At 38.7% G+C, this 72,089-nt stretch overlaps 1 protein-coding gene across 1 annotated transcript; it reads right to left on the bottom strand.

The window, feature by feature from the left end:
- Nucleotides 1–14,012: 14,012 nt before the first annotated feature.
- On the bottom strand, nt 14,013–68,917 carry LOC150087165 (nose resistant to fluoxetine protein 6-like). The gene is made up of 15 exons (XM_090372998.1): nt 68,582–68,917; nt 60,925–61,178; nt 53,619–53,733; nt 49,407–49,494; nt 46,971–47,059; nt 46,346–46,513; nt 40,621–40,714; nt 36,045–36,137; nt 34,086–34,251; nt 32,958–33,037; nt 31,153–31,275; nt 29,075–29,195; nt 18,970–19,156; nt 17,045–17,187; nt 14,013–14,361 (listed from the first exon to the last, which is right to left on the bottom strand). Exons 1-15 carry the CDS (start codon nt 68,889–68,891, stop codon nt 14,110–14,112), a joined length of 2,283 nt encoding a protein of 760 aa, XP_090229124.1. The 5' UTR covers nt 68,892–68,917; the 3' UTR covers nt 14,013–14,109.
- Between the last annotated feature and the right edge of the window lie 3,172 nt (nt 68,918–72,089).

The raw sequence follows: 72,089 nt of genomic DNA, 5'->3' as shown, positions 1-72,089 counted from the left end.
TTTTTTCTATTACGTACCAGTTGATAATGTTTAAATTTTAGTAAGTGTCAAATAAACTGTTGGAAGCGATTAAGAGGTCGTTTCTCTAATGTTCTATAATAAATTTATACGTATTGCATTGTTTGTAATCTCTCAATAAATATCCTCACAGTTAGATAAGCATCTGCGTTGCAACTTCTCCACCAGTTTCAAATAAGCACCAAATATGTGTGCATATTCTCGGAGGATACCACCACCCAGGGGTTGACTGGAGGGTTTGTGCAAGACTCATGGGCTATATTTTTTCTCAGAGTTGTCTGTGCTTGTTAACAGGAGAGACTGGTCTACAGGAATGAGATTCATTAAATAGAAAGGGTGCAAGAATATTTGATGATGATATCGGGGCAATGTTAGGTGGGATGGACAACTGCTAGCTTGGGGGGAAGACTCACAGACTAATAGATTTAACAGTAGCCGCAGGAAAAGGTGAAAGCGATTCTTTCACTGCTTCTATTGGAATTAGCAGCAGCTGAGAAAGCGAAGTGCTGGGGATTTTAAAGACTGAATTGGTGGGGTGTTCGAGAGCCGCCGTAGTTAAAGTGTACCAGGACTGGCGTAAAAATCAACAACGACCCGACAGCAAAACTGCAAAGGTCAGCGAAGGGTTGATATTAGAGGTGAGCGCCGGGTCCGACGACTCGTACAGGCGCAGCACTGTTGAAGCGTTGACTGTTCAAAACAACATGGGCCAGCCCGGAATAATATCTGGCATGACCATGCGTCGCACCCTCGCACGTATGGTCTATACCATGGGACGACCCCTACGGCATCCTTTCCTAACAAAGAAAGGTTCATCATCGTAAAAGACTCGCCTGGTGCAAAGAGCATGCAAGTGGGATGTTAGAAGACTGGAAGAAGGTGTGCTGGTCGGATGAATCACGAGAAGGTGTGCTGGTCGGATTTGGCGTCAACAACACGAGGCTCTTCATCCATCATGCATGGGAGCAAAAGTGCAGGCCTATGGAGGCGGTTGTATGGTGTGGGGCATGTTTCACTGGTAGGAACGTGGACCCCTGGTGCATGTGGAACAACGTATCAGTGGTCTCCGCTATCGTCAACTACTTACTAACTGTGTACACCCCACTATGTTACACTTTTTCCCGAATGGCGATGGTGTCTTCCAAGATGACAATGCGCCGAGCCATCGGGCACTTGTTGTGCAGGAACGGTTTGAGGGCCACAGTTCTGACTTCCAGCATATCGATTGGCCTCCGAACTCCCCCGATATCAATTCCATAGAGCACTTGTGGGACACTATGGAAAGGCATATCGGGCGTCTGGATACACCAATCACCTCTTCAGGAGGTAGGGTCAACAGCTTGGTTGGCCATACCTCCTGAACACTTCCGACATCGTGTTGAATCAATGCCAAGTCGGATTGCTACTGTACTGAGGGCAAAAGGAGGACCTATGGAATATTAGGTAGGTGGTCATAATTCAGTGATCACTCATTGTGTGTGTGTGTATATATATATATATATATATATATATATAACCTAACAGAAAACGATAAATAAATAAAATATTATAAAATATAAGAAAAAAGTATAAAATTATAATGCAAGTAGAGCGAGATGCATATTATTATTATGCATGAAGTAGATGCGTCTCTCCCACCCCCACTGCCAGCTAACATATCTTACCCCTGGGACAGGATAGGCAGTTTTACCATCCTACTCGAATCGACACAACGCTACGTACAAATATGAGAGGTCTACGTTCTTAAAAATGAAGAGATAGGCATACTTCGAGGTTATGAGACAGAAACTAAAAAAAGGAAAGAGAATAGTAAGCAAGAAAAGCAACAAGAGAGACACGACGGACCAGCTTGTTTGGATAGAAGCCACATTCGGTGTGTCTCTAAATAAAACCAGGAACATAATAGTAAGGGAAACAACCGCGGGATGCAGCAAATGGTTAATGAGACACTACATCGGATACAGAGAGCATTAACCAATAATCAACAGTTGGATAACTTTCCTGGATGTTTTATTTTTCTTAATTATTTATTTCTCTTTCTTTAATAATAATTATTATTTTAACATTTTATATAATTAAATTTATTATTATTTTTAAAATTTTCTTTTTGAAACCTAATTATTTAGTCCATTTAAATATTTTTATTATAAAATTGTTAATTATGCTGGTCCCTTTGGGAAGTTTTTTTTTTTCGTATTCTAGCACCTTTAGGGGCAGGATTTGCTGGTCTCCAGGTTATTAGAAACGGAATTTCACCTGCTTGTACCCAGATTTGGGGTTACTGGGTACGCGAACTGCTGGCATCCGGGATTACACTTTCTCCAGTGGATGCGGGATTTTTGTGGCCTTCATCACCGTACGTGATTATAGAAGACTGCTGCACCCATAGATCTTGAGCTTTTTCCTATGGGTGCTGGTAATAATACATTTAGTTTAGTACGTATATAGTTGGGCCCGCATCCTCGTGGCGTGGACGGGCCTTGGGAACCAGCCTTCCTGGTAGCTAAGAGGCCAGAAACAACTAAACAACACAAACATAGCACTACCTCACTCATTTAGGAGCCGCCTTACATAAGACACATGTCCTGGAAGTAGAAGCAGACTTCGACAACATCTCCATCCCAGCTTTGGCGATAATTCTGAAGGAGTATTTTCTTATTACAGGAAGCATCTTAGGCGATCCTTCAAATAAGGAGAGTACCAAAAGTGGGTGTTTTGTCCGTAACTTTCTTCGCAATGGCACTAGCACCAATTTTAGCGCAAAATTGCAAACAATTCATTGCATATGCAGATGATTTGAAATTTTTTGTGACCTCTAAAGAGCAAGAAACTGCACTTCACTTATGCGAGGAAGCAAACAAGACGATTAGGAAACTGGAAGAATACTTAAACTACATTGGTTCGAAACTAAATAAAAAGAAAACTGTCCAAATCACCTTCACCAACAAAAAAGAACGAAAACGAAATTACAATCTTTGTCAATAATACCAGAGTTCAAAAAGCCCCCTGACATGTCAACCTTGGCCTTAAGTGGGATGAAGGATGAGCCTTCATACCATCCTTCGAATATATACTAGAAAGAAGACGTATGCAGCGCTCTGGAACACTACACAAGAACTCGCTGGCATCCGAAGCCCTCATCTAATGATCCAATACATTCTTAAATGTGTTACACCAAATCCGTTGTACGCATCAACTATCTGGTCAGCAGCCCCTGAGAAAAACGTCCAAGGCTTTCCTATTTAGCCATCTTAGGACCTTTCGTTTCATCTTTTCAAAAGGCCACATTCACTGGGGAGAGAATTTCTTTAGCTGTAATATAGCGAGGGAATCCAAACCAGTGTTGTATCCAGATTACTTTACCTCTTTTTTTCTACAAATTAATTATCTCTTAATTTCTAACTTAACAGTATGTTTCAGGGCTATCAAGCATCAGAAAACGGATGTTTTATATTTTTGAACTCTTAAAATGGCTTTCAGTTTGCTCTCGAAGGTAATTTGAATTCGATGACACCGAATAACTGAAACGCTGGATTAAGCCTTACTCGTAGGTATGACTCATTTATTTAACACAAACTTAACTTGAAACTCTCTGCGGAGGAGGTCAAGATCGCTGTTGACCTCACATGATGTTCGATAATAAATTTTATTCCTCCTTTGTAATCTCTGATTAAATATCCTCAATTAGATAAGCACTGTGTTGGTACTTCACCAGTTACAAATATGCAGACTTTCAGTGCATTATTACAATGAAATTCTGAACAAACTGCTTATAGAAGTCGAGCAAAAAAAAAAAAAAAAAAACCGGGGCACGTTTTAAAAATTCATACCTTGAAAGTGTGATTTCTGCTATTTCTAAAATGCAAAAATTATTTGAATAACACTGTTCATAGGAAATTAGCACTTTTCTTACATTTTAAGAGGGTATAATGTATTTCTTAAAGTAGTAAGAAGTTCAAAAATAATATATATATATATGACTTACCAAAAGAATAAGTACCAGTGTTTCTTCTGCTATCAATTAATTTTTCCTCGTGAGCAGTGTTTTTTAAACAATACTCGAAACTTAAAAAAAAAAAAGAATTAAATCACTGCTGAAAACCGAAATCACAATAGTGCACAGAACTATCCTACGAAAGGATCAAAATTGGCGAAATTCAAGTCCTTAGGCTGTCACAAATATGCTATAAGCACTCTTTTTGATGGTCGTTAAGAAAACTTCACGCCCTGCTAGATGAACGTAGTTTGCTGAAGTGGCTAACAGCACTGATTGTTCCAAGATTCAACAACACCAACCATTGTACGTTCAGAGAGAGATTCATCTCTACAATGGTAATAATCGTTTTTCTCAACAATCCCATTTGATTTTCAAAATGGCGACTCCTCTGTTACATTTTGACGAATGTTTCATTCAAGCAATTTATTTTATTCTGCAAAAAATTATGTTCACACTTCGGTGAAGGGTTTAAAAATTTCTTATACCTGTAATGAAAATAAAAACATGCTTGCGTTTCATAAACAACGTACGAATCTCAATACCGTCACCGTGGCCAGAAGAGTTCAACACTCCGTTGTGAGGAGTTTAGCTGATATATACGGCGTGAACAGTTAATTTTGCAAAGGTCTTGCATTGTCAGCCTCAGTATACAGGATTGATCTCGCAATCTGCACACCAGACTATACGTATTAAGGTGGTAGTAGTAGTACTATCAATATGATGTCAGGAACAAGCTTATACGGTATCTGTAAAGAACGAGAACACACGACTCCTTCATTTGCACATCCCTTAAAATAATCTTTGTAATCCTCCTCAAAATTCATTCAGACCACCAATTCATGTTACAGCAGATGGAAGTTGGGTTCAATAAGAAAAAACTTTGCGGCTAAAACATACCCGTCCACGCCACGAGGAGGCGGGCCAACTATACACGTACTGCACCCATAGCGCAAGTCGTATGGGTGCAGCAGTCTCCTATAATCACGTACGGTGGTGAAGACCACAAAGAATCCTGCATCCACTAGAGAAAGTCTAATACCAATGGATACCAGCAGTTCCCAATTGTATTGCACTACTTTCAAATAAACTACACTTCTAATAGGTTAAACATTTGTATCATCAATTAATTCCATACTGGATGTAATTTATTAATATCTTTTTATACATTAAAATAATTTTCCTCCTGGTGATATTTATTCGGCCAACGGGAGAAGAGAGATGCGGTTACGTGGTAATACGTAACAAATACTAAAATACGTAGCAGAAGCTTGTTTTGCTGTGGTAAAACAAGCTTCTGTTTAAGCGTGGTCACACGCTATGTTTATCTAACATGACCACGCGGTACCATTCTTGATTTCCATATGTAATTTATTTATTTAAATAAACTAAATACAAGACATAATATAAGATTCTATACCTGTATAATATCGGTGTAGATACACCATAGACAACTCTTAAAGAAAAACTACGATCATAATGTGAAAGGCACCCACCGATGAAAAGCCAACTAGCTTCGAAACGGTGCCGTCTGTGTGGTGCTCACCGAGAATAAGTGACAATAGTCTTCTTTTTAGTGAATAGTTACTTATTAGAGGTAGTGCAATACTTCGTAACTCGTTGTGAAGGATGTGCACAATATGAGATACAGATGAAATGATGCTTTTCACACTACGATCGTAGTTTTTCTTTGTAAGAGTTGTCTATGATGTATCTACACCGATATTATATAGATATAGTAACTTATTTATGTATTCATAACTGGCGAAGAGACGCACACAGTGTCGAAAGCTTCTGTAAGTATTTATTTTATTTTATCAAAAGAAGAGAGCGCAGCGAGCGAAGTCCCTTAGTTATTATTTTAATTTGGATCACTGTGAAACGTGAAATTTTGGAAAATTACGCGTGGTACTATCCACATAGCAAGAGACATCTGAGTGAATATTGTTTTTTCGTCTTTCTTATATGAAAAGAATAAGAAATCTTTCTCAAAGAACTTGAAGATTTTCAGATATTTATAGAACTAGTTGAAGAAATTCAAGAACCTGAAATGTTAACGAACATTACATCGTGAAACGCGAAACTTTGCAGCGTCAGCACTACTATGACACTCTGAGAAAATCGTAAAAATCACTTCAGAAATCATGGCACGTAAAAATTGAAGTTATTTAGGAAAGGGAAGGTAGAAAAGCCTTCAGGAGTTATAAATCATTGATTAACCGTTAACTTGTCCTATGCCGCTTACAAATATTTGTTCCCAATGATAACTAGTAGAAGGGGTGGCACGTTGAATGACAGATACCTGTTTATGGTCCCCGACTTCAGAATAACAGCCAACCGAGAATATAAAAAGATTCTGAATAGTACATCGACTTTAAACCATCATATATTAAGATTCGTACAGAACCCTGAAAAGAAATATCCCAAACAAGACCACAACTAGTCAAGTATTATAAAAGACGGCCTGGGAACTAAAAAATCAAGAAAATGTCTTCTTACTGCTGTACTTGCATTCAAGGGTTGACTTGAGACAACCTTTTGAAATCTTAAGTTCAAAATAAATGTTGCATACGTCACACCTAGCCTGAGCACTTCATTAGAAACTTAACACAAACCAGATATTTGCATAGAGAAGAAATTATAGCCAATATTCACCCGCGACTAACTTTTAACTTTCTTAAAACAATTCCATGAAAAACTTTACTCCTCTCCACTGTTCTCACAATATCTTAATGGCTTAATAACATACTGCACAAAGAATATGCGTTCTTCGCGTCTTTATACTGTTATTACATGACCAGGATAGCGAAGTGCTGTCTACCCCCCTGAAATGTTTGCCTCGGGGACTTACACATCCACGTGACACTACAACAACTACGCGAAAGGAGAAGGTTAAAAAAACAGAATGAAAAACTCCAACCGCACAACGGGTACCTCAGAAAGACAAAAATATAAATAGGAGGATTGTTTCGATAGATAGCAGCAAATTCTATTAAATAAAATGAAATAAGACGAATATATAAACATCAACGAAAGAGAATACAAACAGATTGTTTTTTTTTTTTTTTTTTCACTTTAGACTAGTTCAACCGAGTAAAGAAGGGGTGTAAAGCGGCAAAGTTATTGCTTTTTCTTCACTAGAGAAAAGCCAGAAAAGTCCAGCATTCACAAAAGAAGAGACACACGATAACCCCCTTATAATGACTGAAAGAAAATCACAATGACCGTACTATTGAAACAAGATACAAAAAAAAAAAAAAAAAAAGCATCAACACCACGAAATAAAATATATATATATATATTTATAATGTTTATTTTATTAGAACACAAGAAAGGAGCAATCCCGGTTATAAGTGTGAAAGACTACAGTATTCATAAATTTATAAAATTATTATCGCGTGATCAGTAAAAAAACCTAAAATTATTAATTAAACGTTAATTGTAATAACCGCTATTTTAAATATAAGATTATTATTAAAAGGAGTGCGTTTGTTTTTATCCACGAGACTCAGTAGTAAAAAGAATAAGCTACTTTTTCCATTATCTGCATCACATCAGGAATCAATGGGATCATCTCTAAAAAGAGGCATCTGAGATAGGATGATCTAAAAATCATTCTCAAACACGAAGAGATTATAGGGATATTGGCAGACCAGCTGTCACCTCTGCAGGATTCTAGTAAAGATAAAGTACACTCATCGACAAAATTAACAGAATAAAATGTTTCTCACGAATATTTTATTGTGAACAGTGTTACCAAAGACGAATATTTGATATAATAGGCATCCTGGCATGCAAATTACGAGTATCCAATAGAAATCGATCTACGACCTTACAGATTCGCACATTATGCAAATTATCCATGCTATATAAAAAAAGGGTTGCGACCACATCTTTTTTTTTTTTTGCTTGCTCAGTGGGACAGCCACATCTGCCTACTGGCAACTCATCTTCGTTTAGACGATTCTTTGAGATGGCGAATCGTTGGATGTCTTGAAGCCGGAGATGGAAATGGAACGTTGCCTTAATGTGTCCTGCATGGTTGTTTCGACAACGGTAGCAATTAAAGAAGAGATGGTCAAGGTGGCTGTGCTGTCTGGCTCTCACAGCAGCACGGAATCCTACGATGTCCTTCATTTCCAACAGGACTGCGTTAACTACTCCAACTACTCAGACCTTCGCTCTCCAATTATCTACCCCAATGTAGAGTAAGAAAAAGTACTAGTTCTTTTTTTAAAGGACCGTGTCTTAAATTACGTGGTAAATCTGTAGGAGAAAAGCTTCAGTCTTAGTTTTTTTTTTTTTAATGTAAAATAATCCTGAAATCAAAAAGAGAACGTCAGTGTAAGGCAGTTAAAATCACACATTTCTCGTGGAAGATATGGTAAGGTACAGTTTTGCATTTCAGAGAACTTTTTCTAGCCAAAATTGTTCAAGAACATACCATCGACTTTGATTTTGATAAAAATATTAACTAAACACGTATATAAACTATCACTCGAGTACCAGCTCATCTGCTCATAGATACATTAATTTCTCTGTTCTGTTTGCCTCTTCTGTTGGACGACAAACCTGATTTTCTGTGGATAAAAACCTTATTGTAAACGTCTGTCCCCGACTAACTGAGTCAAGTAGTCAAAAAAGCCCATAAAAGTTCCTCCAGTCATTGACGAGATTCGAAACCTGGCTTTTTGCACCTGGTGTGGGTAGTTAATATATAGGAATGTTCCAATCAATATGCACTAGAAGATAGAAGTAGGGGACAGATGCCTATACAGGATCACCAGAGGCCAGTGAACACTATATTCCGCACTTGAACAGCGCCAGCATAACTCAACCCCTATGGGTGGTAGTCTAAATCCCGCACTCAGGAGTTTTACAGAGTGCCAGCTGATCCTATCATATAAGGGATTTGCAGCAGTATCCCACACTCTATGAATGCCACAAATCCCTCACCAGAAAGGTGCCAGCGGTGTTCCTACCCTTAAATAGTTAACAAGTTGTCAGGGCAAAATCGTCCTGCAAAGAAGGAGCTAACCCGCAGTTGTGATGGCCCTCTTCTCTGTCTTGGGGTCATTGCAAGTGGATCCTCGAATAAATAACACTTCACCAGTGGAGAAGACTACTGTTATTTATTCTCAGCGGATACCACTACCCAGACGGCACCGTTTCAAAGCTTGTTGGCTCCTCTTCGGTGGGTGGGCAGGTACAAGGTGACAACCCAGTTGTGAAGTATAACTTCACAATATGAGAGATACCCGTTGGTGGGCAGTGACAAAGACTATAAAATATTTAAGAGCAAAGGCCTCATGCTACGAGGTAGAATGACTAACATGTGGGTCAGTGCAAAAGCATCATTTTAATGTAGCCATCTACCAAAGTAGTTAAATTAATTAAATTGGCATCCCTTAAATATTTTATAGTCTATATCACTGCACACCATCAGGCATCTCTCATATTGTGAAGTTATACTTCATAACTGGGTTGTCACTATTGCAACACCAGGGTACCTGCCCACCCACCATAGAGGAGCCAACAAGCTATGAAACGGTGCCGTTTGGGGGACCTGATAGCCACTGAGTTTCCGAGAATAGGTAATAACATTCTTCTCTACTGGGGAAGCGTTGCCTATTCGAGGAATTTATGAGCTTTTGAGTAGTGTGAGTTGAAGGAGTAACTGTCCCTTTCTTCCTTCTACGGCATTTCCTTCCTCTACCTCTCCTACTATCACTTTCCTACATCTTTTTTGCTTTCCTAAGTCTAATAGGGATAGTATGAGGATAACCAAAACGATGCCAATTTAATTAATTTAACTACTTTGGCAGATGGCTATGTTAAAATGATACTTTTGCACTAACCTACATGTTAGTCATTCTACCTCGTAGCATGAGGCCTTTGCCCTTAAATATTTTATAATAAATGAATATGTAAAGAATTGTTTCTCTTTTGTTCCAGGAGGGGATGACACGCCAGCAGAGTCATCATCATCACTGTACTAGAGGACGCTAGAGAGCAGACCTGTATTTTAATTTCATCGAGGTAAAGGATTAGAAAACGGCTTCATTCAAAGTTTTCAGAACTACTTGAACTGGTCCTATGAAAAAAAGGAATGTTCACAGATAATTCCACTCCACCTCTACGGAAAATGGCGAGTCCATTAGGTTTAGCAGTATAGTTCAAATGGAGTTCATGGTGTCAATAGATCTATTTTGGTTCAGACAGGTTTCCTTAAATAAATAAAATCGTAGAACTAAATAGAATTCCAGATCAAAATAATCTTGAATGCTACGAGCAATTTTCATAAAATTATTAGTAATGGCAAAACACGCAAGAAAACAAGCTTATAAAGCATCAGCCAATAAAAAAAAATTCCCACATAATCTATCCATCCCTTCCAATAATTTGTCCTGTTTTTCCTTGAATTTATACAAACTATCCACTTCCAAAACAACAGATGGAAGTTTGTTCCAATATTCAACCACCCGCTAGCTGAAGGCAAACTTCCACACAATCTATCCTGCAACCATAAATTCAATTTGAATTTATGCCCCCTCATGCGTGTGGTCTGAGAAAGAGGAAGAATGCTATCAGCACTCAGCATGCACAATCCATTCAAATGCCTTAAACACCTCAATCAGATAACTGGGCAGGTTCAGACGCTGCAATTTGCAAAACTGGTTTTTTTGATTCGTAAAACCACACTTTTGGTTCCTTCACCAATCTCGTTGTCCTTCCCTGCCTCGTTACAACAGCTCCACATCCTTCCTAAAACGTCCACATCCTCCAGATCAATATGCAATATTCACGATGCGGCACCTCCTTATTCTTACTAGTAAAGTTCCTGTATATCATTGACAAAACTCCATAAGCTGTCATGGCAGCTTGTCTGCACTGCTCAGAGAACTTCATATCTCACTTCTCAATTACCCCAGGTCATTTTACACTAACCTGAGTACACTGAGTGGAGAGAAATCATGGGATACCTACCAAGTAACGGGTAGGTCCACCTTTATGGTAGTCACATGGCGAGGTATTGAGTGCACTAGTTCACGAAAGCGTTCCACAGATATTTCCATCCATGTTTGCTGCAACGCTGTCCATAATTCTGTCGCATTCCTGGGTGGAGCATCCAAAGCTCGAACAGACCTTTCCACAGCATCCCAAAGATGTTCCACAGGGTTCATGCCCAGTGAACGGGGCGGCCATTCCATGGTGGAAAAATCTGCGGAGTGCTCTTCGAACCATGTTCTAGTCACCACGACTCTGTGGGGAGGCGCATTGTCCTGCTTGAAGAGTCCATTGCCCTGTGGGTGCACGATGATCATGAAGGGATGCAGATGGCCTGCAAGGATGGACACGTAACCTAGACAATTCAGATATGCGTCTTGAGGTACCAGCGGTCCCAACGTGTGCCAGTTGAACACGCCCCTGGCGATTACCGACCGTCCACCCGCCTGCACAGTTCCTTGTTGACATGACAGATGCATAGCTTCGTGCGGTTTCCACCAATGCGCACCCTCCCGTCCCCTCGAAATAACTGGAAACGGGACTCATGGGACCAGGAGACCCGTCTCCAATCATCCAAGGTCCAGTGCCGATGTTCTTTCGCCCAGTTGAGGCATAGAGTCCTGTGTCGTGGTGTTAGCAATGGTACTCTGGTGGGTCGGTGGCTTCCGTACCCTATTGCGGCTAATGATCGCCTGATGGCCTTGGTGGAGACTGTCTGATTGGGATGTGGCATAATCTGTGATATAGAAAATTAAAAGTGACTGATAATGTCTGCAGCATTTGGTTTGCATTTCGGATATGTTATGAATAGAATGCGCGCTACAATTGCACATTTTGAAGTTGTGTCTCGTTGGAATTGATTTTTGTGTATATTTTCTACTTTTATGTAATTTTAATGTAAATATTGTGCAATTTTATAGTTTAATTATAATTTACGTTCCACTGTTTTAGAAAATTGTTGACCTATTTTAGATTACACCGACTTTCCATTATCGTAATTGTTAACATAACCTATTAATTTCCTTAATATTATTTCTTTAATTGTATTATTATTATTATTATTATTATTAGCCATATGATGCAAGGAAGCCTGAGGCTTATGCTGCACCAGCCAAAAAACGAGTTACCCTGAGAGAGAGAGAGAGAGAGAGAGAGAGAGAGAGAGAGAGAGAGAGAGAGAGAGAGAGAGAGTGTCAGAAGTAGAAAGGAATCACCAAGAAAGAATGTTGCGTTATACTTATGATCTCCCAAACCCCTAGCCTATGATGGGTATTCATGGCCCTGTTATAAAGGATTCAGTAAAAGATTATTTATTAAAATCATTTAGGAAACGTTTTGGAGTTGCCTTTTATGTTGGGCCAAGTTGAAACCACTTCAGCAAGGTTCTGATTATACTCTACAAGAATTCGTTCCAAATAGAATGCAGTAATATGTGGATTTTTGTTACACTGGATAACAAAAAAAATTATGAGTGCGTAGGCGTCAGTGTGTCGTCCTTTTTTCTTTCTTTCTTTTTTTATTCGTTGTTTTGTGGACCAAAAACCTGAGATCCGGAAAAAAAAAAAACAATACAATTCTCACCTTAAATAGACTAACTCGGCGAAGTTATAAAAAACCCTATCCAGATCAACGATGACCTCACTTGAGCACTTTTGGTTTAATTGAAGGTACTTCGAATCGATCTTTAATGACGAACGACTCTTCACGGGCCCTTGTGGGTAGCGCAGTTGGTAGAATAGCCGTCCTCCCCACACCGGTTGGAAAAGATTGTGATTGTTGGATATTCTTCAGATTGGTGTAACGTGGAGTCCCAAGGATCATTTCTTGGATCACTTGTTTTTCTTAAACGACATCGACGAGGGGATAAAGGACGTGATGACAAAATTTTCAAATGGTATCAAGCTTGCAGAGTAGCTAATGATCAATGCTAAGCAGCACTTCCACAGGATTACTTAAATAAATTTCAGGGATGGTCAGAAAATGCACCTAAGTTTTAAGGCATCAAAATACAATGTCTTACAGTTGGAGAATAGCAACCCCAAAAGACCTTCACTTGATGAGGTTAAATTAAAAATGGGAAAGGAAGAAAGAAATTCGGAAGTTATGATATGGGACTGTAATTGTAAGACTGCACTTGGAATACTAACCTCATCTGAAAAACAGACATTGCGCTTCTTGAAACGGTCCAAAGACAGGCAATCTGGTGAGATTGGCAAAAGGGCGACTACACGACGAAAGACTTCGAATATATGGACTACAGAGCTTGGTAACCAGGCACCTTAGAAGGATCTGATTGAGGTGTATAAAGTTCTGAGAGGGGTTAATAAAATGAATGAAGGCGATGCTCACTGTTATAAAGGATTCCGCAACTTGGAGACAAATTAAAATTACAGTGGAGGAGGTTTGGAGTGGATTGCAGGAAGTTTCTTTTAGCCAGCGAGTTGTTGATTACTTCAACAAGCTACCTCAGCGTGTAGTTCAGGCTGAAGAAATTCAACTGGATGACCTAACCAGTTCATAAAAAAAAAGCCAACTGGATAGTTACTTATGTGAGGAGAATAGCACATAATTAGTCCATTTTATTTTCTACTTTTTATATGTCTATTTTATACCTTCTTTTATATTTTTATTATTTTTGAGTTATTTTATTTTTTTATTATTTTTGAGTTATTTTATTTTTATTATTATTTTAATTTTTTTTGTTTCTTGTCTTATTTTAAGAATATTAATATATTTGTAAAGTATATTATTACATGTTACAGAGTGGTGGAAAATAAACTCATTTTGTTAATATAATCCCAGTTATGATACGAACACAACATTCAACAATTACAGTAACAACCGAAAGATAAAATAACACTTCAATAGTCTATTCGGATGATTTGATTTCTAGTTAAAAGAAATATTAAGTGATTAACAGATAAATACCATAAACACCTCCAAGCATATGCACAGGCAATAATTTTAAAATATTTAATGGACAGGATCGACTTATTTACAATAGCTGAAAGGTGAACTCGAAATGATGATGGTGGTGGTGGTAGATGTCTAATTGCTCTCTTCCTTAGATAAGACGGATTCTATTAACGCTATATTTTTCTGCTGTCGGGATTGTCAATGGCCGTAGTAACAGTCTTCACAGAGATAATCTCAATCCCATTTTCTTTGATGTTCGAAGGGTCTTTTGGTGAGAAGCCACTGGTTTCTCCCTGAATCCTTTTCACAGTGGATGAAGACGTGATTATGACTTTCTGTAAAGCGAGAAATGGAGACTCAACTAATATGCATAATCCATAAGCAACTGCACAACTAATAACGAAATGTCCAAGGAACAGCCAGACCTACAAAAAATAAATAAATATGATAATCGCATCATAAAAAGATAACTTAAATATTATTTTATGGAAATTATAATATTTCCACCCATGGCATAAAGGCACCCATGGCATAAAGGCACTGCTTAGTCAAAAAGTCATCGAAACCACTATGAACTTGAGGATGAGTTCGTAAAATATTTCAAGCTAGCAGGAAAATCGATAACATCACATTTAAGAAAAACTGCAACTGCTGCACTGGAAATTATTATTAGTAGTGGCAAGAAAGCAAGTTTGTACGCATCAGTAAAAAAAAAAAAAAAAAAAAAAAAAAAATCACATCCTTTGTCTTTTCCCGTCCAATTGCTTGTCTAGTTTTTCATTGAATTCATCTCCATTTGATGCTGTGAATATCCACACCATCAAATGGACGTTTGTTCCAACAATCAACTACTCAATGGTTGAAGGCATGCTTCCTCAGATATCTATCATGCAACCATCCTCCATTCGAATTTATGCCCCTCCCTGGTGTGTGTAGTTTAAGCAAGAGGAAGAATCCCATTAGCATTGAGCTTGCTCAGTCCAAACAAGGCCTTAAACACCTCAATCAGATCACCTCACAGATGCCTAGTCTCCGACACTGCAATTTGCAGAACTGAAGCCTTTCTTGATATGATCATCCTTTTGTTCTCTTCAACAATCTCGTTGCCCTTCTCTGTACCCGTTCCAGCAGCTCTGCATCTTTCCTAAAATGAGGCCTCCTGACCTGTATACAGTACTCAAGATACCGCCTAACCATTGCTTTGTACAATGGGATAATCATCTCCTTGCCCCTGTTGGCAAAATTCTTGTATATCATTGAAAAAACCTCATAAGCTGTCCTGGCAACCTCTGCTCTGCTCAGAGAACTCCATACCTGACTGCACAATTATCCCAAGGTGCATAACATTTCGCATAGAAGAATTTTAACAATATTACATAACCATTTGGGAATGTTCAAAGTCTGTACAAGATCGATTCACAGAAACCTTTTCGTTTATGACAAACATCAGAGAGTGGAGTTTGTCATCAAAAGGGAATTTAAACTTAATTCTTGCTAACCAGGTATTCTTTGTTTTACTTGATTTGGTGACTGGTGATGAAACTTGGCTACAATTGCATGATCCTGAATCCAAATCAGAAAATATGCAGTGGAATCAAAAGGGTTCTGTAACCCAGAAAAAGTTTCGAACCCAACCATGAGATAGCAAAGCGTTGGCCTCAGTTTTCTGGGACGCAATAGGATTGCTGTTAGTTTATTACTTTGCATCTAAAACCACGCCAACGAGGAATATTATGTCGGCCTTATGCCAAATTTAAAAGCTGCAATTCGGAAAAAAAGATGAGAAAAGATGTGTCATTGGGTTTTGTTTCTTTCGCCGTGCACAAAGCCCGGCTTGCACAGGCTAAAATTCATGAATATGGATTTGAACAATGAAATCACTTCCACAACCCAATCTGGCTCCAAGAGACTATTATTTATTCACAAACCTTAATCTCAGATTAAATACAATAAGTGTATTGAACTTCGGGCAGAACCCAGAGAAAAATAAATAAAATATAGAATTTTGTATCTATGTCTTTCATACTTCGTTTGAAGAACTTTCTGACTACCGAAAATCGTTAAGCAAAAATATTTGATGGGGCGAATCGGCAGTGGGGAGGAAAGGTCTTGCTTCAGGTAGCTAACGGATTTTCAACGCACTTGAAAATCCGTTTGCAACTTGAAAATCCATATCCTACCTGACTATGCTTTTGGAATGATATGTGGCACGATTCAGACAAAAGGTTGTCTACCCTTAGCGTATCCAAATGAGGTCTTATACTTCTCACTAGAATTCATCCTTTATTTCCATGGAGAAAGAAAGATAAAACCCTCCTTCCTTTTAGAAACCTTATTCTCGAAATATTTACAGAGAATTACTTTACCCCCCCCCCACCCCAGCAGTTCTACTTAATCCAGCTGAGATGTGCTGTAATGAACCGGTAATTAGGACAGCACGATTAGTCCGAATGTAAATCAATGAATCACAGTGGAAGGTCATTAAAAATGTCTGTGTATTTCAAAGAACTAATAATTTAATAATTTTTTTCCCAAAATTCTTCTAAAATACAATCACAGTCTGCAGGGGCGTCCTAACGTCCGGCAAATACGGTAATTCCTGGATTCTAGATTGTCAATTTTCGTTTTCCATTACTGTGATTTCGTATTCGTATTGATCGACGCAATTTATTATCTGTATTTGTGTTTATACAGATCAGGGTACCTTGATTGTTTTAATGTATTTTAGAATTAAAATATTAATTTTGCGCTCGTGAATTTTCGTTCGGAATCTGCTTCTTTCTTTTTTTTAAATTATAAACTCGAGAAGAAATTCTGGAACCACTTCGAAATGTCTGCAAAATACTTTGGTTTTCTCATTAAACCGAAACTTTTGTATGAATTTTACGTAATACAGTACTCACTAGACTATTAATTTTCTCTAAAAATAGTATTTCTGCGTTTTTATTTATGCTTGCACGTAGTTGTTAGTTACTTTCCACTTTGTGCCTTTCTCACAATATAACCTTACACTGATTTCAAGAAAGAGAATTCCGGGACAACAACAAAATTATAATAACCTTAAGACGTTTACAAAGACTAAATTATGATAATAATGAATAAACTTACAGTGACAATATGTCGTCCACTTATTGTTTCTCTTATTGTTCCCATGAAGGTGGCTATCACGGCCCAATGACAGAGGTAAATACTGTAAGACAGCCTTGATAGAGGGATCCAGTATTTCCAAGACAATATGCTGTTAATCCAACCTGAGAAATAAAAAAAAAGAGAAAGAATCAGTATATATCGTTCTCTAAATATGAAGTGCGTTTCAGTGCAAATTTTCTCCACTGGATTTTGGACAAGTGTTCCATAAACTTATACATTGAATGAGGCACACAGTAAGACAGAGGTTACTTAAGCAGCAATTTTTTTAAGGGCGACAAAAAAATTTCGCTAGTGAAAAAAGAACGATGCGCCATTGAACCTGCCAAATCCATTAATCTATTATCTTGAACCACCCACTTTCCGGCTGTGTTTAGGGAAACCATCCACGAATCTGCCATTTATTTCTCGGATTGAACAGTAGAAATGATTATGCAAAGTACAGATTCCACCTTCCAATAACATGAAAACTTTGCGGTTTTCTCGATGTTGCTGGAAGGCCAAATTCCACTGGTCACCTTTACTGTCCAGTGTCAGGTTTAGAAAATTTTAAATATATCGTTTGTAAACAATATCGACAAAGCATCTTCCATCTATTTGAATTTGCTCATATATTGCCTAAAAGAAATTAAGTAACCCAGAGGATTTAGATCTTTAAAAACTATTACACAGGTAATCGTTTGAAGAACATCATTTTGTGGTTGGTGTTCCAAATCTGTTGAATTGGACAGTCCAGAAAATTCAGCAACACAATAATGCTCGCTATGTCATCACAGTTTCCTTTGACTCATGATTTTTGGAGATCTGGTATCGGCGGGTCTTTAAAACGAAGCAATCGTCAATGTGGTTGAGCAGTTCTCTCCACACCACTGGAACTGCAAAAGGCATACTTTTCATTTCCCCATTTATCCACATGCTCAGATTATTGGTGCGGGTAATACGTGTGGAGCCCAAGTTTTCTCCCGATCACCAATTCTGCAACCGAAGTACTAAGAATATGCACGTTTAGTAATACTAAACGGGTTTGCTTCTGTTTTTCTGGAGTGGGTGATATCGTACAGAATTGAAGGAATTTTAAGAAATGAAGGCTATAAAAATTCTTAAAGGTTATGCAATATCCTTTGGACCACTTTCTGGAAAAAACCTTGAAGAAATTTTATATTACAACAAGACAATGATCCAGCGCAGCTGTTAGATGTGTAGTGACTTTCTAACAAACAATAGAAGGGGGTATTGCAAATTGTGGTGTGGCCATCTCAATCGCCTGATGCAGTGATAAAATCTCGTGGAGGATATTTCGATGGAAAATTAGCATAGTTGTTAATATTAATCATTTTATTACTTTTTTTTTTCTGTAAATTTTCAATGTTTAATAAAAAATCATTAAAAAAACTTTGTATGTGTTGTTTTATAATATTAAACCTTACATTCTCATAGATAATTTTCCACCCCCAAAAAAACAACTTAAAATATAGCCTATCATACAGAATATTAATTAATATTATTTTCTATTGCTGATTAACATTTTTCTCTCCTAGAAAGAGAAAAAAAAAACCGTTCAGCAATTTCTCTCCTAGAAAGTATTTCTATGGATGGAGACTCCATCTATCTAAAATTGAGTTAACCATTCATCCATGATAATGTACAGTTGAACGATTGAGTGCAATATGGTTAGTGTTGCAGATATATAAAAAAATATGCAATAAGGTTTTTTTTTTTTTCTTTCCGTAACAGTTACTTCTGATGAGATATAGAAAACTTTTCATTAAAAGCACCGTTAACTGTAATTCGAGTTAAACAGACCTATATTGGATATCATGAGTTTCTTCGTCATACAACTTCCCAAAAGAATATATACCAGAACCATGATGAGAAGGTTCACTTACCACCATAGCCGTAGGCACATGTCAGTATGACCCAAAGTACGCCTAAGGACCATGCAATCCTATGGAGGGAACCATACGCAACTGCTTCTAAGGTACTATAATCCTTGCCCAACATCCAAGCGTGAGTTCCATAAAGTGATGATGTGCTGAGTAGAACTGCAGTCACCCATCCAATCACTTGAACCATCTGGAACAAAAATTCGTTATGCTTCTTTCTATAACATAGTATAATTGCTTTGCTATATTTAAAACGACAGGTAAATGTAAATAGAAGAAGATTTCATTACGATTGATAATAAATATGACGCGATTATGCACTCAGTGATCACTGAATTATGACTACCTACCTAATACCGTATTGGGCCAAAGTTTGCCAGATAACAGCCAGTATCCGCCTAGGCATTGACTCCACTAGATATCTGAAAACGTCCGTAGGGATCTGTAGCCATGCTGCAGGATCGATAACAGTTACGTGTCCATGCGCTTCAATTCCCGTTCCAAAACATCCCACAGGTGTTCAATTGGTTTGAGGTCAATCGAATTTGGACGCCAATCAAGATGGATGATATCTTCACTGTGTTCCTCGAACCACTTGTACACAGTGCGGCCCCATGACAAACGCATTATCATCTTGGAAGATCCAGTTGCTGTCCGGAAAAAAAACAGTGTGGCAGGGTACAGATGGTCTCCTACGAGTTGCCATTAGACCTCACCACTGAAACGTTGATCCAAACGCACCAAAGATCATAGTTCTTGCCAGCAAAACATGCCCCATATTAAGCAACCTCCACCTGCCTGGATAGTGGGCATTATGCACGATAGGTCGATGGACTCGTGTTGCTTGCGCCACACACGAAGGCATCCGTCAACATTTCGCACCAGATATTTGGACTGATCCAACCAGCATACTCGGTTTCCACTCTTTCACTGTCCAACGAGTGTGTTGTTGACATGACAGCATTCATTGTCGACGATGATCAACGGTGAAGAGAGGATGTCTCTTGAGTTATCTGATATAGAACCCCATACCTCTGAGTGTGCGGTGCATAATCATTTGGGATATTGTTCTTGAATCCCTTATATTGTATTTTAATGTCATCTGTTGCAGAGCGACCAGCATTCAGCTCTGACAACGTGCTGCACACCTCGCTCACCACAAACATCCATTTTGAGTAATCCTTTACAGTTCTGTCGGCTGGAGGTGGTTTGACCCGTTGAACCCTATTTTTTGTACACCTTAACCACAGTGGGCTGTGAGCAACTGATAAGACGTACCATTTCCAATATGAAACCCGACGCACGAGCTTCCGTAATCATGCCCTTTAGAACCTTTAGAAACATGATACCTTTACTAAGTCATAACTGCTTTGACTTAGAATCACCTCGACTTGCACAACCAGATGCAAATTATCACTGCTGTAGCGTACGAAGTTGTTCGGCTTTTTATACTGCGAGCAATGCAGCATATTCCATTATGAATGGGGTGGTCATAATTCAGTGATCAATGAGTGTATAGTACCTTTAAATATATAATGAACTGCGTCTTCTCTGAATTTGGCAAAAAAAAAAAAAAAAAAAAATACTGAAACTGTTGCTCCAGGCAAACAAACTTGCCTAATCGATGATCAGCCATCTTCGATTATCAGATCAAAGAGCGGAAATCAGTTGTATAAGACGGAAATCAGTTGTATATATATATTGACACTCATTTTCATTGATTAATGTATTAAATCAAAAAATCCCTCATTCCACCTAGCAAAACGGAGGTGCTGTTGTGAAGAGACAGTGGAACATGTGCAAATAAACTGCGGAAGAAATGAAATGACCCAATATAGAGGGATGAGTTCGCAATACTTACAATAAGGGATGTGATTTATTTATCTTTTATTACTAAGCTTGGAAATGGTTTTACTCAGCATAGTATAAATGTGAGTGCTTCAGCTGTTCGAAATCAGGATTTTTTCACTCAAAACGCATGCTTGACCTCCTAGTGATAAGTACTAATATCCCTGAAATGGCTGGCAGTCTGAGAAGTGGTGGAAATTTCGATAATTCCTTTCATAGTCATTTTTATAGCCTAGATAAGTACGTAGTGTCCCATATGAATATGAGCAGGTCTCAAACAAAGGGGGCTTTTGTCCCAGGCATACAGCAAAGAGAAACCTTTCCTTAATTACAAACCACATCTTCGTAGGGGGGGGGGGGCGTCCAACCAATTTTTGATATCTGGATGGCGATTGGTCTTTTATTCCTTCAGCACAGCGATTAATTCAGTTACTGATTGCAGGCGGGTTAGTCTGCCCTGAAGTCAATGTTGCAGTTCATACCAAAGGTATTCAATAAGCTTATGGTAAAAGCGCTGGGCATGCCAATGAAGTTTTTGCATGCCCATGTCACTTCAAGTAGCACAGTATGGCATAGTCCATTACCATGCTAAAAGAGAAAGGGGTCTCCCCATTCTGCAGACACAGTATAGAACGGAACTGCGCAGAATTTTAATGTACCTCATTGCATTCATTGTTTCCGCAAATACACCAATGATCCAAAGCTAAAATTTCGAGAAATACCCACAGAGGGCGATAGCACCTCTACAAAACTTCGCTTGGCATGAAAAAATAACGTTCTTTCCGGGCCATCCACTAGACTCAAACCCTGCCATTAGATCGGAAGAAAGCATACAGTAATTCATCACTCCATAATACAGCTTCCCAATGTTCTAGAGGCCAATTACGATGCAGTAAGAATTACATGGCCTAAATCGACTACTGCAAGGCTTTCGACTCCGTCCTCCATAGCTGGCTGACAGAAACGCTGAAGATCTACAAAGTCAACCAGTCAGTGACAAACTTCCTAGAAGCAACCATGGCGAAATGGGGCACCGCCATCAAGGTCGAGAACATCAACCCAACCCACTCACAACATGAGAGGAATCTTTCAAAAAAGACTTAAGCCCATTATAGTTCTGTCTAGCACTATACAAGATGTTCACCGTGCTGAACAACAGCAAGTACGGATATACCCTTAAAGAAGGGAGGAAGAAACTGTACACTCTTCCCACCTATGTACATGGCAAACGAGAATCAAATCCAACAGCTATTCCGGATCACCAAATAGTTCAGTACTGACATCAGGATGAAATTCAGACTAACCAAATTTAAAAACGACGGACTGCATCGGGGGAAACCAGTCAATCGAAACTACCAGGTGAAGACTGGTAAAGAGATCGAAGCCATAAGACAGAAAGAGATCTACAAATACCTGGGATGATGCAAACTGAACAGCTGGAAATCAAGAAGTCATTTTGCAGTTTAATAGAAGAGGCAAACTTGTGGATGGAGTTCATCAGTGATTTGGAGTTGTCAAAGAAGTCAATGAGAGAGTCATTTGCTGATTCTGTTTTGTGGAATGAACTTCATAAAGTCCGTGGTGGCAGAGTCAACGCGAAACAGTGTAAGGTTCCTGACTTGTATACAAGGAGCATTGAAGTTGATTTTACTAAGGATATCAGATGCTTCATAAGTTCCAGTGATTACTTCGGCTAGAAGGGTAATGTCAGCAATAACTCTTCTAGCGCACAGAGGTCTCAGATTAAAGTAATCACACAGTAATGATTCATAATACACAGAGTGATAGAAAAGAGGATTACGGTACGTAAGGTAACGGACAAAATTTTTTTGGACTGCTTCAATTTTGTTAGTTAAGGTCTTTGCGTGAGGATTCCAGATGGGTGAACTGAATTCAAGGATTGGCAGAACAATAGTTTTATAAAGGATGACAGCATAACTGTAGTTTTTGAACGCTTTGCTAGTGATTTTAAGGACATGGGCATCGAATTTAGCACTGCTGGAGAAGAGAATCCCCAAGTCGTTAACTTGGTCACCTTTCGATGATCACAGAGTTAATACTGTACTCCGTATTTATTAGTTGTGGAGATCTGCCGGATGAGAAAGAGATTACTTTGCACTTCGAGGGGTTAGCAGACAAGCCATAGCCACAGAGAGAATTTATCGAGAGCACATTGAAGCTGTTGAGAATCGGTAATCTCCTTCACTGCTGAGTAGATCTTAAGATCATCTACATAGAGAGCAACTTGAACATTGGAGGTGTAGATGAAAGAAGGAAGATCTTTATGAAAACAATGAAAAGAAGAGGACCTAAGGGGAAGCTTTGTGGTACTCCACTTAGTGGTATAAAACAGTCTGAGTTCATTTGATTGATGATAACGCTCAAGGAACGATGCGTAATATAGCTGCGTAGCCATGAAAACAAAGGGTCACGGATACCATATAGCTTAAATTTTTCCAGAAGTTGTTCGTGCGGGACTTTATCAAATGCCTTAGATATATCTGTGAAGACTGCATCAACTTGAAGGTGGTTATCAAGAACTTCAGAGGTGTATTGTCAGAAAGGAAGCAAATCTGTGACTACTGACTTGCCACTGCAGAAACCATGTTGATTCTAATCAATGAAAGGCCTGAAGATTTCGAAGAGATGTTTGTGTACTGCTGTGTCGAAGAGTTTAGCCAGGCTGTTTTGCAAGGATATGGGTCTGTAATCAGTTACATCATTTTTATCACCTTTTTTTTGAAAATAGGAACTATATTGACCTGTTTAAAGTGCTTAGGATACTTCTCCAGCCTGAGAGACAAGTTGAAGATCCGCAGTATGAGGGGTTTTAAGGTAGTGACAGTCATTTTCCAAAATAAGCCTGGAATGTCATCTGGACCTCTAGTATAGTCATTTCTCATGATTTTTAATGCCGGATTTAAATCTTCATCTGTGATAAAGAAGTTAATGAGGATATCATCTTTAACAGGGATGAAGTCAGGAAATGAGGCAGGTCTCAATGTATCCTTTGTTCGAATTCTGAAAAAAATGTTTGGCAAACTCTTGAGCAATAATGAATTCGTCTGATAAGAGAATTCCATCTGCGTTATGGAGTTGTAACTTTCTACTGGTCATGTTCTTGTGCTTCGTGAAATTCCAGAATGGTTTGATATCTCTGTGAGTAAGCAGACTATCCTGAACTGGCTCTGCATACATATTTTAAGATTTTAATATAAGCGTTTTCACTTCTTTGCGGAGTTGGCTGAATATTTCATAGTATTGACTGTCACCTGATTGCTTATACTTGTTTCTATAGAATTCTTTGAATTTAATTTTATGTATTAGTTCGCTGTTATACCAGTGCTGGTAGGTAGAGCGTGCGGTCAGATGGGATTGAGGAACAATGTCAGATATAACTGAGTGAACACAGTTGATCAGGTTATTGGTGAGCACATCGATGTCATCCATAGCGTCAAAGAACTGCTTATCTATGTTGCTGAGATCTAGGTTGAGCAGAGGCCAGTCAGCCATTCTGAAATTGAATCGTGGAGAACGGGAGCTGCATTTGTAGTTATGAGAAGTCACAGTGATGTCAAAAGTAATTGGCGAATGATCCGAGTGAAATATAGGGTTGTGTTTGCGAACCTCAATATGAGTAGAGGAGAATATTAGGTCAAGGTAGGCATTTTCTCTGGTTGGAAAATTACAAACTTGTTCAAGACGATAGCTGTGAAGCATAAAGATATTGTTGTTATTTGGTTTTTAGGAGCATTAGCAACTAAGGCCATATTGCTCCGGGATATGCGGTGGTCATTCCCTGACCTTTCCGCATCCTCCATATTTGGTGGTGACGGGCTCGAACCCCGGTCTAATCAAGAAGCGTGTGCTATGCACTGCTGCTCCTTCCCACCTGGCTACGGAGGCGCCCCTTCCTAAATTGGCCATTTCACAGTTAAAGTCACCCAAAACCATTGCTATGTCGGCAGATTGAATTAGTGGGAAGATAGATTCCAGCGAGCTAAGTACTGAAGGTCGATATTAGTTAAGGGAGGTGGAAAATAAAGTAATACGATTAAAACTTTTAACTTGCCAAGATTAAGAAGGCAGTATAGTGATTCAATATTTGTGAAATTTGATGCAATTTCTCAGAGTATATGGTTAGAATGTAAAATAGCTACTCTGCCTCCACGAGATCCTCTGTCCTTTCTATGGATTGTATATTGCCCATCTATAATCTCCTGATCATCAATATCTATGGAGAGCCAGGTTTCAGTGAGCAGGTAAATGTGAGTCTTGGATTGCTCTAAAGTGGTTTAGGTTGCTAACTATACTCCTACAATTCTGAGGGTAAGCACTGAAGCTATGAAGCAGGGCCACTGATTGCTATGCATTTGGAGAAGGGATTTTGGATTCCCTTGGTGGTCTGTCCGTGAAGCGTTTTACTAGAGCCCCCGATAAGAGGGATCTTAGATTCAGCAGTTTTTCCGTTTGTGATGGAAGGCATGTTATTATAAAAGATGAGTAGGCGGGACACCGTGTCTTCAGAAAACGGACATCCACACCGAAACCACATTCTTCTTTAATTAAGTTGACAAGATCTTCAGATTTAGTAGCGGTTCCAAGCCTAGAAACAAAAATTCGGTCTTTTATGGGAATAATTGTGATATTGTACTTTTGTTTGAGTAACTGAGATTATCTGCATTAGTTACATTCTGTGTTTGATGCATTTTTGCTGGAAGCTTGTAGAATGTATCTTGAGATATAGAGGCTTCAGCGTTTTCTGAAGGTTTGTTCTGTTTTGATCTTTGGTGTAATATTTGAGATTGGCAAATTCAGAAGCAGGTTTACTCACTGTGGCGGCAGCCCTACAGATAGGTTTGCCGACCTCATTAGATGTGGCAGCATTATTTTTGCATATGTTTCCTTAACTGATGTTGAAGAGGATTCCACTTGGTGACTCTGAGCTTGTAAAATAGAGGTATAGATAGAACTGTTCCACGAAGAACAGCAGATGGTAGGAGTGGTTCGATTTGTATCAGAAGAATCATCTGACAGAGACTGTTTGGCAATAAATTGCTCTGTCGAATGACTTGAATCATGAATGTTAGCAGACTTTGGCAAATTAATATTTGCAGCAGTAGGAGTATTGAGGCCGGTGGACGATGAAGAACTGGTTTCAATACTAAGGGCATCGTCAGGTAATAAAGAATTCTTATTCACTTTTAGCCCATTAGTTTCAAGAGTAGGTTCAGAATTCTTCCTGGCTTCCCTTAAGTGGCAAGACATAATTGCCGTGAGATTTTTAATTTGGGCGTTAATGTCAGAAATTTCAGTCTGTTGATTAATGTTGTTTTTATACACGAATCTTCGTGGAAAGCTCGCAGTTTCCTTCATTGAGTGTATTAGAATATCCAGGGACATATCAGATTTTGCAGTATGAGGTACGCTGATTAGCTGAGTTTGATGGAGGATTTTCTTCATAGTATTAAAGAGTGGAATAGAAAGGGTTGTATTCAGAGTTTCAGTAGGGAGGGAGTTAGCGCTGAGATCTTCTGACAGGACAGATATGTGTTTGAGTTGATGCATCTGAAAGTTGATACGACCCCGGAGACAACAAAGAAAGGTTAGAGGTTTCTTCCACGTAAGATTCAGAATCAGTATTTCTAGTTATTGGCATGATATTTGTCTTAAGTGAACTAGAGTAGGTCATTTCAACTTTGCTAGCGGAAGAGGAGGAAAGTGTCTCGGGATCAGTGCTGTTTTGAGTTACAACAGTTATAGGGCTTTTCTGAGAATTTCTGAGTCGACATTTATCACAACAGAATGATTTCCGAAGACTTTTATTTAATTTTTTCAGGTCAGATTGGATACAGTCATTGCATATTAATTGCTTACACTCAATACACTGGACAATGGGGTAAGAGCTGGTCCTACAGATGGTGCAGACGCTAGAATTTTGACAGAAGGTAGTATTTGTCATATTGAATTCAGATACTGTAGTGTTACTAGACAATTTAATATTACCACTAGTTGTGGTTTTGCAAACAATTGGCACTGTGACCAGCCGGTCGCCTTAGTTGTCCCACAGTGAAATCCACAGGTAGCAGGGGTCTAAGTAGGGAGGGGAGAGCAGAGCGGCTATGTGAAATTCTAATACCGGGTCAAGGTCGAGTGTCTGTTGGACACGTGTATAAGTTGAACTACAAGATAATGGCTGAAAGCGCTTGTATAAAGAAGCAGAATGAACATGCAGAAATTCATTTAATACTTATCTGTTGTCTGCTCAAATAATAAAGCACTTGCATCTGGCAATCCAAGGGCATATCTTTATATGGTGGCACTAATAGGAACTTAGAAATCAAGAAAAGTTTACGAAGTACACCATTCAAGCAGCCGGACACAATCGAGTTAAAGCCATCAACACCTACGTACTCCTTCAGCATCATATAGTGAACTAACACCGAGCTAAGGGAGATCATGAGAACGACCAGGGCAGAGATGACGAAGAACCAGTAGCACCATTGGAGGCGGCCGTCGAGAGACTGACCACAGCCCGGAAAGAAAGAGGAAGGCCTTTAAGAACAACAGCATAAAGGGATTTAAAACCTGAAGGATTAGTTCCAGAAAAACATAGCGCCAATATCCCAGGTCATAAAGAAGAAATACAAACTACATATCCTGCTCAGCCTCAATGATAAGACTCACCACCCAGACGAAAAAAACGAAGACAGAGAAATGGAAAAAGAAGGCACTCCATGGCAGGCATTAGAATGACCTACATTGAGATTACATAGATTAGGAGGCTTCCAAGGCGTGTCTCACCAGCGGGCGGGTCTTCCTAGAGATTGAAGAATTCGTGCTCACTATCAATACCAGGGACAACAAAAACTATTTATTAGGGTCACGCGGAAAGATATTTCATCTACCCCTGTGTATTGCGTCTGTAAATTGTGTGTTCTCTGTTCGATTTGCCTGCTTGCTTTGGTGGATGAAAAACACCGGATTCCGTGGGAAAAGACCTTGCTATCTACGTCTGAGACCGATTAACTCAGACACGGAGAGAAAAAAAAAAGCCCATAAAAGTTTCTCTCGTCATTGACGGAATTCGAACCCGGGCCTTTTCCACCCGGTGTAGGGGAGGATGGTGACGATACTACTGTTCTACCCGCGCAGCCACCAAGAACTACAAGAAATACATCGCCAAGGACACCGTAGTGACAGATGAAACATGTGAACGATGTCGCCTGGTCTCAGAAACGATCCAACAGATTACCGCAGTATGCATGGTGATCACCCAGAGGGAGTACACTTATAGACACAATCAGGTGGCCAGAATAATTCGTCAAAGGCCAGCGAGAATATACCAGTTGATCAAAGAAAGTGTACCATATTCCAAATCCCAAGGAGTACTACATAGACTTCTGCTCACAAACAATACTGGAACCTCGTCATAATAACGGACAAGACCATCCCGCACAACAGACCATACATAACTATCATTGACAAGAAGGAAAAGCTACTTACCTGATCGAGACATCTTTGCCCAACACTAAAAATCTCAAAACCTACGAGAAAAGATCAGGAAGACCTAAGATAGGAGATCAAAAAGGTTTGGCATATGAAACAAGTAACGAACATCCCGTGTCAACCAGCATCATGGTTCCAAAGACCCTACACAAGAGCCTAGCAGAAATAGATCTCCTAGAGAACACCTTCAAGGAACTCCAGAAAGTCACAATCCTGAATACATGTAGGATAGTCAGCGAGTTCCTCGACCAACAGTAACACTAGACATAACAACCATCCTGTGCACTTAGTACCAGTACCCGTCACTTGGTGGGAAAAGGGGGAGGGACACTGCCAAAGGCATTTTAGCAGGTGTTCCCTTAGAAAAGAAATACAAATAACAATGCTAGATCCTACGCAGGTCGATAATTGTACAGGTATTAACAAGAGAAAGACCATGAACAATTGGAATATATATGTACATTTCAATGGTGGAAAATTTCAGACTCCTCCTTCAAGGTTGTAGGAATGAGGAAACGAAAATAAATCCACCTGAATTACCTGCTTTGCAAGATTTTTGGTTTTCATTTTTGCATTAAAATAATGGAGCATCTACAAGTCAGTAGGTGGGTAATTTTAATTCAGGGACCCACCCCAGGAAATGTGTTAACAGCTTTTTTTTTAATACGATATTTACAGAATATTGTCAGGTATGTTTTTATATCCAATGTACTTAATAAAAGTAAGATTTACAGAATGAAACTGTACTTACCGGTGAAAGAGTCATTTTGGGCTTTGTGGCGATGACATATCCTAAAAATACCCCGAGAGAGTAGACCCCCAAATGTGAGTTAGGAGCGGTGTACATTTCTTTTACAAATCTTGTCATGTGCCTGAAAGTATCAAAATTGATAAAATTGTTTTAAAAACAATTATGTAATCAAGGGCAGAAGCTAGAAAGTAAAAACGATATATGCAAATTAAATAATGATTAAATAAACAAAAATTAGATAATACGGTCGACTCAGTTTATAAGGAAGTCGTTCATAGCGAATTTCCTGACATAACAAATACGTTTCAGTTTCCCATTGATTTACCACTTGAACGTATTTTAGGCGTCATCTTTAACGAACTTCTGGAAATGATACGAATATCCCCCTACCATTTTTTGAGCTTTAAAGCCTGAATCAGCTTTCACTCTTTTGTCAACCCTTTCCTGATTTATAAACAATTCCTAGATTTTTGCTGCCCAGTTTAATACGTCTAATTTTAGTTGCCATTTTTCATGTCATATCTGCGACCAATCCAAATCCTTTTGAAGCAACAAGACCTTGTTTCTGGCTGTTTACTAGTGTCTCTTTGTACCTTACAAAGTTTTCAGCTAACTTTGACAACTCAACTTCTTTTTACTCCCTTGTCAGTGTCTTTAAGATCAGAAATTGAAGATTAAGATCAGAAACTTTTACTCCCTTGTCAGTGTCATTAAGATCTGAAACTGAAGGAGCGCCAGCACTGATCCATGAAGAGACTCTGCTTGCTGTAGTGATCAACTCGTTATTACATGTCGCAAAAAGAAACAGGCATAGAAGGCTCAGTAAATATAAATGTAGAGTTGGCAGTTAAAAAGTAACGTATGAGCACACACTAACCTCAAAGTATTTGGACAAATACTTTGAGGTTTTAGTTCCCCTTTGGTCGCTGTGGCACGCTCTACTCTCCAGACTAACCTTTTCACCAACGAAGCCAAAACTACAGTTAGTATTGTCTTCCATTCCTCCTGCTGAACAGTGACCAGTTGCGTTGTCCATTGTGGGATGGACAAAATGGGATGGACATCGTCGGTCTGCTCTTCGTCCGACGTTCCAGTTCATTCCATTAGTGTTCCATCAGATTCAAATCGGAACCTGGCTGTGGACCATTCCAACTTTTGCACTTTCAAACCATTTTCAAACATCATCGGCGGTATCGCATGGACATTATCCTGTTGAAAAGAAACATGAGCCTGTACCAAAGAAATGACACATCGTAGGGAACACGGAATTGTCCAATATGTTAATGTAGGCATCTCGGTTAATTTTTCTCCAACTACTAAAAGTCTTAGACAATTCCACGAGAAGCAGCACTGCACTATAATCCTATCCATTCCGAATTTCGTTTTTGGCACAATACACATCGGCAGCACATTCTCCGGACCTCCTCTGCACCCACTCATCTGATTGGAATAGGGTGTAAAAAGATTCATCTTTCCACAGAATTAATTTCCGCGATTCCATGGATAAATTATTACGACATTCGTTTATAAGTGCAAGGAGAGACCAATGATTGCAGTTGGTGTTGCTTGACTTCTGCTGCCCTCTCATGAAAACTGAAGCTGTGGAGCTACGTACAGCTGAAGTCAATCTCCGGGTTGATTTTTTTTTCAGATGTGTTACGAGATTATCGTACTACCTTTCTGAGTACCCTACACTCACATGGAGTTTCTATGGTATTCTTGTGCATTGCAGCATGTTGTTGATTGCTCTGTCAACGTAATATCAGGAATGGTGGACTTTGAATGGTGTCAGCAATTGCACAACATCCCAATCGAAATCAGTAAGCTCGGCATTACGGGACATGACGAGAAGAACTAACTTGTGTGGTTCGTGTGTCTTTCTTGTGTACCGGTTTGAGTTACATGTTTATCCGAAAAGGTACAATGGACTATGAAAACAGGTGAATGCATACTTTTATAGGGTACAATATGTTTTGTTTTGCCATATTAAGATATATCAAAATTCTACTTACGTAATTGTTTATTTGTAATAAGCTTGTATTAGAAATAAAGTATAAGCAAAGCAAAATGATACTTACGCAGAGGGACCAAACACCATTAGAGCGAGAGGAGGATGATTCCTTAGCAATGTAACCAGGACATTTATGACTATTGAAATGATTAAAATTACAAAATTAATTACAAGTCCTAGAGTCGGCCACCTGTGAAATGAAGAAAGCACAGTTGAATTTACTATGATAAACAACATTCAGTTAAATAAAAACTGTCATTTATAGTCACCACAATTTGAGTTACTATATGATTGCAAATGGAAAGCAATAACTTGTATATACGAAGTGTGGCTATTAAATATGGAGACTGCGCGCGCAGCCACTACACACCAAGCGCCACATGTGAAACAAAGACAGCAGTTGACCTGAACCTTTCCCTAGTTTTCAGCCAAGTCACTTCCAAACACACTCATTCGCTTTGCAGTTAGACAGGTTTTCATTACCTAGTGTTTTTGCAGTTGGCCGGAAAAATGACAGACAAAAAGAATCGAACAACAAATCAACCTCAAATTTTAAAGAAAACTAAAGAAAGCACCAAATGAAGGTTATGAATTGTTACGTCAAGTTTAGCGGGAAGATACTGCCAAGAGCTTTCGTGTTTGAATGGCATAAAAGATTTTTAGAAGGAAGACGGAATGTGGAATACAATGAATGACTAGATCAGCAGGTATCCATAAAAACTGTCGAAAATGTGGACCGGATAAGGACATTGGTTGCATTAGAACCCAATATGTACAAAGAAACGGTTAAACATATTTTAAGTGAAACTTTAAGCATGAGAAAAGCATGTGCCAAGATGGTGCAAAAGGTTTTTGAATAAAGATCAAAGAATAAGAAGACTCCAAGTTTGTGATATTTGGAAAAAAATGAAGATTCAGACTTTGAGTACTGTACTGTAATTACTACGATGAAAGTTAGTTGACTGTCCCCTATCAGCCAGAAACTAAAAGACAATCAATTCAATGGAAGATAAAACAATCCTCCAGACCACAAAAAAGGAAGAATGTCAAAATCAAAAATGAAAACCGTGCTTCTTATTTTCTTCGATATTAAAGGAATCATTATGGCTGAATGCGTCTCCCAAAATCACTGTTAACACATTGATGTTCTGACAAATCTGTGTGAAAAAAAATTGTAAGGAAGAGACCTGAATTGTGGAAAGATTCTCCATCAAGACAATGCTCCAGCACACAACGCTCTCTGTTTGCTAATTTCTGGCCAAAAAAAAATCCCTCTGTGTGAATATGCACCCTACTCGCCAGACCTTATCCCTTATCACTTTTTTTCTCTTCCCTAAACTGAAAGGTGTACTTAAAGGAACCCATTGAAGACATTCAGAAAAAAAACGACCTAAGTGTTAAAACAGCTTATAGCAGATGACTTCCAGAAATGTTTCTGTGCTCGGAAGAAACGTATGGAACAGCGTGCACGAGCCCAAGGTAATTATTTTGAAGGGGGTTACCTTTTTAGGGTAAGAAATAGTTCATTATATCTCTTTTATTTCAACAGAGCACGTTATTTAATAGCCACAACTCGTACTGAAAGAATAAGTGTGACGTAGCTGTCACTTTTAACTCTCAAAATATTGAAATTTTCTTATTAATGTAGAGGAAATGGTGATGAAAGGGGAGGGGAGTATTTCAAAAGCATCACTATTTCTAAGTAATTTTTTTTCTTTATTAGAATGCAGTCGTTGAACTTTTGAGATGTAGATTGTATTGCGCGCGTGTGACATTAAAGTAGGATTTCAGAGAACCCCAAATTTACTAATTGAAGTTTAAAAATGTTCCTAAATTATGAAACATTTAAAATTATTAAAGCTGAGCGCTTACCTAGTAAGGGGCCACAAAGCAATGACGTAGAAGAAATAAATTTGAGTATCTGCTGCAAGATACCACGTGTGGGTGACACACTATAAATAGAATTCATTGTTTTTTTTTTAATTTGCAATATTATCATTATCTACAAATAATAAAAAAACACGACAGTATTAACAGCATCATAAATATTAATGTTTTTAACTGATTGAACTACAGAAATCAATGCTGTTTATAAGCGAAGAAGCCATTCTGTAATTATAAGACAATTAGGCAATAAGAAAGCTGCAAAAAATCAAATCTTCCAGTTTTAACTAATATACAGTCTAACAAAAGAGATCTCAACTTACATACATACAGTGACATAAAAATTTTGCATTATTAGCAGATTTTCATGAGCCCTACTGGCGTTGAACTTTATAATCGTACTTAGAGAACCAATTAGTGAAACTTTGGCATGGGCTTTTCTATTTATAGCTATGCTTCTGCTAAAGAAGTCTACTTTCCATTTATTCAACGTAAATAATGGCATTTATTTCAAACTTATTTGAAGGCAATAGCTCGAAATATAAAACACATTGCTTAAAATACCCTGGGATGCCACGTATGCACTGGAAAATGATTTGGAATGAACTCTAACCGCAAGAGTGAAGCCATCTTGTTTAAAGATATCGGTTTGAAATGAAAGCATCCCCTCAAGTTATGCTCCCCAAAGTTTTGTAAGATAGAGAGAATGCAAGAAAGAGCTCTGTATTTAGTAATCACACTTACGACTGCTAAATGCGGTGCTGTTTCTTGCATTCTCTCTATCTTGTGAACTCTACTGAGATCGTTCGTTATGTGAGCAGAAAATGCATTTATTTATATCTCTGAGAATGTAATGAACATTTATCTCTTCTTTCAGCTGGCCTTATTATTTAAACGAGGATTTCTCCCTCCGATTTTTTAAAAAAGGGCAACTCGCGTGCGCTGTACTTCATATCACTATCACAGATGTGAATATGCTAATTTTATGCCTCTCTAATACCGCAAGTTATTTTTCGAACTTTATGAGCTATTGTAAAATGTCCAAGAATCGATAAAAATTATTACATCTATGAAATTCTTAATATATTTTCGAATAAACAAATTACTGTAGCTTACCATCTTATCATAGTCAATGAAGTTGTTTATATAAAGCATATTTCTCCACCAGTTGTTGTAACAGTTCTGGACTTCCACACCAATGGTATCTTTCCATAAAGGGCCAGATCCCAACAAAGGGAGGAGGAACACAAAAGCCACTGTTGCCAGTAAAGCTGGTGTAAGCCTGGAGGAATAAATCAAATCAGTTTCGTATCGTGGTAATACCAGCAATTCAAATGTTACAAAAGTAATGTTTTTTGCGAAATGAAATGGTGAAATGTTAAGAAACTTTCAACTCTCACAAAGCTTGGACATTTATCATACAATCTTCCCTAGGTCTTTTACGCAGTGTGTCTGTAAGATTTTAGGGACATCACAGCTTATACCATGTTGCGCTGTTGGGTATTATGTCTGTTCAAGTGAGTGTGTTCGGGCTGATTTGCATGTTGTACGGGTTGAAACCCCTACTACCTCCTCCTGAGATCGGCTAACTTTTTGTGTGTTTGCTTATTTTTTATATCACTGACACTGCATTGGTACTACCTTATCCATACTGTGTGAGAGTGGTTTCCTTTATCCCTTATAATTTTCGCTTCTCTCCCACTGTTATGGACAAGTACAGAAACGCAGTTCCTGATACATGGTCAGGTGTAGTCCCCTGATGAAATACCTGACCATGTATCAATAATTACTTTAGCTAACATCACATTTTTGCTATCCCTTTTTTCGACTTAACTAAATTTGCCGACCCATTTCTGATTACAGCTATCTCACCTTTTATTTCACTTGTTTAATCATTTTACTTTACAGTTCCCTCACTCTAATTGGCTTTGCAATTCAGCCTATAATTTTCGTAATAAAATTTTTCGTAACATATATAAACTTTTGCATCCTTTACTGCTGCTTTACTACTTCAGCATTTAACATCTCGACTCCTAGTGGACGGATTTTCATGAATAAATAAATAAATTTTCTGTTTATACTCCGGGACGACCAAACGGTCAGAGGAGTTCACAAGATAGACAGAATACAAGAAACAGAACCGTATTCAGTTTTACATTTGGGCTTTTTAAAAATATTTATCGAATAATTTCAAATTTCATTAAAATATTGGCTTGAAAGCAGAAATCTGGCAATTATTTACTTATTTATTTCGTCCTAATGTAATAACTCGAGTCTCAGTGGATGGATTTCATAAAATTTGATGTTTGAGCCTTTTAGAAAGATTTGCAAAGCACTTACAAATCTAATTAAAATCAGACTAATAGAAATCCGACAATTATTATTTCTTTGTTCGTCAGTCCGCATATAATAAATGGACTCCCAATAGACAGATTTTCGTGAAATTCTATATTCTGACCTTTTAGAAAGGTTTGTCGAACGCTTCCAAATTTCATTAAAATAGTACGAATAGAAATCCAGCAATTATTTTTTTTCATACACATCACAGAGGCTGTCCATATAGCGTATATTATAGCTGAAGCACTGGATAGTTTGTTGCCATGCGCTGGACGCAAATATAACTGTAGGAATGAATGGGCAATGTGCGAATGCGCAGAAATGTAATATTCTTATTTCGTGCATAAAAGTCTCTGTTTTTTTCTCTTTTTTTTTATTATAAATCATGAATTATTACTATTTGCTAATTCAACCGAAATGTGGCGCTCTGCGTATATGAACTAAATTGTTTATTTATAATTTGATTTTATTTCCAGTCAATGTTGTGTCAGAAGTGTAATTTATTAAACAATTCGTATTATTTAAAGTTCATGATTCGCAAAAATTCAACTAAAATAATTTCTGATTGTTTTTTTTTATTTTATTTTAGCAAACAAAACAACCAAATTCCAAAAAAAATTTCAGTCCTTCTGCAAAAACTCAAAGTAGTTAATAATAATATTTTTGTAACTTATTATCAATTTTTTTTTAAAAATGTGTCTTTAACAAAATACGTAGGCATACACAAATGAAACTTACCTCCAATAACGATGGAAAAAATATAAAAATAAGTTGAAAGGTCTCTTTTTCATTCCTATTTCAGTTACCACAAGGTAGCTTACCAAAAAACTCCTAAAAGAAGAAAAACGTAATTTAAATATTCAAATAAGAATCGATAATACTTATATAATAACACTACTTTAATTCTTATATAATAACACTACTTTAATTCCTCTATTTCTGTTTTGCATATGTTGACACGGTACACTCCAGGGCAGATGATTCCAATATTTTCAAGACTAGTATGTGTTCAGAAAGACAGAACGGTAAGTGATCTACATGATAGGTGAAGTTTTTTCCCCACCATCACATCGATGGGATAAAACAAACCCATATTTTAAACTCCAATTATTTATTTATTTATTTTGTCTATCTGGTTAGATGGAAAAGATTTGTCTTTTCTACTGAATAACACCTTCGCCCTAATATGTTAAATAATGTGTCAAATATTCTCAAACTGTAACGCGTTTTCATAAATATGAATACAGTGCACATGTATGCAAATCAATTTACGAATTTCTCATATTAACGAGTTTTTCTTTCATTTTGAAATAAGAACGGTTGCGAACGTCAGATTTGTCACCGTGTTTGGAAGAGATGAGTTTCAGATCAACTGCTGCAGTTAAGATGGGAAGATAGAAAGGGATCCAAAGCAGTAGCAAAAAAATTGAGCAATCAGGACGTCACGTTGGACGACTCCTCTGTAGATGATGTGGTTCGATTACAAGGTCTTGTGTTCAAACCTCAAATGCCCCTGTTTGAGAATGGAATCGAGAATTTTAATAAGCCTTCCTGTATTTTAAAATATCTTTCAACAATTGTCATCAAGGCATTGATTGAGATATTGTCGAGCTTATATTGTCTAAGAAGATTACATGTCTCTCCTTTTGTGCTCAGAATTATCTGGATCCGAAATAGGGTGTCCAATACATTTGTCACAGTCGATTTCTTTGTTGTTGAGATGGGGTCCTCCTTGTGATTTGGATGTTTGACTTTCGGCTCGGCTTTTACGATATAATGATTCCATATTTCCGGGAGAACTCCCTGAAATACAGAAAACATTGTATATGGAGGTTATATATGGATTACATATGTTCTATGACTGTAAGAACTCCCTAATATATGGAAATTTAACTATAAGTAGCAAGCCCTCAATGATAAATGGACTGCTTAGTTTCATGATGAAAAGTGTGGGGAGGGCAGGTGGCTGGTTACTGCCTGAATAGCATTTTCTTTTTCTTTGGTTATTGTGATTTCTGCCAGGAGGGGTCTAGTATCTGGTGCTGTTCATGTAGTTTACCAGCCAACTTGTATTATCTGTTGTGGGAGGGCTGCACTGTGAGTTAGGATCTGTAAAGACTGTTCGCCCATTCCTTAAATAAACTTTTGTCCACGGTGAAGTTGGTACTTTTATTGCCACAGCTGCTTCTTTTAGACTGTTTTAAGCTTTTTTTTTTGTTCTTTTTTTTTTTTTTTTTTCTTCAGGGCTTCTGGTTTTCTGCTATTTCCTACAAGCATTGTGTTTTCTTACAAACACTTCCTTGATGTTTTTGTTCAACCACCAGTTAAACAGGAGGTGGTTTCGAACCCTGACGTATCTAACAAACAGTCCCATTTATAAGTAGTGAGGCGTTGGAGAATTATTTCCTAGTTTATGAACTTGGTGGAAAACATTTGCTGTGTTCAGAGGTCCACATTCTAAAACTGACCGAATAGAAAGGTCAGAGCGAGTATAAAAAATTCGCAGTCCAATGGTTGATGATTTGATTTTCAGGAGAGGGTTGGCTTGATCAGTTCTGCATAGGCCTGACGTAGCCCAGTGGTCAGGAGCGAGAGTGCATAGCACGCGTTCCTTGAGTGACCGGGGTTCAAGCCCGTGACTACTAAATACGATAAATATTTGTATTGACGATTTATTGTAAACTCTACTGACTTGGTTGTCGTGCCGGAGTATAAACAGAAAATTTATTTATTTATTTATTTATGAGGGACGTTGTGGAAGATGAGATCGAGTTGCTGATTAACCCTAGTTGGGGGGTTAGAAGAGGAAGGAAGTTAGAAAGTCGAGCATATGTAGCATGTTTTCCAGAGAGGTTCCAGCTATTGAATAACGTGATGGCGGCATGTTGAAGTTCCCTGCGAAGATAGTAGGGAGGTTGGATTGGAAGTTGATGGTAATCCAGGCTCCTTGTTCCGTTCTAATTCTGGGGTGTGTTCTCGAGTAAGGTAGAGAGTGCAGACCTGTATTCTAATTTAATCGAGATCAGGGATTAGAGAAATGGCTTCAAAGTTTTCTGGACTAGTTGAATTGGTCCGTAGAAAAGGAATATTTGTGATGATTGCCACTCCACACCCACAGCGAGTAGACCTTCCATTAGATTGAGCAGTATAGTTCAAAGGGTGTCAATAGCTCTATTGTGGTCCTGCCAGGTTTCTATTAAACAAATAGCATCATATTCTGCAGCAAGGAGAATAGACTGAAGTGTATGGAGTTTGGTACTTATGCCCCTTATATTATGAATGTACTATCTATTACTAATGTGGGCGTGTATGAGGCACTCTTTAGTAAAAAAACAGTTATTAGCTTAAAGATCAGCTGAATTCGAGTGCTGCTTCTATCTTCCTATATAGCTTCCTCTGGGACCGGGACTAGAATTTCGCAGTGTGTATGTTGGGTAAATTCTATAGCCAATTCAGCAGTATCACAGTGCGATGAGCCAACCAGACAAGGGCATATTATATATGTTAGACTCAACTATAAATAATAGGGTTAAAAAAGAAAATCACTATAAAGAGGACAGCATTGCGAGCTCCAGAGGTTTATCTGCGGCAATGTTTCGCCCTTAACCGCATCATGTCACCACCTAAACTTCCACTGCTATATCAAGCGGAGATCGCTAATACAAACCTGTTTGGTTTTTTTTTTAAACAAACAAGAGATTTAGAAAATACACGTTCAACAAAATTCGGAATTTGCGGTTGTGCATATCGATTTTAACAGAATAAATAGCATCAGAGGTTAGGGACTATCCGAGAATTCAGGGGAATGGAGCTAAGAAAGGAAATGAAAGAAAACTTCTCCTTGCATAGATCGAGGCACTCCCTTTTTTTGGAATTTGGGACTTATTTTAGTCGGAATAGTCGCTGCAATATCTCCCCCCCCCCCCAAATGACCTGCCATATCAAGGACGACGAATTAGCTTTCCTGAAGTTGCTACTCTCATGGTGTACACGTCGCTTAACTACAACACACAAGTTATTTTCCCGTGAAGGGAGCCTCGGCTTCTCACACAATAGCTTTTGAAGAGCAGGCCTGATAAGACCTGCTCTTCAAAAAAAAAAAAAAAAAGTACTTCTGCAATTCTTTCCAAAATATCAGCTTTCAAATAACATTTTCATGACAGATATAATAATGCCATTAAGCTTCTTGCTACTTCTGGAATGTTTTTTCCATCCGAGCACAAAGCCTTGACATGTCTTTCGGTTCTAATGATAAATATAATCTTTATTTTGGTACCCACAAATTCCCTGGTTAAGGAAAACTAATCGTTTACAATCCAGTTATATAATTAAAAGCTAAACTAAGAGATTGACATTGAAGGTGGTCATCTCCACTAGTTTTCTTCTGTGTTACGTATTATCGATTTCATCAGTTCTTGTGACGAAACTGTGTGGAGCCATTGAGTAGCTGTAATTTTTCACCTGGATCCAATTAGGTATATAGTCAGTAAAGTCCAAAAAATGCAAAGCCAAGCTTTTGCTACATCAGTTAAAAAAAAAAAAAAAAGAACTTGACTACACGCACGCCTATGAAACTATTCCTATCTCCAGCAAAAAGCCCCTTGCCATACTTTTCCACCAATCCAGTTCTTCCCCACCCCATAACTATCACCTATACTATGACTCTCAACCATTAAAGGAGGCAATTTATTCCGGTGGTTTACAGCACACTGACCACGCAATAACCTATCCATTGGTTCCTCCAACAGCATGAATTTATACCATCTTGTTTATGTCACATTTTAGTGTAAAAATTACACCCAAATGAAAAAATTGCACTTCTTCGTTCCATCCCCTAAGTCCTGCACAAATCAGATCCCCCTCAGTACCAAGATTCCAAACTTTGTAAATCCACGTTTTCATGGACATTCCTCACAAGTACGTCCTTTTGGTATTCTTATGAGAATCGTCTATTTTTAAACCCTTTGAATAAGTTCATTTCCTCAGAATGAGATCCCCAGACCTGAACACAATATTCCATATGTGGCCTCACCACTGACTTGTATAACGGGACTGTAATCTCCTCCTCCTCATATGCAAAAGGTACACTCTTGGAATGTTTCAGTACTGTAGAAACCCAGCCAACAGTTAGGTGCATCTGTCTACCTTCCTTTCCTCCTGTTAAACTTTCATTCATTTCTGATTCATCTTTATTACTTCATTGTAATATTAATGGTAGCCTCAGTCAAGTATTTTATTAATAAGTATTTTATTAATACCTATCATTGCTTAATTGCAATAAACAATTTATAAATAAATTTTTAAAAATTCTTACCCAATTAGAAAAAAGGTGTCGACAGCAAGTGAAGCATTTAACAAGACCTGAAGGGAGACGTCCTTTGTTAACTTCAGAGTCTCCAGAACATTTCCTACCATCAATGAATAAATAGTAAATCACATAAGTAGGGAAAATAAGGCAACTTAATTTTATATTATAACTGTACAACGACCATATAAATGTATGAACAAAACAAAGTCATGAAAGTTATAAACACAGTCTTGTGTTTATAACCTTTAATTACAATACCAGAAAGTAGTTAGGCAAATGTAATCGCAAAAGGAGTATGAAATCAAAAAGTGTCAAAATGCCATATTCCCCCAACAGTGTGGTAATATATCCACACGTAAAAATGTTTATGGCTAGTGCCATACCAGTTGGCATTGTTCTTAAAAGGGTAACCAACAACTAACTGTGAAGGTACGTAAGGAGTAAATGTAACTAATTTTTATGAATTGTCCTCTGTACAATCTTCACAAAAACGATCAGATGGCGTGCATATCTCATGAATCCAACGCAGACACTGCACACATTTCAGTCCTTTTTTCATCAGTGTGAGACCTACGCCATTTTGCACAAAATGAATCTGAGTCATTCAATTACGATTCATTATCACCACACATCTTTACTCTCTGATGAACTAGATGGTTTGTGGGCAGCTTGCTTTTTCTTCCTTTTTGAAGAGTTCGCCCTTTTCCTTTGGTTTTTGCGATGTTGAATTTCAGCAGCTTTTCTTGCCTTTGTTTCTTTGTTACCACGCATTTGTGCAATAGTTTCAGGTGATGTAAGAACTTGTGCGTGCCGCTTGCGTTTTGCGAGACCCAGTGGTTTTCACAAAACCACTGGGTCCCGCAACAACAGGTATTGGCGCAATGTTTTCAAACAATTTGGGGGCAGCAGGAGTGTTATTAACAAGTCTTGTCCCAGAAGCAGTAAGCTCAGGTCCTATCAGGTTATTGTTGTTTCCAGGTTCTTCTTGGACTGTGGCAGTTTCATCCAACATGAATGCGTGGTCTGGAATTATTTTTTGATTCCAAGGAATGATTCCACAAGCTTGAAATCCAGATACTCCATTGTTGACTGTTGCTGCTTTACACCAAGCTGTGTTTAGTAGCTCTGGAAATTGAAGTCTGGTTATTTTTCGACCCGGATGATTATGCACCCATGTCCAAAGGGCTTGCTCCCAATACGTTTTCAATGGCTTGAAAAATGATCGATCGATTCAAAGGCTGCAGCCAATGAGTAGTATGACTCGGGAGACATAAGAGTATGATGTCATTTTAGGCAACAAAATCCAACAGTTCAACATCTGAGTAGTGTGAAATATGTCCATCTAAAATAAGTAAATGCTTGCCTGGTTCCTTTCGTGGGATGAAATGATCCTGCAGCCATTTCTGTTGTCACATAAGCTGACTTTTGATTCATAACTACTTGACTACCTGGTGGCAGACCATCCTCAAACTCCTTTTTCTTGTTTTTTCCTTCAAAAATGCAGTATGGTGGTAAGAAATTTCCTTCTCCATTCACGCAGGCTATCACTGAAATAGTTTCTCCTTTTTCAGCACTTGCCACGCAGCTGACTTTGCTCCCTTACTGGCAACTACTTTGCTTGGGTTATTTTTCAATTGTAGTCCTGATTCATCCATATTGCTAATTCTTTTAGAAGCATTGGGTGTTGAACGGAGAAGTCACTCATCTAGAACCAAATCCCAGACGAGTGGTCATCACTCGTCTGGGATTTGGTTCTAGATGAGTGGTTTATAATCGTCTCGGTTTATCAACTAAATAGTTTTCCACGCAAACACTCTGCAGGATGTTAAAATAAGCGTCACATTCTTCCCGGCACACTCCTTTAACCCTAGCTATGGAAACACCTTGTGCTTTCCGAATTGCTAGTTCCCTATGTCTTTTCATGAATAATTGAAACCAATCATATCCAGCTGCTTCTTTTTCAACACTAAAATGATGCGGAATGTTATTCTTGATGACAAACGTATACGCGAGGTGTCTAATGTCATGTTGGGTTAATGCAAAACCATTTTTTCCAATCTCTGAATGTAGTCAACCAGTTCCTTTTCCTCTCCTAAATAAGTCTTGCGTCCCAGTCGCAACTGGAACTCCATAGGTTTGTGCAATTGATCGAACAGATGTAGTTTTTTTCTTGACTTCGTTAACAGCCTTTCCCTAATCTGACATTCAGATTAGGGAACACGAAATTAAAAACGGTGCAGGACGAGAAAGATTTAGGGGTTATCATACATGCAGATATGAAGTTTTTCTTGCAGTATAAGTAAGCGTCAGAAAGGCTAGCGGTGTGGTAGTGATCGATAGGATTTTTGTCAGAAGGAAGTTATTATTCCTCTTTGTAAAACGATGGCCTGGCCTCAATTTGGAATGTTGCATTCAGGTCCGGAGGCCTCATCTGAAAAAGGCATAGAACTTCTAGAACGGGCCCAAAGAAGAGAAACTAGATTAACTAGGCTAGGAGTGCTCAGGGTTCCTGTTCTGAGACATTTCTCAGGGTTAAGAAATGTCTCAGAACAGCGGGTCTCAAATTTTAGTGACATGAGGATTCTTCTCAGGGTTAAGAAATGTCTCAGAACAGCGGGTCTCAAATTTTAGTGACATGAGGATTCCGTCCAACTTGAAAAATTTTCCGTCGACCTCATGCTCAGTTAAACTGTTTCCATTGTGGTTTTCACTGGGCCTTCAAGTAACTTTCTTACTTACTGGACACGGACCCTTCAGGAAAAAAATAACAGATCTGGGCATTGAACAAAACCCACTTTGCACATGCGGACAACCTGAAAGCTGGGTGCATGTAATGTACTACTGTCCTTATTATGAGGATTACAGGACAAGACGGATCACAAAAACACAGGGAAACCTACACCATCAGGAACATCTATTTCTCCAAGATGAGCTCTACAATCGTCACCTTACCGAGTTTGCTCAATCAACCTTCCAACTCAGACAATCTCCTAGTCAACAGTTCGACAGTAATACAAAGGGAATCCACTTAAACGCACTGCCGGGGTACGACACGCTGCAAATCCCATCCGGGGTAGGATTAACTTCAAACACTGCAATCTTTACCCTGCAATCTTTTTTCTTTCCTTGGCCATGGGTGGGTTGGTGGGTTACCAAGGTCAGGGGTTTACAACCTTCATTCCCTCCCTACTTCCGTCATCCGTCACGAGTACAGAGAAGGGCAACAAGATTAGTGAATGGAACAAAGGGGTGCTCTTACGAAGAAAGGCTTAAGTTTTGCAAATTACAGTGTCTGGAGACTAGGCACCGGCGAGATGATCTGATAGAGGTGTATAAAGCCTTGAATGGTTTGAGCATGCTCAATGCTGATGGGATTCTTCCTCCTGCTCAGAATAATCACCTGAGAGGGCATAAATTCAAATTGAGAAAAGACAGATGTAGGATAGACGTGAGGAAATTTGCCTTTAGCCAGTGGGTGGTTGGTTGGTGGAATAGACTTCCATCCCTTGTCGTGGAAGTTGATAGCCTAAATAAGTTTAAGGCTCAGCTGGACAGGTATTTCGAACGAACAGAGGGGTGAAGTGGAAGTGGTTATTTTTTATTTATTTTTTTTTTTTTTTTTGGCTGATGCTGCATAAGCTTGCTTTCTTGCATCAAATGCCTCTACTAATACTAATGCTAATCTGGAGGACGCCTTCTTTTCACGTCCTTCTTCCTTCCCCCTCCTTAGCTATCTCCCTCATTTTCTTCCTTTTTTTTATTATTTTTTTTTTTAGCTTGGTCTCTGTCAGGAAGCTCAGGCGACCCTGGCAGAGACCAGCCAGGCTCACCTCCCAGTGGTGGTGGCGGTCAACGCGGGGTCCCATTAGGGGTCCTGCGGCCAAGAAGCCAGTGACATAACAACAGAACATAGCACTACTCTGACACAAACCAGACACTACACTTTTTCTGGCTTTTACAGAAATTCTGTACTTCTTCACAAATGGTGCAGATGTGGGAAACCACCGGTGGCGCCTTCCGCAAAACACTACGCCACTATGTATTAGTTTTCAAATATTTAAATTAAATTAAATTTTCTGTTTATACTCCGGGACGACCAAACAGTCAGAGGAGTTAACAAGATAGACAGAATAGAAGAAACAGCACCGTATTCAGCAGTCACGGGCTTGAACCCCGGTCACTCAAGGCACCTGTACTTACGCACCCGCGCGCCTGACCACTAGGCTACGGCGGCCTTTATATTTTATATTTATAATATTTATAATTAGTTATAAATATTTATATATTTTGAGAAACTCTGTCTTAAGAGATGTAAATTGTAGAGCCTGGAAACTAGACATCTCAGGGGTAACCTGGTAGAGACGTTTAAGGCCCTTAAAGGAGTAATGGTAGGTGGAGCAAGAACTAGCGGACAAAATTCTGGAGGCAATAAAAGATCAGATCTCGAAGTTCACCTCTGGACAGCGTGGGTTGATTGTTGGAATAAACCTCCTCTCAAGGTAGCTGAAATAGAAGTCTGACAAGATTTAAGCCGTAATAAACTGGAATAGTGGATAACCTGTGATTGGCTAAGAATTTTTTAATGAAGAATGAGTGATGGTCGAAAATATAAATCCCTAAAGCAGCACGCACAGTAATCAACACACACGTGTAAATAAGTTGTAGGGTGTGTGAGCATTCATACAAGTTTTCCTTGCATGGGTAAGGCACGAGCATTTTTCAGCCATGGTAGAAATCAATCTTAACACTTGCGGTCATATGTCATAAATTATTCTTTAGTGCCACGTGCCTCCGTATGGCAGACTTTGGTTTTTAATTTAATTATCATTAAATTAAAACCAAACTGTTACAAAGGATGAGCAGGACAACTAGGATGTTCAAGAAATGAAATATAATTACTAATGGACCAAAATCACTATTAGAATTTAAATCTGGTGTTATAAATTACGCTGATATTACTGAGAAAGACGCGGAATTGCTTACCAGTGAAGTGTTGAGACGATATTTTTTTTACAGTAAAACAGGGTTGCTTCCAAAGCTCTTTGCAAGTAGCCATTTTTTAATTATTAAATGTCAACTGCCTTCCTATAATTTCCACAGAATCAACGCTTGTACAACGGAATATGTCCACGTATGGGTTAAATAATTAAGATATATTTACAAAGGAATAGATATTACCAATAAAATATTTAAAATATGTTTATCGCTACAACAAAAGGTATTTACTAAATGCTAAAACTGAAATACTTTAAAGGCTTTAGCCTCAGGCTGCGAGAGAATTAGACAAAGTAAAAGTTAGTGCAAACGCATCATATTAGTACGCAGCAAACTCTGAATTAGCAAAAACAGCATCGTTTTAGTTAAATCTCATATTGTGAATACGTTCACAACGAGTTGCCATGATATTGCACTACTTCGAATATAAGCTTCACCAAAGGAAAAGACTATGTTACTTATTCTCACTTATTCTCTTCGGTGGGTGGGTGGGTAGGTACCAACCAATCCTTTGGTGAAGCGTTACTTTTTCGAAGTAGTGCAATATCACGGCAACTCGTTGTGAAGTTATTCACAATATGAGATTTAATTAAAACGATGCCGTTTTTCTAATTCAGAGTTTGCTGCGTACTAATATGGTGCGTTTGCAGTAACTTGCGTTGTCTAAATGCTAAAATTAAAATTTTAAAATAATAAAATTTAGCGAATCTATACAGAAAACAATTAAATTTCTTACTTAGCATGTTGGGACGAAAATGAGCATAACTATGGAGAAGAATAATCCATGACACTGTAATGACCCGAAATCCGTGCAGAAATGGAAATTTCCCGACATACTCAGTGTCAAATATTTTCTGGGTATTCCTTTTCATGGAGAAACATCTTAGAATACGACAGCAAACACCTAAAAGTAAAGGGAAAAATATAAATATAGGTTCCCTTATCCAGTTATTTGCCATGATTATTTATCATCATTTATGACTTAAGATAGTGGCGCAAACAAGAAACTCCACCCATTCAAACTTGGCTAAGTAACAAATGCGAGGGTGCATTGTCGTGGTGAAGCAAGCAACCAACCAATGGGGTTCCACGGTGTTTCTTCTAGTCGTGTCATAAAGACGTCTGAACTTCAACATAGAACCTCACGTGGTTCCTCTGTTAGCAGAGGAACAAAGTGAACACCGCCAACAACGATGAGACATGTCTGAACATAACATGTTCAGACATGTCTCATCATTTTCTTCATAAAACTGCATTAAAGGAATGTCTAGAAAAACAAGGTGGACACTTCCAGCAATATTTTAATTGAATAACTCTGTACTAAGGCATATACGGGCACTCACATGAAAAGTATTACTTACTGTTGCTTATAGGACTTTTAGAATTGCTCTCAACTGCTGACAAAATAGTACCAATAAGGACCAAAAATCCCAGGAAGCTAAACACAGAGCTGAAAATAAACAAAAAAAAAATTTCTTGATGCGCGTTACATTTCAGGCCCGTTAATTCCACTTTTCCTTTGCTGTAATAACAGAATTGAAAAGTTAATATCTAGCTTATGTTACCAATTAATTACTAAATGATTAACTAGTAATATATAAAAGTAATTATCTTCATTTCACTTTACATACCTCAACAGTTTAATATTCACCCCACAGTTTGTGATAAAACTGCTAAAAAGTTTGCGATAAAGAGTATTATCACAGTTTGGGTTAATACCTTTTGGGATTCATATTTGTACGATTTTAATGAAATTTGGGAACGCTCGACAAATCTTTCTAAAAGAGCCAAAAGTAAAATTCATTTAATGGGAGCCGAGTTATTACAGGAGGATGGACATGAAGATAATAGGCGCTTTATGCATGCTAAAGCGTCAAAAAATGCTGAATGCTGTGTGGGATGGACATTCCATCCAGTACTGATCAACTTGATGACAATGACGCGCACTAGGGGAAAACTGAAAGAATTAAAACTGAATTTTTAAAGGCAGATAACAGTGGGTTATGCTTTCTGGTAGCGTATGGGTTCCATCTCTCAGTGTGCGCAACATGGTCCACGGCTGTGGAACCACAGCTAGCCCTAAATGTGCACCAAATCATTCTAATATCAGTTTAACGAAGAATAAACCGACAATTACTAAATCACAGCTTCAATTTAAAGTATCTGGCTTCTATCTGCATACTTACTTTACTTCTGCATATAAGAAAGAATTAAAATAAAATGATAGTTTTCTTATGTGCACAAAAGTATGCAGATACCTTTGCGCATATAAGTAGAGTATGCAGATAGGTGAGTTACTTTAAATGGAAGCTTTGCTATTGATTTAACAGTTTACTATACAATAACTGCAGCTATAAAATTATAGTACAAGAGTTCCACTAAACACAAGTACAAAGTCATTATTTATTATAAAAAAAGGCTATCTTGTCAAATAAACTTGACATAAGGATTCTGGTAAAGCGATTGTGTTAAACTCCATCAAAGGGAAGATCTGATTGAGGCGCTAAAGGGGGTTGCATAAAATGAACGAGGAAGGTCTCTTCTCCCTTGTGAGACCAGGAAGCACAAACAGAAGACCGAATCCCGTGAAGTTCATCTGGAATGTATGTTTTCCAAATGTCAAAGGCAATGAGTGAGGCTAAGTTCAAAGAAGAACTGAATAGTTACATTTTCTTATAGCCCTTCTTTTGGTGATCTTGATAAACCAGCTCCTGCCATTCCTAGTACACTCCATTCAGTGTCTCCAGTGGTCTTCCATCAAAAGGATGTCAGAAGAATTTTGAACAGTCTTGATGTAGAGGAAACTCTGAAAACTTGTGTTGTTCCCCAAGGTTCAGTTCTTTCTCTCACTCTTTCTCTTGTATATTAATGATCTTCTTCCATTTACAGGAAAATCCTATCCATAGTTTTGCTGATGATAGCACATTGCATTCCACCTTCCAGTTCGAGATACCTTGCTCTGCTCAAACAGTTTCAACTTCTCGAATATCCATAACCAATTAATAACTTAAATACTGATTTCTAGGTAATTCTCCTGTGGGGCAAAGATGACGTAGTTAATTTCAATCCTTCTAGAACCTCGTCCTGTATTGTATCCGCAAAAAGTATTCTTCTGCTCTATTCGATGCATTTTTATTATGGTTTACACCAACTTCCAGTCTCTTTTGGCATAAGCACATCACAAATATTGCTTCCTCTGCATTTAATAAACTTTACTTTTCTTCTAAACAGCTGCTCATTCTGTACAAATCTCAAATCTGCCCTACCGTGGAATATTGTTTCCACATCTGGAGTGGTGCTCCCATAACAGCTAGACTCCATTCAAAAGACAGCAGTCAGGTTAATTCATGGCCCATCTCTTACAAAGTCTCTCCACCCTCTGTCCCATAGACATTTGTTTCTGCGGAATGCCTTTTCTCTACCTGCTTCCGTGGGCACTGTTCTTCTAAACCGGCTTTTATAATTCCCTCTACTATTCGTCCATTTAAGTGTGTATATATGCAAATCGATTAAGCACCCTATTCGAGTATGCATATCTTTTGCATGTCATGTGATCCCAGGAATTAAGAGAATTATAGAGAACTGTCCCAATCGGGGATTTATACTCAGTGTGTACATGGGGTATTTTTAATTTAACGTAATTTATTTTTTGTGATATTTGCATACCATTAGTAATCTGTTTATGTTTCATCCACACCTTAACAGAGTATCCAGAATTACTGATAAAAATAACCAATTTACATTTTGATTAAATGGCTTCATTTACAACGCGGACTTAAGATTTGGGGAATACTTACATTATAGCGATCTGCAATGGTGTATAAGCATTGTCTTCTCTCACTTCACAATGGGCCACAACAGCCTTGATTTTGAAGCGATCTGCAACTGTAATTAAAGTAAGCATCTTTTTGTTAAAATGAAATTAATTCTTACATAAACAGAGTTGAATCAAAATCAGATTTACACTTCCCCACCAAAATATCTCAGAATGTAACTAAAAAGCAGGAAGGTTTCCGTTTAGCCTTGATCAATCTCATGTTATATGAATTGGACTAAGGAGCACACAGGTGATTTTGGAGAAGTTATTTCATTCCTGTTTGAGAATGATATTTAAATCCGCAGGAAGATCCCCTCATCACGTACAGGTGCCCACATCGAGGGGGCACCTGTACGTGATGAGGCAGTGATGGGTAGCAGAGTGGTTATAATCACCGTCTTCCCTACACTAGGGGTGGAGACGGCCCAGGTTCAAATCCAGATAATGACGCGAGGAACTTGGCCCATTTTTGGGTAATCAAGTTGTTGGCCGAGTCGCAGCACAAATAACATTAAAATATCCGAACATTAGCCAACTATGATCACTGTACTGATTTTTTCCAAAAGAGGTTTAACATTTTTGTAGTTTTCTTTTCGTGTTCAATGGGCTACATGAATAGATGAATATTTGTCTCCATTATGAAGGAGAACTCCTTCATAATTCACACATGTATGGCAAATTTTATGAAGGCCCAACTTTTTATTTTGGTCACCCAATTTAATTCTAAAATATGCAGGATATACTTTTTTCACAAATGATATTATATCCTGCCTTAGTTTCGCCACATTACAGATGAATTGTTCACACAACGACGAGTCGCAAATTTCAAAGACAGAATATAAAAATCGCGTTAGAAGATACTAGTTATCAGCAGAAAACGACTGAATGTGGAAGAAACAAATGGTAGGTTTATACAGCTACCTGGCTTGCAGGTTTCGAAATGTGTTAAAACATCCGAGAACGTCTATATCAGTCAATCACAAAGAAAGTAGTACATAACGCAAATCCATGGAATGTATATCTAGGAAAACAACTCGTAAAAAAGTCATTCTGAGGACATATTTTTATGGATAAAGTAGTATTAGATTCAAGGCAGAAGGCTGTTATCCCCTTAAATGGGTAGCTGAGAATGTGTTTATCCTTCGAGATACGATCTCTCATTTCTGAAGTGAGCTGAAGCGGCTACACATTGCATTTATTGACCTACAAAAGGCCATTGACAATATCTCTTTAGCTGCAGTGATAGAGGCTTTACACAAGAAGAAATTCCCTGTGTCCTTCATTAATTATGTCCAGGATACAAAACTCCTGTTTAACCAGGTATTCCGGCCAATGCCAAGAAATCCAACCTAATAAAGGAGTGAGGCAGGGTACCCACCGTCCCCATTCTTATTTAATATAGTGCTTGACCTCTTCTTTAAAGACTTGCCTAACTATGTTGGATTTGATCTAAGTGAGAATAAAATCAATGCAGTGACATTCGCTGATGACCTGATCCTGGCAGCATCTTCTACAAAAGGGTTGCAAAACTTGCAGGGCCGAGCATCAATATATCTTAGGAGATGTGGCTTAAAAATAAATATGGCCAAGTCATGGTCATTATCTCTTCTCCCATCTGGTAAACAGAAAAAGATGAAGGTTTAGTCATGCAGATTTATGATTACCAGTGAGAGGTTAACATCTGGAGAAGTTGATATGCGTTGGAAATATCTGGGTGTTGAGTTTACTCTTTTGCTTAAATGTATACTATAGACTCCCTGGATGACCTGCTGGTGAGACTTCGTAAATGCTGCAGCAAAGGCTGTTTATACTTCGTACATACATAATTCCTAAGTTTTATCATCGGTTAGTACTTGGTAGGATAACCTTGGATACCCAGAAGAGGTTGGCTGTAAAGCAGTGGCTGCGTCTCCCAAAGGACGTTGTCTTAGCGTACTTTTATGCCAACATCGTGGAGGAAATTGTTGGAGATTCCTTTCTTTTGCTGGACCATCCCCCCTTCTTAGGAGACAACGAATTTTGAATCTGCAGAACTCGCCTTCTATTTTCATAAGATATAGCTTCCTCTACAACCATAAGGAAATTGAACTCAAGCTATTAGTTGATGTGAGAATTCGGATGGAGTCTAAAACATCTGTGAAAGGGTGGTGGAGCCATCTCTTGCACAAATTCTTCGATGGCTGTGCCTTAAAGGAGTCTAGTAAAGTGCTCTCTCAGCATCGTTGTGAGATTGCACCTGCACCAAATTACTATCCGGTGACGCTTATATTGATTTTATAAGAACTAAATAAATGCCCTCCCTATCCTCTCTAAGACATCAAGAGGAGGAAGTATGGAGGAGGACTGCAGGGTCGCATGTATGGTGGTGAAATCTCTCAGCCACGTTGCCTTAAGGTGTCATCGTACACATGGCATCAGGATCACCAGGCACGATGCGGATGTGAACTTGGTTCAAAATAGGCTCAGCCAGAAGGGCTGGTTGGTGGTAAAGGAACCACATTATCAAACTGAAGAAGGCTTGAGAAAACCCGACCTTCTTTGTGCAAGGGATGGCTCGCTCTCTGTTCCTTTTGGAAGCACTAGTGGTGGGATCTGGGCATGACTTGGAAACTTCCCACAGAATTAAGCAGAGGAAATACTGTATGATGTAAATCACAGCCGCGAATTGAAGTCTCTTAATGAATATGGCTTACATACAAAGATTTAAACAATAACTTTGATTACAGAGGTGTGTGGAGCAAGGCATCGGCTGCCCTCTTGACATAGTTTAGGCGTAACGCCTCTAATCTTAAGATGATATCAATCCGTGTCCTACAGGGGACTTTCAATGTTGGGGTGGTCCAACAGCGAGTGATCCCTGTAGAGTTATTCCATGGTTGTGTGCGCGGGCTATCTTTTGGGTACTTTGTAGGCTGATCATGGCCATTATAATAATGGGAATTATGAAAAAAAAATAAATAAAAAAATCCAACTCGTAAAAAATGCTGTAAGGTAAGCGATAGGTAATAAATGGTTTAGATATTTAGAATTAGCACCAAAAGTAAATCAAAGTAACGCCTTGAATTTTGGAAACAAAACCTATGCAGACCAGTGTAATTGACGAGAAAGAAACTCAATAGATTTTATGAAGAATTAATTGGGTTTGGATAGGAGAGAGTGTCCCTTCAGGAAGGAAAACTCTCTTCTACCCCAACCCAATTATAACAACCATCGTTCACTAAACCCACCCCCCCGCCCTATCTCTCACTAATACTTGGAAATATCATCCTCAAGTTCATGATATTCCCAAGTATTAGTGCAACGTTTGGAGAGTTGAATTTTTTTATTTATTTTTTATATCCTTATCAAGTGAAGAGAGGATACACTGCCATGTCTGGGGGCAGCTTCGCTGTACGTCAACCTTTTACATATTGTAATGGTTTACCAAATTTCAATGAAAGTTTAGTCAATTCAACAGAACCTTGGCTGGACACCTTCAATTACGAGCCCTAGACAATTGTCTCATTTATGTAGACCTAAGTTTTGCCATGTCCAGTATGGCATGCCATAACTGAAAGAAGTTCTAGAATACTCTACCCCAAGCGTTATGAGAACCGTCCAAATCATCTAATATCTTATCAGTCAAAGAAATCCTCCAGCCTCACTGTAAGGCTTGACGTAGCCGAGTGGTCAGGAGAGAGAGAGAGTGCATAGCACGCGTTCCTTGAGTGGACCAGGGTTCAAGCCCTTGACTACTATTTTTGTATTGACGAAATATTTGTATTGACGATTTACTGTAAACTCTACTGACTTGGTTGTCGTGCCGGAGTATAAACAGAAAATTTATTTATTTATTTATTTATACATCGACTGTAGAGGTAGCATCCCATCTCATTCATAGTGGTAACTTCTAGGATACAAATTTGGAAGAAGGTTGCTCCAGAAAAACAGAAATAGGGGAAATGAACGAAGAATAATTGTATGAAATTTAACCTTAAATGGACAAGCACTGGCAGGTTGATGCACCTCGTTATTTCATATCGAAATATTGACAGAATTTCTGTACTAAAGATCCACAGTGTTTGCTGTTATTGGATGACCCAACTGGAATAAAAAGGAATTCATCGTATTTGGAAGACGACGTCTTCATCTTACCTATTTTGTGTTTAGGATAAAAGTTAAAATCGCAATGACTATAAATAGTTATACTTACCGGCAGTGAGCAACTCCTGGAGATCATCCTTACTGCACGTAGATGGAAGACACACACCCCATCGAAAGTTACTCAAGTAAAGAACACTTGAATATCGAGCAATTTTGGCCAGCAACTAAAAATATAAACACAAATATTCATAAGCTATTTCACTTAGTAGCGTATGCCGATGATATTTCCATCCTAATCACAGACAAAGGCCCTAATGAGCTTCAACTCAAAATCTCTGCCTTGCTTTCTGTGATGCATAATTGGCTTCAAAAGAATAAGCTTATACTGAATCCAGAAAAATCAAAATATATGGTGTTCAGAACGAAAAATAAACCACTAAATATTGATTTAGACAAATCAATATTTAGCGAGAATCAACTCCATTCTCAATCGATGCGTTCTTTCAATTTTGGGCCTTCCCTGAAACGCATCGGTTAGTTCGAGATACAAGGAAGTGAGACTCCTAAGCATCTACCAGCTATTGCAGAAAGCCGAGGCGATCCTTGTTTACAATGCTATGCAGACAGCAGACTTTCTCCCTCTCTTCAGATCCTTTTTCATAACCATAGAAGAGAAGAAATATCGTACAATCTAAGAAATGAAACCAACCTGAAGATTCCGCTTTTCAGAAAAGCCATAGGTCAGAAAAGTATAGAATAAAGAGGTGCTAAAACCTGGAACAAACTTCCTGCAAAAATCAAAAATGTCACTTCGCTAAATCAATTCAAGAAACTACTAATTGAACACATCACCAAGGATGTCTGATTCAAATTACCTTCCATTCAACTCCTGGATTTTAAAAACACCAACATGGAAATAATGTACAAATGTTAAAGAAAGCAGTTGGCAAAGAGTTTGTAAATTTCTGTGCAGACATCTCATCATTTTTCTTTTCTCTCCTCATTTAATTGTAAAAATTTTCACAATGATGTTATAAGTAGTGATGCTTTTCGAAGTCTTTTCTTCATTGTACAGTTCTGAAATTGTAAAGGTAAAGAAATGTACAAAAAACTCCAATTTATTTATGTCTTTCCTGTTGAACATTACCTGTACAATTTCAGAACTGTACATTTTTCAATTGTATATTTATCATTTTTTAAGGGAACACCCCCTAAAAAGCCGTTGGCTTATGTGTTCTCCCTCCCTTTTTGCTGTTATCTCCCAAAAAAGTGTAACATAAAATAGGGATAAATAAATTATTATAAAATGAATTATTATTTAATAAACCACACCCATATTTACGAACACTAGCAATTATTTAACATCTATGGTATACATACAAAATTTTTATTAAGGCCTAGGCAACTAAGGACACATTATAACCACTAGTCGCCAGAACGTGGATAATCTTACATAAATTACAAGAAAAATTTCATGTCTGTGAATTCTTTTATTAGCATTAATAGTAGAAGTAGCAAATTATGCAAGGAAGCAAGCTTATAACAGCATCAACAAAAAAAAAGAAACATTACTCACTTCATCTATCCATCCTCTTTAATAGTATGTCCAATTCTTCCATACATTTATTCAAACAACCCACTTCCAACAACACTAGCTGGAAGTTTGTTTCAACAATCAGTTACTCTGCCTGAAAGCAAATTTTCACACATCTATCCTAACAGCCATCATTTTTCACTCCATGTCCCCTTGTGTGTGTTGTCCGAGAAAATGCAAGAATACCATCATCGAAAGTTTACGCAATCCATTTAAGCTTTAAACATTTCAATCTGGTCAACCTACAAGTGCTTAGTTTCCAAGTACTGAAATTTGCGGAACCAGAAGTTTTTTGTGGTACGCGTACCATTTGTGTTCTTGATTAATATGGCTGCTCTTCTTTGAACCCATTCCAAAAGATCCACGTCTTTCTTAAAATAACACTTCCAGACCTGTACAAAATACTGGAGATGCGGCCTAATCATTACCTTATAGAATTGGATAATCACCTCGTTATCGTTGCTGGTAAAGATCCTGTATATCACTGACAGAACACAATAGGTCTCTTTCGGTCTCCACCACTTGATGTGTGCTACCAACTAACTGGTATGTTATTCTGAGACTACTGCTGCCAACATGCAGCAGTAGTCTCATTTTTCTAGGTCTTACTACAGCAATATGCGTTAATTCCAGTCATTGATCACCTTCATATCATCTGCAGACTTAGACATTGGGCTTGATATGCCTTCATCAATATTGTTAATATTGTAAACGATCCAGCTCTGAACTATGAGGAACTCCACTAATAACATCAGTTCAAAAAGAGCAGTGTGCCCATTTATAACCACCCTCTGTCTTCTGCCATTCAAAAATCCCTTTATCTTAATATCACATCGTACAAGGTTGTACTGTTAGCATTAGTTGGGGCATATTATGCAAGAAAGCAAGCTTATATAGCATCAGCCAAAAAAAAAAAAAAAAAACACACACCTTTCCCGTTTCACTGATCCGGTCACTCAAAATGTTTGTCTAGTTCAGCATTAAATTTATTTGAGCTATCAACTTCCACAACAACAAATGTAAGTCAGTTCCAGCAATCAACTACTCGCTGGTTAAATACAAAACGTTCGCACATCTATTCTACAACTGTCTTTCCAGGCGCCTCCGTAGCCAGGTGGGAAGGAGCAGCAGTGCATAGCACACGCTCCTTGATACGGAGGATGCGGAAAGGTTATGGAATGACCACCGCATATTCCCGGAGCAATATGGCCTTAGTTGCTAATGCTCTTAAAAACCAAACAACAACCACTGTCTTTCCTCAATTTGAATCTATGGCCCCCTCAGGTTCTTAACCTGAGCAAGCGGAAGTATCCCATTAGCATTGAGCCTGAAAAAAACATTCAAGACCTTATACACCACAATCACCTCGCAGGTGCATAGTCTCCAGATACTGCAACTTTCAGAACTTAAGCCTCTCTTGGCAAGAGTACCCCTTTCTTCCTCTCACCAATCTTGTTGCCCTTCACTGTACTCGTTCAAGCAACTCTACATCATTCCTAAAATGAGGCCTCCAGACCTGTACGCAGTACTCAAAGAGTGGCCAGACTATTGTGTTATACAAAGGGATAATCACCTCCTTGTCTCTGCTAGCAAAATTCCTATATATCACTGAAAATACTCCATGACCTGCTCTGGCAGACCGTCTGCATTGTTCAGGGAATTTCATACCTGACCGCACAATTTCCCCTAGGTCTTTTTCATTCTCCACCTCCCTGAGTGTAGTACCACAAGTTGGCACGTTTCTCTTGAGTTACTGCAGCATTTGTCAATGTTAAACTTCAGTTGCCACTTCTCAGCCCATCTGCCTAACTTTTGTAGATCTTGTTGCAGCAGTATACTGTCATTAACACCCCTGCCAACCTTGGTATCGTCTTTGGAAACTTGGACATTAAGCCTGATATACCTTCATCGATATCATTGATAAATATATAAAACAACAATGGGCCCAGCACTGAACCCTGGGGGACTCCACTAATAACATCAGTCCACGTACAGCAGTGTCCATTTATTATTACTCTCTGCTGTGTCCCACTCAACCATCCCTTTATCCATTGCAGCAACTTGTTCTTAATGCCATACCGCTCCAATTTGTACAGCAGTCTTCTATGTGTAACAGTAACAAAAGCTTTCCTGAAATTCAAGTACATGATATCAAAATTATCAAGTTCCTTTGTGACCACATCGTAGTATCTAATCGAATTGGTCAGACAAGACTTCCCCTTAAGAAACCCATGCTGTGTCTGAACTATTACTGCAGCCCTATCTAGGTGATCCTGTATCACATCTTTAACCAGTGACTCCATTATTTTCCCCGTAACAGAAGTTAAACTAACTGGTCTGCAATTACTCGATCACCCTTCGATCCCCCTTTGTGAATTGGGGATACATTTGCACATCTCCAGCCAATGGGGACCTCCCCCTGAATCTAAGAATGCTCTCATAATTATGGCTCAGGGTTTGCTTACTTACCTCGCTGCCTCCTTCAATACAACTGGATACGTTCCATCTGCCTTTTTTACGTTTACCTTCAACGATTTCTCCTCCAATTTGCTCTCCGTTATTACAAAATAATTTAGCTCACTGTTAGAGAGTTTAATAAACGTCTGTCTTCCCCTTCCTTACAGAATTTCTCATGTGTGAATGCAGATGCAAAATAGTCATTCAGTTTGTCAGCTATCTGAGCAGGATCATCAATAGTCGAACCACCAACATCAAGTGGACCAATCCGATTCATCCCCTTCTTTCTAGAGTTTACATAATTAAAGAAGTCTGTTGTTTTTCTTTGCATCCTTTGCCAAGGATTTCTTGTAATCAGCTTTCGCTTGCCTAATCTCGTTTGTGACTTGTGAAATCTAAAATTTCGGGAAACTGTGGGAAGAGATTTCATTTGACCCCTCAGAATGACTGCGGAGGACTTGAATATGAATAAGCAGGTGATTCGTAAAATTCTGCATGAAGATTTAAGGAACACGAAGGTCTCTGTAGAATTTGTTCCGCACAACCGGACGGATGAGCAGAAGCAACGAAGAGTGTCATCATGTGAACACATAATCCAGAGTTTAAGATAATTCCTAATAATCCTCGACTGTAGATGAATGTTGATTGTCTCAGTATGATCAAGAGATGATGCATCAGGACATGCAGTGGACCTCAAAATCATCATCGAGGCCCAAATAGTTTCGTTTACAGAAGTGCGGGATCAAGACCATACCGATCATGGTTTTCCACAAAATGGATTCACAAGGAATTTGTACTAAGGTCAATGCTGCGTTGTACGTACAGGTGCTTTAAAGTCTCTTGAAGAGTATTTCCGGGGTGAGGTTGCAATTTCGAGAGAAAGACAGCCGGTTCTTGCTACACGACAATGCCCCTGCCCATTCCGCACTTGTTGTGAAGACATTTCTGACGAAACTTTGCATTGTACAGATCAACCACACACACCCTATTCTTCCGATCTATCACTAGAGGACTATTTCATATTTCCCAAGGTGAAAACACCCCTTAAATAAAACAAATGATTTCAGGATGTTGAGAACAAAGAAAAACGTAACAGCCGAACTAAATATCGCCTCTTTCGACACCTTCGCTGATTCTTTTCAGGAACTTTAAGAACTGTATAATAAGTGTGTTACACTTATAAATCTAAAGAGATAAGAAGATTAATAAGAAGAATTGGAAAATTTAATGATTTGATAGAGACTGATTGACATTGCGAACTGACGGAGAAGGCTAAGGATAGGGAGAGATGAAGAAGCACTTGAGTACTGCTTCTATTGGATCCGACACGTGGAAGAAATTATAAAATTATGATAATTGCAACTATTACTTGGCGAATTCTTCGAGAAAATTCTAGTATTTTTTCAATGACGATAAGATATTGAAATTATAACCAGAATTCAGAAGTAGAGGAACAATTCCCTACCCACCATTAAGTCTGGTTCTTTTCTCATCTATTACCTTTTTCAAATCTCTCAAAGTAGAGTTACATGGGTAACGATATTCAAAGATATGAAAAGTTAAAAGACGCAGGTCGAATATGGCCTCCCGAGCAATGGAACCTTCTTTGCAAATGGTGGATACCTTCGTTAAAATAGATGGTAGACCAATACAAGACGCGTTCGAAGAAGCAAGGGAATGGAATTGAAAAATAAGCGACACAACAGTCATTCCCACAAGTTGACCCTCCAATTATGCTTTAAATTTAGTCGGACTCACTGCTTCTACCACATAGAGAGTCAACTTATTCCAGTGTTTGTCAACCTGCTGCGCATAGATGCATTTCGTGAAATCCAATCTTCTATTATTGCCAAAGAGTTTATATTTTTGCTCCCTGGTTCACCTGTGAGGGAGAACAAATCTTCCTCATTCATTTTACTCAACCCCTTCACCGCTTATCTTCCTTTAGATGTCTAGTTGTCAAACTTGTAGTCCACACCTTCTAAGCCGTTTATATATGCCTCGATTTGCAATCATTCTTAGTCTGGTCGCTATTCTTCGAACCCGATCCAGAACTTCTGCTTTTTTACCCCTACGGGCTGCAGACCTGAATACAATTGCTCCACATGCGATCTAACCATCGTATCGTACACAGGGATAATGACGTTCTTCTCCCTGCTAGATGAGGTCCTACAAATCATAGACGGGCCATCACGTGTCTTCCTAGCTGCTTGTTTATGCTGCATAAAAAATTTCATATCAGATTGAACTGCAACGCCTAAGTCGTTTTCGTAATGAACCACTGTTAGCTTCTCTCCCCCCCAACTTACATAAATCCCCCCCGGGGTTTCTGTTCCCCAAATACATAACCTTTAGTTGCCATTTTTTGGACTATTTATGGAACCGATTCAATTCTTTTTGAAGCATTCTAGCCCAGCTCGAACTGTTAACTACCCTACCCATTTTCAAATCATCAGCAAACTTTGACATTTCTAATTTTTAACATGAAAATTAAAAATAGCACGGGGACCCAACACCGAGCTACACCGCTGGTTGCATTGGTCCACTCTGATGACTGATCTTTTACGACAATGCTTTGTCTTACCATTAATCCCAGTTTGTTCTCACTTAAACAGAAACCTTCCGTGGGTGAAGGTATCAAAAGCTTTACTAAAGGCTACATATATAATGCAAACATTTTTCACCTACATCCTGTTCACTGACTACATCATAGTAATTTACCAGATTGATTAGGCATAATCTTCACTTAAGAAACTTATAGAATCTATTCAAAATAAAATTTTTGTCGAGATGGCCCTGAATCGCTTACCATTCTTAGCAGAAAAGTCAAACTCACTGGCTTATAGTTACTCAACTACTTTTGAGTAGCACTTTTGTGGAGCCGACCGGGCTAGCCGAGTGGGTAAAGTACCTGCCCAGCAACCCAAAGGTCGCGGGTTCGATTCTCGCCTCGGGCTTGGATCAAAATACTGCAAAAACCTTGGGAGGTGCAATATGGCCACAGAAGCCGATGCGCCAACAACTACCAAATCAGTCAGTCAGTCAGACTTTTGTGGATTGGGGTGAAATTAGCACTTTCCAGTCCAAAACGTTCCCAGAGTCTAATGAAGCTCTACTTCACATTCCTAACGGTTTAATACACTCACAGGCAGCCATTTTAATTATAACTGTATATATATATATATATACCATTCTCCTGTGGATCCCTATCCCAACCCCTTTAACCCTAGTAGCTTTTCTATCAAACGCTTCTCTTAGATCTCATTATATCACTTATGATGACTTCCTTCACATTGTTTATTAAAGCAGTAGACTGCCTTCACTTTATGAAATGTCCTCTTACTGTAACGTATATAGTACTTACCAGATCTTTTTTGGCAAATTCTCGTAGCTCGTTGATGGGATTAAACGCATTCAGCAGACGGTCAGGTTTTGGAGGTAGATAAACATTTACATCTATTCCACAATATTGACCACGGAACATTTCGGTGGAGTTTGGTTTCTTGTCTAACCTGTTGTTGCTGTATACTGTGATTCCTAAGCACTGGTCATAGGAGCCCAGGGAAGACATCGCAGGAGATAATAATCCAGAAGGAATTTTACCAGTAGCATCGAACACTATAATGATAAGAAACAGGATATAAAAGATATGGTGGCGCCAATTTTTAACAGAATGGATTATTTATTTTATAATGGCCTCAGAATGGGGTCCATCTTGTTGTGATGGCCTGGTTGAAGTAATGAGAATGATGCGTTAGAAGGCAAAAATATTAAGTGATAACATCTCAGGTTGTTTCGTACCAGGTTTATAGCCACCAATATATTTTTATTTTATTCCTTATGGTAATAAACCCAGCACAAATTACAGAAACTAATTAAAGTGTGAAATAAGCTCGTCCGGGCATTTTTAATTGAAATTTGGAATATTCTGATAAATTCCTTTAAATTAAATTTAAAAATATTTACATTATTTGTACTTCAATCACAGAGGTCGCTAACTTCACACCAGATGCCATTTAAATCTAATGTCTAAATTTGAAAATAAATAATAGCGTATAATTTTCAACTTTCATTGTTTAACTTTCTGGTTAATTAATTTTAATAAATTAAAATTTTAGCACGAAATCATCATGTGTTATTTTATTGATTAAAGATAATTTATACCATTTGAAAGTCTCATACTGGAAATGATCTGCAAGGAAACTATTGATACAACTCTCTCCAGACCAGAAGTACTAAAACATTAATAAATAAAGGTGACCAGAATTATTAACAGAAGATAAAATGTCATTAAAATGCCTCATTAATAATATTAGTGACAACATGATAAAAGCCTATTATGACTATATTGTAAGAGTCTTACCTTCATCTAAACCTTGGTTTTCCAACAAATGTGCTAAGGCTGTTCAAGGGAAGAACGGTGCATATCGTAATTGGCTTGTTTCTAATTCTTCAGTTCATTTTCTGCCTACACCAAAGCTCGCAACAATTGTAAAGCAGTTATTAATCAGTCCAAACTAGAGTTTGAACAGGCTAAGTGTAGAAAACTTGCTTTTTGCCCTAATGGTAGCCGAGCATTCTGGTCTCTTGCCAAAGCTATTGGCCGCAACTTTTGCCCATCTCTGCTCCCACCTCTGTCCAAACCAGATGCTTCTGTTGCCACTTCAGCCAAGGATAAAGCTGACTTGCTAGCATCCCATTTTTCCTCCAACTTGTGTATTAATGATCTTGGTAAAACACCTCCTACCATTCCTAACACGCTCCATTCAATGCCTCCTGTGGTCTTCCGTCAAAAGGATGTCAGAAGGATTTTAACGAATCTTGATGCAAAGAAAGCTTCATGTCCCGATAGTATTTCTCCACTTGTTTGTTCTCAAAACCTGTGCTCCTCAACTTACTCCTGTTCTTTGCCGCTTTTTTCACTTTCTTATTCCAAAGGTGTTTTTCCTTCTGCTTTTGGAAATTTGCTCACATCTAGCCAGTTCCTAAAAAGGGTGACAAATACCTTCCATCCAATTATCGTCCCATTGCAATTACTTCTACTCTTTCTAAAGTAATGGAGAAATCAATTAACCGCCAACTCTTAAACTACCTAGAAACCTTCCATCTGATCAACGATCGCCAGTATAGATTCCGTCAGTGTCGATCCACTGGTGATGTTCTGGCTTATGTTTCCCATTTATGGACTAATTCAATGGAAAAGTTGGGTGAAACACAAGCAGTTGCTCTTGACATCAAAAAGGCTTTCGATATCGTGTTTGGCATAAAGGTTTTCTAAACAAGCTTCCATCTTATGGTTTTCCAACTGTTCTTTGTAATTGGTTATCCAGTTTTCTCTCTGATCGCTCACTGAGGGTGATGGTAGATGGCTCTGTCTTCCAACTTCTCCACTAATGCCGGTGTCCCCTAAGGTTCAGTTCTTTCCCCCATTCTTTTCCTCTTGTATATTAATGACTTTCTTCCATTGACTGGAAATCCTATCCATAATTTTGCCGATGATAGCTCCACTTTCCATTTTGAGAAATCTTGCCCAGCTCAATCAGCTTCAACTTCTCGAAAATCTGCTACCAATTCCTTAAATGCCAATCTCCAGGTAATTCTCCAGTGGGGCAAAGACAATTTAGTTGACTTCAATCCTTCTAAAACTCAGTCTTGTTTTATATCTCGCAAAAAGGATTCTTCTGCTCCCATGCTTATCTTTGGTGACACTCCGATTTCTAGACAAAATGATATATCTCTTTTGGGGATTACCCTGACTTCTAATCTCTTTTGGCACAAGCACATTACAAATATTGCTTCCTCTGCATTTAAAAAAAATTGGTTTTCTCTTTCGCTCTCGGCGTTACTTTTCTTCCAAACAGCTGCTCACTCTGTATAAATCGCAAATCCGCCCTACCATGTAATATTGTTCCCATATCTGGAGCGGTGCCCCCAAAACCTCTCTCAGGCTTCTAGATTCCGTTCAGAAGAGGGCAGTTAGGTTAATTAATAACTCCTCTCTCACAGAGTCTCTCCACTCTCTATCTCATAGACGTACTGTTTCTGTTGCATGCCTATTCTACAGATACTTCCATGGGCACTGTTCTTCTGAATTGGCTTCTCTAATTCCCGCTCCCTCTTTCAAAACAGTTCGAACACGTGCAGCCACCAGCAACATCCATTTACCGTCCAACTTCAAACTCACAGAACCAACTTTTCATCTTCCTCATTTATTCATTCAACTGCCATTTTCTGGAACAACCTTCCTTCATACGTATTTCCTGAAAATTACAATCTACAGAAGTTCAAGTCCAATATCTTCTTTCATCTTCTCAACCTCCAACCCAAGCACGGTACTAAGTACTATAGGTTTTAATCCCTCTCGTGTTTGGGGTTTACATAAAAAGAGAGAGAGAGAGAGAGAGAGAGAGAGAGAGAGAGAGAGAGAGAGGAAGATTTTGCTGTAGTAGAGATTTCTATAGGCGACTCAATGTTATTCACTAGCCATTCCGCAGCGTATTAACGCTACAGTTCCATACTGTCTCATCAAAATTTTGGTCTAAGAAATGCAATGCTCAAGTGGGTGGCCACACGAATTATGGAGGTAAAAGGCACACGGAATGACAGAAAAGATTTAATGAATGACCTTCAACCACTTATATAATTTCTCATTAATTTCTATATTGTTAATGCATCACGAAAACACCACATATTACTCCAAAAGATCGCGAAACAACGATTATCAAGTCAGCCACAGTAAAGTTTTTCAATGACCAGATGAAGGTTCCGATCTTCACCATGCATTTCGACACTATTTAGCCAAAATATCAAGTCTTGTAAAAGCAAACAAAATCTTAATTTGATCCTTGTTTGTGTTGACTCTGTTTTATTTGGTGAGACGTTAGTAAACCTCAAGGAGTGCAAGCTTCGTACACTTTAATTCTTTAAACAGTCATGGTTCGTATCAAAATATGCAATTTCAGAAATCATTCTGTTCATTGAGTACCTCGTGTGTTGCGAAGCCATGTTAGTTATCGAGTTCATGAAAACATTAAATGCTCTCGAATGATTTGTTTGCTACATATTGTTCCTTGAACGTAGTTAATTCCTTTAAAAGCATCCTAATTCTGCAACACCTGTTTCTGTGAAAGTTGTGCAACTGACGACGGATACGCAACTTCCTGCTACATCATTTGATTCCACTTCCACGTTTGTGTTGTTCTTGGAAGGAGGAGGCTGTGAAAGGTTCGAAATTATCGTTTTATCATCAGTTTTTCCTCTTACCACTATTTTTAAAACACCGAGAGCAAAGCCAAATAACTTATTGAGACATTTCAAATAACTTATTTCATTACAATATCCTGTTTACCTTACATTCTAAATATTTAGATATTCCCAGGATGTAATGGACAGGTTAAGAGACAGCCATAAGAATCTCCATGTAAAATATTATCTTTATGGGCTAGATCAGCTTCCAGACGAAACTAAGACTATGAATTGTCAGTGTAATGTGTACTGGGTGAAATAGCGTGTAACCTTTGGTCGGTTTGTCTGTTCTCTGACAAAAATCGAATTTCAGAAATTGTAAATCAGCACAACCACGCAGGCAGTCCATGTCCAAGACTGATTAACGCGGTCGCATTGTGAAAAGATACTTTTATGGTTGTCCCTACTTTGCTTCTGAATTTATATAAAAGATATATTCACCGAAATAATGTTACCATAACGTCAAAACGTTCTGCATATAAATTAGGCGTGTCCCAGCGCTTTGTTTCCAATTTATGAAATGATATCAGTTAACTGACAGAGTCAAAAGCAAATATTTATAATGAAACTTCGTTAGAACGTGTTTTTTTTTTTAAGTATATTTCAGGTTAAAAATAATAAGGAAAGTTGAAATGCATTGATTTTTCCCAATGTTGTGCTAGTACGATGAATATATTTGCAAATGTGCACAGGTAGCAAAAATTATTAGAAAATTATAGTCGAAAGGGTCGTGGTTAAAAGTGTCAAGTAGATTTATTCTTATTACCCAAAGTTGATGCTGTATGTGGCATGTGATGCGCGACTTACTATTGTTAGGAAAATCAAGATGTTAACTGTCAGCTTTCTGGAGCTGTGGGTTACAGCTATATCTGAAGACAGGTGGGAATGCCGACTTCAATTCGAGAATAGTTCTCTCTGAAAATGAGTCTGAAAATGGTGGGATGATGTTCAGAGAGAACATCATCCCACCCTGAAGCATCCCCCCTCGTTGCAAAGATAACCACGGACACCACGACCTCACGATCGTGGTGTCCGGCCACTCTCGCAAAGCCATAGAAGACAACGCTAATCGGGTCCTTGACGACCTCTCTTCCTGGGCAGCATTAAATAAACTACGGATAAATCCAAGCAAGACTAAAATGATGCTCTTTAAAAATAAGCTGGATCTCAGGCGGCCTTCGCAAGTTAAAGTCTCTGGGGTACAACTCCCCATTATCACAGACAACTGCGATAACGGTGGTTTTTAATCATAAATTAAGCTTTCACCCCCACCTCATCCATCTCAGTTCCAAGGTGAAAAAATTTTCAGGCTCAATCATCAATCACCAGGAATGAATGGGGCCTGTCCAAGCGGTCGCTTCAGCTGTACTATAAAGCCGTGTTCCTTCCGATCGTGACGTATGCTGCAGGTGCTTGGTTCCACCGAGCTAGATTGGTAAACATGATAGGCAAATTAGGCTCTATACAACGGACAATGCTTCTGGCTACCCACAGGGTATGCAGAACAGTATCCACTGCTGCTATCCAGGTCTTAGCTGAGATCCTTCCACTGGAAAGATCAGGCCACATACTTTCCGTGGCCTGACCTTTAGAATCAATAAGAAAATTCCGACCAAGATTTTGGACATTGAGCTAAACCTGGACACTGAACCTAAGGCAGAGAGAACACGCTGTCATGATGATATGATAAACATCTGGCAGACAAGATGGGACACTTCCATCAAGGGAGCAGTTACAAGGAGATTCCTGCTGGATGTCAACGCAGAAGTGGCTCTCTTTAACTCTCGAGACATCATTCCTAGTCACTGGGCCTGGCTCATTGAACGAGAAGCTCTTCCAACTAGGCCTAACACCCATAGACGTTTGCTACTGCGGGGCCAAGGAGAATTTGTTCCACCTTCTCTTCGAGTACGCTCTCTACGAGGGCCTGAGGGAAGACCTAGCAAATACATTCCCTCTCACTGAAAACCAACTGCACATTCTGCTACAGAGACCATAGAACATGGCTGCCTTCCAGAACTTCTTGACAAGTATTCACGCGCAAGAAAGCCTCCTACAGAATAACGCAGGCTACGAATGGGGATCCCCAGACAGCAGCTTAAAAATTTTATTTAATTAATCTATATTTGTTTTTATTTTATTAATTATTTTTATATATTATTTTATTTTATTTATTATTTTTATATATTATTTTATTTTATTTATTATTTTTAAAATTTTTCTCATTTTCTCTTCGCGCTCTGCCCCGTACTTTTTTTCCCTCCCGCTCGCCACTAGTGTATCTTTTCTCTCTCTCTCTCTCTCATTTTTTTTTTTATTACACCACGGGATTTTTTCCCCTTGCTCTGTCTTTTTTCTTTTTTTTCCCCCCCTCTTCCTCTGAACTGGGCCCCCAGAAGAACCTGGCTCACCTTTCGGCAACATCAGGTGAGTCAGAGTCTCTTTTGAGACGGTACATATTTTACTGGGACTGGCCCACCTTCCCGTTGTGTGGACGAGTACCCAGAATCATCTGTTCAGGACTGATGCTTCTGGGTAGCCAAGAGGCCAGAATATAACAGAACACACACACACACAAACCTAAGTTACACACACATATCTGGCCCATTTTTAGTGATACTGTTCTTCACAGAGATACGAGGCGGAGTTGAACAGACGTTCTAGGAGCTGCCCTTTACAAAAACCTACGTAATCCTCTTGCTAAGTTCTTTGAGCTGGCACACTTTTCCGGTGGAAGAAATTAAACGCATTAAAATAACTCGATATTCAGGAGCTCGAGAACACTGAATGACGGCCATTGTACTATCAACAGACCGAGAGCTACTAATCTGCTCGTTTTTAAAGATCAAAAGTGTTCTACCTCGATCTGGGAACGGAATCGAACTCGTACTTCCCCGCATGCATGCATGATAAGTATCGTGGCCACCCAGCTGCTAGGAAGGATGCAGAAGAATCGGATATTTGGTTCAAAGTCCAGTGCAGCAGAGCAGTTATATGAGGTTTTCGCAATTGGTTCTCATTAAAGCGAAACGGTTTCTTTTTTGTTAATATCTGGGTATTTTAGAGGCCGTCTCCTTCCCACCGCAGTGAACGAATTAAATGTCTTCAGGCAGTGTACTGAGTTCACGGTATTGAGTGAAGTGGCACGTGTCAAGGCGAGTAGGTTAGGAATGCCAACCACAAAAAAACAGCCAGCGGTCATAAGCAGGTAGCTATTACAGTTGGTTATAAAGCACGTGTTGACGCAAAGCCGGAAAAGCAGCTAAATGAAACGAACTGCAAGAAGGATTTGTTCAGTGAAGTCAGGTTAGTTCTGGAAAATTCAAATTGATCGGGAAATCCCGTTAAGAGGCTGATTATAGCGAAATATCACTTTAATGAAACGTTTATATTATTTTATTATTATATTTAGAAAAATAAAAGATTGAATACAGTATTTCCAGTTTTTCTTTCAAATAAGTTCTTTTTTTTTTTCACGTTCCCTTTGCTTAACACGTCTATTGTCATAAGTACACATAATAACTCGATAACTGTCGATAAATGTTGTAACAACAATTTACAAAAGAGACGTACAGATATTGCGCAGAAAACAATTTCAAATTTTTGGATTAAAAAATGAACGACACCAATGATCTTTGCTTTAAATATTAAGCGAAAAGGATGAAGATTTAAAACTAAGAAAACTACGTCATATTAATGTATGTGGTCATCTATATACCTTTAAGTAGTCATCAAAAATATAAAGAGAAATCATGGAAGAAATCGGAAAGACTTACTTTCCCCAGCCCACCTATTCAATTTCAGCAAATTCAAGCTAAACCGCAGGAGGTCACTCATACAAGAACCAGATATTTCAGCAGAGTACAGCAAACGCAAAAATTCAGTGGGCATATTTTTCATTAAAATATTAAGGAATCTTTTCCCCTGTTCGTTGTATTCATTCCACACTTCTGCAATATTGGGTGCACTGGAAGTATTGTCTTTCGCTTGGTTCTCTGTTGCAATTCGAATATCATTTTTAACAGCCAAAACATCTACTATAAAAAACTGCAACAAAAACAGAATCGCCGTTGAACAGAACTTCATCACAAGAACAAATGGGATAATTCACCTCTTCCTGAGACACTGGCAGAAAATAACTGGTGCTCGAAATTACCTTTCGCTTTAACGAAAGTGGCTGTTCAACCTCAGGCTTGTTTTCCCATTGGTTGTTGTTTGTCCTTCAAGAACGAGGAAAGTCATTTGATACATACCCAAGTAGTATTAAAGGGTGAATACGAATTAAAGATATTAAGCCACTATGAAGTGGGCATAGAAAAAAAAGTGCACGTATCACTTTTATTATTCAGTGCCTCCTTAGAAAGATCTGAATAATGATAATCTTTATTGTACATAAATATACCCATCACGGCATGCTGCCAGGGGTTATGAACTATTAGCAACAAGGGGCCCTTGACAAGGTTTACGTAAACCATTACTAATCTGTATTAATTTTCATATTTTAGATAATTAGTTCCATAATTGATTGCTACTTTCTGTTATGTTATTAGATACGAGGGGATATCAAAAAGTTCGTACCCTGACCTAGATAAAAGATCAGTAGAAGGATGCCGTTTTTAATATAAGTTGTCTACATATTCAATAACTAACATGTGAAATTTTATTCCCGTAGATGACCGTACACCAGAGGTGGAGCCCGGAATCTAAGGAAGCTACGCTATGGTTGTCAAAAAATGGAGTATCGAGCAGTGATCAAGTTCCTGCATTTGAAAGCAAGGAAGCTCAGGAAACTGAAGAAGAAATGAAAGCTGTGTATGGGCAGAATTGTCCATCCTATGACACTGTAAAAAAAGTGGAAACGACAGTTCCAGTGCGGTCGTACAAGTGTCTTTGACGAGCCAAGAGAAGGAAGGCCAACAACATCCACAGACGGTGAGACGGTTACAAAGGTTGAGCAGCTGGTGCTGAGTAACAAGACGTGTGACAATTCATTTAATCGCAAATGCAGTGGGAATTAGTTATGGGTCTGCCCATAGATTTTTACATGACCATCTGCACTTGTCTAAGGTCTCCGCACGTTGGATTCCAAGATTGCTGACGCCTTTGCAGAAGCAATGTTCTCGCCAACTGTTAGGTTTCTGTGCGGGGTTCGCACTACTGCAGCACCAACTATTCTCCTGACCTAGAACCGTCAGACTTCAGACGGTTCTAGGTCAGGCATTAAACAACTCATTAAACAACTGATCCATAGACGGGAGAAATGTGTTAGTATACATGGAGAGTACACAGAAAAGGATTAAAATTCCTGTGAAGTTGCACCTTTCTATGACCTTTACCCAACAGGACAATCCTCATATAACACCAGTTCTCTCTAATGGGATCTTAGGAAACGTGTCAAGGATGGATGATATTGGATGGGCAATAAAATAATTAATAGCTTTCCTAAAAAAAGCTGCAGTAGGACCTTCCGTCTATTTTCAGTTAAAATTTGTTTCGTATATACTTTATTACAAATCTTTCAACGCATCCTTAAAACTGGTATCATCCTATCTCTGTGGAAAACCTACTATGTGAAGCCCATACCTAAAATTAGACACCCCAAATTACTCAAGGATTTTCGTCTCATCTCCATTGGCTGTTCTCTTATGAAAATCTTTAAAAAATTGATATACTCATCAATGGTCAGACACTATTTCGCCTACTGCCTTCGTCACCTCCACGCAGTTCTACAGCAGTAATCCACGACTTCAAACCTCCTTGATACTTTATTTAGGGTACATCTATACAACAAATCCCAGTTAGATATTGTTTTCTTTGATGTCAAATCAGAATTTGACAATATATCAATTACTGCTCTTATCTTAAAAAATTACTTCAAAGTACCTGACTCCATAGTGTAGGGGTGTGGGCACTTTAAACAGAATTTCACAGCGGGGATCCACCTCCCGCCCTGCCACTCCTAAAAAAATTTTAATGGCTGCACCCTCTAGCGGCGGCGGCAGCCATTAAAATCGGTTCAAATCTTGGTGGCTGCTCCCTCTAGCCGTCGTGAGGCGTAGGACGGGAGGTATACCCTCGCAGAGAAATTCTGTTCAAAGTGCTTCGATGGCTGCGCCCTTTAGCGGCCGCGTGGAGGTTGGACAGGGTGGGAGGGAGACCACCCGCTGTGAAATTCTGTTCAGTTTCTACTCAGTTTCTAGTATAGAGACTCTTTGTAATTCCGAAGGACCCTCAACACACATAGCGGCAATAAACCAACAAGTAGCAGCACAAATCAAGCATCTAACTGCCTAGGGATGATAGGATTAGAACTTAATCATTCCAAATCCGTCCACATGTTAATCACAAAGCGGTGAACGAGGAGTGATATCCAAGTAATCCCTAATAGAATAGGAAACGGTTACAAAGGGTCTCTTCCCACTGTGGGATGATAACCGCACCGTTCAGACTCACTTCACGCACACTGAAAAGGAAACTTACGCTGCCTTCTGTGCCATCCGCCAAGAACTAACCGGCTGCCAGAACTGGACCCTGATAAGCCAGTATATGGAGAGATACCTCACACCCATACCACTGTATGTTCCCGAGATTTGGTCCTTAGCACCGATTTGCTACCAGAACAAATTCCTGGCCATGGAGTACTGAATTCTACGATGGATGAACCGGAGAGCGGGAAATCCACTTACCATTTCTCAATCCACCTTATAAACAAACTCAAATATGACGTCCTGGAGGTACATTGTTTTTACCAAAGATATGCTCACACTAGCAAAACTGCTGTCTGGATGAATTGACTCTCCCTCTTTTGACGATATTAATTCGGGTCGACGAACCAGAGAGGCTGAGCAATCAAAATGACAACTTCTTCTCAGAATGGCACTCGCAAACCTCTCAGGTTTAAAGAATGTTCCGAGGCATTACCTTACAGTTCTTCAACATCCTTGAAATAAACGGATAGCTTTGTCAATGATAGGTCTTACAGACGCCAGATGTTTGAAGAAACCTACCGTCATGCCGCCCGATGAGCTCCGAATACTCAAAACAAACCAGAAAATTAAGCCCAACTAATATAATGGATATTAAAGGAAATTATTTCTATACAGATTCATATTAACAATGCTATTTTTGTTCAGTGCTTGCGAAAACTTGGTTTCACTTTTAAAATCAATAATCTTACAAAATATTTTCTAAATTTACATTAAAATATAAATATATTCACATTATTTTGATCAAAAGGAACAAGGTGGGGGACACCGCTATAGCCCTTCTTACACTTCCCGAACC

Source organism: Mastigoproctus giganteus, chromosome 4 (assembly GCF_048544385.1).
Source record: "Mastigoproctus giganteus isolate SK-2022 chromosome 4, ASM4854438v1, whole genome shotgun sequence".
Lineage (NCBI taxonomy): Eukaryota > Metazoa > Arthropoda > Arachnida > Uropygi > Thelyphonidae > Mastigoproctus > Mastigoproctus giganteus.
The sequence above is the reverse complement of the archived record's forward strand: the minus strand, read 5'-3'. Positions and strand labels throughout refer to the sequence as shown.

Excerpts from the sequence above, each read along its gene's own strand:
- LOC150087165 (XM_090372998.1), bottom strand. The coding sequence starts at position 68,891 with ATGAAGTTCTGTTCAACGGCGATTCTGTTTTTGTTGCAGTTTTTTATA. Across the intron at positions 36,138-40,620 it reads GACACCTTTTTTCTAATTGG|GAGTTTTTTGGTAAGCTACC; the intron begins GTAAGAATTTTT and ends TTCTTCTTTTAG. Across the intron at positions 31,276-32,957 it reads GCTTTGTGGCCCCTTACTAG|GTGGCCGACTCTAGGACTTG; the intron begins GTAAGCGCTCAG and ends TTCATTTCACAG.